We start from the raw sequence: 72,089 nt of genomic DNA on the forward strand, positions 1-72,089 counted from the left end.
CATGTCAATGCATCTCCCTTCAAAGATAAAGGGAAGACCTTCCTCTTAACAACATCATCGTGCATAACCGCAAGCTTAAATAATCCATAGACTTCATCCACATAGATAAGGTGTAAATCGGGATGCAATGTTTCATCTCCTTCAGAGGGATTAGCTAGCAGTTTCTCAATCATACCCGAAGGAATTTCAAAGTAAACATTTTCAGTATGTTCAGTAGGTTGAGGAGCAACTCTTTGCTCTACTGGTCGGGGCGAAGATGCCCCGAACAAGCCCCTCAAAGGATTAGTTTCCATAGTAACAAGTGACAGAAAATTTCAGCACACTATATAAATGTTTCCTACCAAGTTCCACTCACCGAAAGAGCTTCACTCCTCGGCAACGGTGCCAGAAAAAAGTCTTGATGACCCATGGGAATTATCGTCAAGCTAGTTTTCATCACGCTCATATGATTCACGTTCGTTACTTTGATAATTTGATATGTGGGTGGACCGGTGCTTGGGTACTGCCCTTTCTTGTACAAGCATCCCACTTATGATTAACCCCTATTGCAAGCATCCGCAACTACAAAAGAAGTATTAAGGTAAACCTAACCATAGCATGAAACTAGTGGATCCAAATGATCCCCTTATGAAGCAACGCATAAACTATGGTTTAAGCTTCTGTCACTCTAGCAACCCATCATCTACTTATTACTTCCCAGTGCCTTCCTCTAGGCCCAAACCATGGTGAAGTGTCATGTAGTCGACGTTCACATAACACCACTAGAGGAGAGACAACATACATCTCATCAAAATATCGAACGAATACCAAATTCACATGACTACTAATAGCTAGACTTCACCCATGTCCTCAGGAACAAACGTAACTACTCACAAAGCATATTCATGTTCATGATCAGAGGGGTATTAATATGCATTAAGGATCTGAACATGTGATCTTCCACCAAATAAACCAATTAGCATCAACTACAAGGAGTAATCAACACTACTAGCAACCCACAGGTACCAATCTGAGGTTTGGGTACAAAGATTGGATACAAGAGATGAACTAGGGTTTGAGAGGAGATGGTGCTGGTGAAGATGTTGATGGAGATTGACCCCCTCCCGATGAGAGGATCGTTGGTGATGACGATGGTGATGATTTCCCCCTCCCAGAGGGAAGTTTCCCCGACAGAACAGCTCCGCCGGAGCCCTAGATTGGTTCCGCCTCGTGGCGGCGGAGTTTCGTCCCATAAGCTTGCTTATGATTTTTCCAGGGTAAGATACTTCATATAGCGGAAGATGGGCACCGGCGGGCCACCAGGGGGCCCACGAGGCAGGGGCGCGCTAGTAGGGGTGGGCGCGCCCCCCGCCCTCGTGGCCAGGGTGTGGGCCCCCTCTGGTACTTCTTTTGCTCAATAAATCTTATTAATTCCAAAAATGACTTTCGTGGAGTTTCAAGACTTTTAGAGCTGTGCATAATAGGTTTCCAATATTTGCTCCTTTTCTAGCCCAGAATCCCAGCTGCCGGCATTCTCCCTCTTCATGATAAACCTTGTAAAATAAGAGAGAATAGCTATAAGTATTGTAACATAATGTGTAATCTCAGCCCATAATGCAATAAATATCGATATAAAAGCATGATGCAAAATGGACGTATCAATCTACAACATAATTTTCAAAATACTATCAGGACTAAGTTCATGATAAATTAAAGTTCAATTAATCATATTACTTAAGAATTCCCACTTAGATAGACATCCCTCTAGTCATCTAAATGATCACGTGATCCAAATCAACTAAACCATGTACGATCATCACGTGAGATGGAGTAGTTTTCAATGGTGAACATCACTATGTTGATCATATCTACTATATGATTCACGCTCGACCTTTCGGTCTCAGTATTCCAAGGCCATATCGGCATATGCTAGGCTCGTCAAGTTTAACCTGAGTATTCTGCGTGTGCAAAACTGGCTTGCACCCGTTGTATGTAAACGTAGAGCTTATCACACCCGATCATCACATGGTGTCTCAGCACGAAGAACTGGCGCAATGCATACTCAGGGAGAACACTTATACCTTGAAATTTTACTAAGGGATCATCTTATAATGCTACCACTGTCCTAAGCAAAATAAGATGCATAAAAGATAAACATCACATGCAATCAAAATATGTGACATGATATGGCCATCATCGTCTTGTGCTCATGATCTCCATCACCGAAGCATCGTCATGATCTCCATCGTCACCGGCGCGACACCTTGATCTCCATTGTTGCATCATTGTCATCTCGCCAACTATCGTTACTACGACTATCGCTACCGCTTAGTGATAAAGTAAAACAATTACATGGCGATTGCATTGCATACAATAAAGCGACAACCATATGGCTCCTGCCAGTTGCCGATAACTTTGTTACAAAACATGATCATCTCATACAACAATTTATATCACATCATGCCTTGACCATATCACATCACTGCAAGCCCTGCAAAAACAAGTTAGACATCCTCTACTTTGTTGTTGCAAGTTTTACGTGGCTACTATGGGCTTCTAGCAAGAACCGTTCTTACCTACGCATCAAAACCACAATGATTTTTCACAAGTGTGTTGTTTTAACCTTCAACAAGGACCAGCCGTAGTCAAACTCGATTCAACTAAAGTTGGACAAACAGACACCCGCCAGCCACCTATGTGCAAAAGCACATTGGTAGAACCAGTCGCATGAACGCGGTCATGTCATTTTGGTCCGGGCCGCTTCATCCAACAATACCGCCGAATCAAAGTAAGACATTGGTGGTAAGCAGTATGACTATTATCGCCCACAACTCTTTGTGTTCTACTCGTGCGTATAACATCTACGCATAGACCTGGCTCTAATGCCACTGTTGGGGAACACAGTAATTTCAAAAAAATTCTTACGATCACGCACGATCTATCTAGGTGATGCATAGCAACGAGAGTGGAGAGTGTGTCCACATACCCTCGTAGACCGAAAGCGGAAGCGTTAACTAACGCGGTTGATGTAGTCGAACATCTTCGCGATCCAACTGATCAAGTACCGAACGCACGGCACCTCCGTGATCTGCACACGTTCAGCTCGGTGACGTCCCTCGAACTCTAGATCTAGCTGAGGCCGAGGGAGAGTTCCGTCAGCACGACGGCATGGTGATGGTGATGATGAAGTTACCGGTGCAGGGTTTCACCTAAGCACTACGACAATATGACTGAGGTGGAAAACTGTGGAGGGGGGCACCACACACGGCGAAAGATCAACTTGTGTGTCTTTGGGGTGCCCCTTGCCCGTATATAAAGGAGGGAGGGAGGAGGAGGCTGGCCAGGGGAAGAGGCGCGCCATGGGGGGCAATCCTACTCCAAGTAGGATTCGCCCCCCCTTTCCTTGTAACGACCAAACCTCGAAGGATTTGAGTCTTTGTGCTTACAGTGCTAGTCCCTGGATCAAACTCGCTAGCACACACAGTATAGATGAATACCAGAATAACAAGTGCATCATTTATTACATCGTATGATCCAGAATATATAAAATAAAACAATATGCATAGCACTTGGCCAGCTTTATTCAAATCAAACAGCGAAAATGTAGGAGAAAATAACGATGAGTCCCATCATAGCCCACTGGCGATGCTGAGTGCAGACTTGCGACCCTAACGGTACCTTACTCTTCGTCTGAATATCCTGCAACATGAGATGTTGCAGCCATATAGGTCAATAATTTGAATGTATTGGCAAGTTACACAGGAGTAATAATATAGCAGATCTACATGTATATGCATAGTACAACAAAGGAAGGCTTGAGGGTTTATTTTTGTATAAAGCTGATTTTATCCTAATAACTACCTAATAGTCATATTTTTATTTACTTCTTTTATTACTACAATTAAATACACAAGGTTGAGTTGGCAAAATCAACTCCAACCTACCCTTTATTAAGTTGCCCACAAATATTATTAAGTGTCACATCTGTCAAGATCATCCAACAACTGTAATGGCATAGTGGCTCAAATTTGCCCATAACCGGGGGCACGGCTAATCATGATTAGTTTTAATACTCTATAGAGTTTAGTATGCTTTACCCACTGGACCCAATCTGAAGATTGAGACGAAGTCTTTCAGAAGAGGTTCCCTTAACCACCTGACGGCCACATCCCACCTACATAAGCTATATCTGTCGACACTGTCTGGGCAAGGGTTCTAACAACTGATCAACTAAGCCAGAGCCCATATAGCCAGTGGCCGCACATGTAAGCTACTAGTCACTAAGTCTGACTGATCTGTTTGAACCTGGGCGGCATTCCACTTAGGGTGCACTCTCATGGGGGCAAGGCCTTAGAAAAGGTGCAAGACCCCATGATGCCTTCCCTCAACACCAAGCAATACCACTTCTGCCCAGAGGTGAATTAAATCCTTAATTACTACTCACTTTAGTTAAAAATGTAATCCTCACATAAGCTCAATGTATACACAAACCACCCCCGTCTACAAAGCATAGCAACTACAACTACCACGATTTGCATGGACGGGAAGATAGCTCAACAACATAGCCAAAATAATATGGCATTCCTACACATGCATAAATTTAAAGTGTGATATATACTGCATGCATAGAAAACAATAGGTAAAGGATGATCAACATGTAACTTGCCTTGGTCCTGATTTAGAAAGTCACACTCCTGACAATAGTTTGCGTCGCACTCCGTACAATCTACACGTTTCACACAATTTAACAAATCAATCATCAGAACATGAATAGAACCAAAATAAAAACCAACAGCAAGAAAATCATTTCAAAAACCCAACAATAGAAGCTTAACAACACCTAAATTGCACTACGGTCATGTGGAGGATATAGCTACTGAGTATAAACCGGCCAGGAGGGTCCGGTTCACCCTTGACTATGTTAAAGCCCATGAAGATCCGGAAGATGGCGCTTTACTAAAGGAAGCATAGAAGCCCGAAGCCCAAAGGCGGATTAGGGCCCATAGTGGTAAACCGCCATGACTATGTAAACTTGTAGTATAAGTTAGGAAAGGAGAGACCGAGCTAGACACTTTGTATGAGTCGGCCTCGGGGCTCTGTAAACCGGCCAGGCGTCAACCTGTGTATATAAAGGGGCGACCCGGCGGCGGTTTAGGGACAACAGACAACAACTCGAGACTCAGGCAAGCGTATTCCGCTCCCTGATCATCGAAACCCAATCAATCCCATCACAACTAGACGTAGGCTTTTACCTTCATCGAAGGGGACGAACTAGTATAACTCTCGTATCCCTTGTCCGGTTTAGCCCCTTCAGGCTAACCCGTTGCGATGGCTCCACGACTAAGTCCTTTCACAAGGACATTTGACGTGATAATTCCACGACAGTTGGCGCCCATCGTGGGGCTATCGCACGATGGTGTCGAGTTCTTGAAGGGCTGCTCTGAAGGGCTTAAGGGGTACGTGATCGGCCGGATAACCAAAAGTCGTCGCGGCAAGCTTTACATTGACGACAAAGGATGGGGCCCCGAGGCCGGCTCAATCGAGTACGGGTACTGGGTCCCCTTCTGCGGAATTCATGTCTTCATTGGCAAGATCGGTGAACCAGGCCCTGAGTCGGACATCTACACCGACCTCGTCGAGACGGCTCAGCGTGCGAGTCTAGCCCGGGTTACGCCCGCCGTGAAGCGTGCGTTCGTAGGATGTGTCCGTGGGATCGGATCTGAACCGGTGTCTGAGGGCGGCATGGCGGTATATTCCGACGGCGAGTCATCCACTGGCGAAACCGAGTCCTTGTACCAGATTCATGACGGTATGCCCGAGGGATATTCCGATGGCAACAATATTTCGGACCTCCCTGAAGCACCAACCGGGTTGCTATTTACATGGCCGGCACGCAACCTGTGTTACAGTCTTCATCGACCGCAGCAATGACTACCGGATCAGCGACCGCGGCAGGTACCTCGGTGCGCCGGCCGGCGCAGGTTCTCTCTGGTTTAATGGACGCTTGGGCGACCTTGTTGACCGCGACAGTCACCCCGGATACGTAGGATCAGCACAATGCGGAAGTTGCGAGGCTGAAGGAGCAGATTGCGCAGGCTAAGGCGGACCTGGTGGCTGAGGATAATAGGATGGCTGAGGAACAGGCTGCTTTGAATGCTCAAGCACAGCAGATACAAGCACAGAATTACCGGCTCATGCTAGACCGGACCGCGTCAGAGGAGGTGTTACGAAGGAAGTATCGGTCGCGGTTGTCGCCGGTTTATGAAGGGTTAAATATCTTTCAGAACCCAGGCGCTGGGCCGAGCAATCCGGAAGTCGCAGACCGAGCCGAAGCGCCGAGGATCGCCCCGGATCAGCCACGGGAAACGGAGCTATCCCGACGGACAGTTAACCCGCCACAGTATGTGCCTACACCACCGGGTCAATTTTCGAGCCCCCTGGATAACATGATTGCTGCGGCTTAACGCTCGGCAGCCATTCCAATGGAAGGAGATTCAATAGAGGCAGTTGAGACACGGCGGGCGAGAGATCTTCTTCAAACCGCCGTAGTGCAGCAACAGGCTTATTCATATAGCCGGGACAGGATCCATTCAACCCCCCGTCCGAGCCCAAGTTATAGCAGGCGGATGGATGAACCAGAGGTGTCTAGTAGCGCGCGGCATCGCAATGCTCAGGAGGTAGTGGACCATGGCAGGGCTCGAAGGGATGGCGCTTTGGATCGTTATCAACCCGCCCCGGTTCAGCCAACAGTGTCGGTTAACAGAAGCACCGGGCTTGCTTTCAGTTCTTGGGGAGTACCATGCCTTATTCCGGCTCTCCGTAACGTGCGTCTGCCCAAGGATTTCAAGGGACCGCGCAAGGTGCCTAACTATACGGCGGATCAATCGCCTGAGGCGTGGGTCGAGACTTATGAGATGGCAATGGAGATGCTGGATGTGGATGAAGCAGCTTGTGCAAAGTACTTCACGATGATGTTGGAAGGACCAGCCCGCACTTGGTTGAAAAATCTGCCAGCTAATTCCATCGAGTCATGGGATTAGTTGAAGGCCCGGTTTATAGCCAATTTTAAGGATACGTGCAAACAGCCCATGTCCATTGTAGATCTGGATGCTTGTGTTCAGGGTGAGAACGAGTCCACAACTCATTGGGTGCGCCGGGTCTCGGAAGTTTTGCACTCCTCCGACCGGATTAACGCTGGCCAAGCGATTATCACGCTGGAACGTAATTGCCGGTTTAAGTCACTGAAGGAGAAGTTGGGACGGCTCAAGCGCCACTGCAACGACCTGGGAACCCTCATGGCAGCCTTGGTAAAATATGTCGATTCTGATAATACCAAGGATCCCGATTCTGATAATGAGAAACCGGAGAAGGGAAAGAGGAACGGCAGTGCAAAGGGACAACAGCACAACCAGGGAGGCCACGGGAATAATGGTAAGCGTAAAGCGGATTCAGATTTTGTGGCGAATGCTAATGTGCAGCGCCATAGAGGTAAACCGCCCTAGCGTGGTGGGACGATGAATCTGGAGCGTTTGTTGAATCAGCCCTGTCCAAAGCATGGAACCAAAGAGGTCCCTGCAACACATCTCTGGAAGGATTGTAACATCATGAAGGAGTTCAAAAATTATGATCTCTTCCGGTATGATCAGGGCCCGTCGGGCGGTTCAGGTCCAGGTTTTCATGGTGGCGGCGGTTGAGGCTCTGGGTTTCAGAATAATCATAGTAACCAAAACAACCAAGGTGGTAATAACCAACAGAGTGGTCAAGGGAATCAGCAGTAGTCGGGTTACCAGAGTCACCCGAAGCAGCTGAATGGTGGACAATATCATGTATTCACCACTAGTCTGTGCAAGCGTGATCTGAAGCTGCATAAGAGGGCAGTCAATGCGGTTGAACCGCCAGTTCCACGCTATCTGCGCTGGTCGGAACAACCTATCGTGTGGAGTAGGGAGGATCATCCGCCCTGGGTTGACAATCCGGGTCAGCTAGCTCTGGTGGTGGCACCTCAGGTGGGAGGTTACAAGTTCACCAAAGTACTTATGGATGGAGGAAGCAGCATTAATATCCTGTATTATGAGACATTCCGCCAAATGGGGTTGACAGATAAAAATCTTAAACCGTCCAATACTGTTTTCCATGGCGTGGTACCAGGAAAGTCGGCATATCCAGTGGGAAAGATTGCCTTGGAAGTTGTGTTTGGGGACGAACATGATTCCCGGTCTGAGACATTGACTTTTGAGGTGGTGAGAATCCAGAGCCCGTATCACGCACTGTTCGGACGACCGGCTTATGCAAAATTCATGGCCAGGCCTTGTTATATTTACTTGCAGCTCAAGATGCCGGGTCACAAAGGAACCATCACGGTTCATGGAAGTCGGAAAATCGCTTTGGATTGCGAAGAGAGTGATGCGGCTTATGCTGAGTCGGTTTGTGCCACAGAGGAGTTAAAGTTTTACAAGGAGAATGTTGATCCGGCAGATATGACCCCTCTGAAGAAGCCCACCACTGAGCATGACCCAACCCTACACTTCAAACCGGCTGACGAGACGAAGCTTGTTGACTTTGTACCTGGCAATTCATCCAAGCAGTTCAGCATCAGCACCAATCTGGATCCAAAATAGGAAAGCGCGCTCATCGAGTTCATCTGTGAGAACCGGGACATCTTTGCATGGAAGCCTTCTGACATGCCAGGTGTACCGAGGGAACTCGCTGAGCACACTCTTAATATTGATCCGAAGTTTAAACCGGTCAAGCAATTTCTTCGTCGCTTTAATGAAGAGAGACGCAAGGCAATTGGGGAGGAGGTAGCCCGGCTGTTGGCTGCTGGGTTTATCATTGAAGTGTTTCATCCTGAATGGTTGGCTAATCCGGTGTTGGTTCCTAAGAAAAACGGGACTTGGCGTATGTGTGTGGACTACACGGACTTAAATAAGGCTTGCCCGGCTGATCCTTTTGCTCTCCCGCATATTGATCAGATCATTGATGCGACGGCGGGTTGTGAGCGCCTGAGCTTTTGGATGCTTACTCAGGGTACGATCAGATCAAAATGGCAGTTAAGGACCAGGAGAAGACAGCTTTCATCACTCCCTTTGGAGCCTTCTGCTATGTTTCTATGCCCTTTGGGCTCAAGAGTGCTCAGGCAACTTATCAGCGTTGTGTGCAAAATTTTCTTCACACGCAGATTGGACGTAATGTTCATGCCTATGTGGATGACATTGTGGTGAAATGCAGGGAAAAGGAGACATTGATAGCTGATCTCAAGGAGACGTTTGACAACCTCCGGGTTTACAAGATGATGCTTAACCCGGATAAGTGTGTTTTTGGTGTTCCGGCAGGCAAGCTGCTCGGTTTTCTTGTGTCTAACAGGGGAATTGAGGCTAATCCGGAAAAGATCAAGGCAATCACATCCTTGGCTAAACCGACATGTATCAATGATGTTCAGCGTCTCGCAGGCTGGATTGCAGCCCTCAGCCGGTTTATCAGTCGTCTGGGTGAGAAGGCCATTCCCTTGTATCAGATGCTGAAGAAGACGGATGATTTCGTCTGGAGTGATGCGGCCAATGCGGCCTTTGAGGAGTTAAAATGGCAGTTGATTGAACCACCAGTTCTCGCAGCCCCAGTTGATCATGAGCCTTTACTATTATATGTGGCTGCTAATGCCTGAGCGGTCAGTGTGGCAATTGTGGTAGAGCATAAAGAGGCTGGGAAGGAGTATCCGATTCAACGACCAGTATAATACATCAGTGAAGTTCTGATTGAATCAAAGAAACGCTATCCGCATTGGCAGAAGTTGGTGTATGGGGTTTTTATGGCCAGCCGAAAGCTCAAGCAATATTTTCAACGTCACCCCATCATAGTGGTTAGTTCTGCTCCCTTAGGCGATATCATCCAAAACAGAGGAGCAACTGGCCGGGTTGCCAAGTGGGCAATTGAGCTTGGTCCACATGGTTTGAAATATGTACCTCGAACAGCCATCAAGTCTCAGGCTCTTGTGGACTTTATCAATGATTGGACCAAGTTGCAAGCACCGGAAGAGAAGCCGGATAATACATACTGGACTATTCATTTCGATGGATCAAGGCAGTTGGAAGGCTCGGGGGCTGGAGTTGTCCTAACTTCCCCTCGCGGTGATAAAATTTTCTATGTCCTCCGTTTGATGTTTCCTTGTACTAACAATGCAACTGAGTATGAAGCTCTACTTCATGGTCTCCGTGTGGCTAAAGAGATGAACTTAACTCGAGTTCGTTGTTTCGGAGATTCTGATCTAGTGGCTCAGCAAGTTTCTGGTACTTGGGATTCTAAGGATCCACTCATGGCGGCTTACAGGCGTGAGGTAGATATTGTGGCGGGTCACTTCAAAGGTTACCAGGTGGAGCATATTGATCGACGCAAAAACGAAGTGGCAGATGCTTTGAGCCAACTTGGATCTCAGTGTAAACCGGTACCTCCTAACACCTTTTGAGATATCTTGCATAACCCGTCTGTTAAATTGCCGACAGAAGAGGATCTGGCTGTTCCTAATCCGGAGGCGTAGCTCGTGGCCGCTTTACACGTCGTGCCAGATTGGACGGTTCCATATTTGGCATATATGAGCCGGGGTGAGCTACCAAATGATCAAGTCCTGGCCCGACAGATAGTCCGGCGCTCTAAGTCCATGGTTATTCACAATGGCGAGTTGCACTGCTGTAGCGTTTCAGGCGTATTTCAGCGTTGTGTTTCGCCGGAGGAAGGCCAAGCGATCCTCCGGGAAATTCATGAAGGGGATTGTGGTCATCATGCTGGTTCAAAGTCCCTGGTTGCAAAAGCTTTTCGTCACGAATTTTACTGGTTGACAGCTCATGCTGATGCGGAGGGTCTGGTAAAGCGATGTGATGCTTGTCAAAAAATTTCACAGAGAGCTTATGTTCCGGCTCAGGAGCTACGGATGATTCCCATCACTTGGCCTTTTGCTACTTGGGGGCTTGATATGGTGGGACCCTTTAAACGTTCCCGGGACAAGAAGACCCACCTGTTGGTGGCAGTTGATAAATTCACCAAGTGGGTTGAAGCGGAGCCTGTTAGCAACTGTGATGCAGCTACGGCGGTTCAATTTCTCAAAAAGATTATTTTCCGTTTTGGCTACCCACACAGCATTATCACGGATAATGGTACTAACCTCTCCAAAGGTGAGATGGAGGATTTCTGTCAGAGAGAGCACATCCGGCTTGACCTAGCATCTGTGGCGCACCCTCAATCCAACGGTCAAGCAGAGCGAGCTAATCAAGAAATCTTAAAGGGTCTTAAACCCCGGCTCATGATTCCCTTGAAGTGGACGCCGGGTTGTTGGGTGGAAGAATTACCTTCTGTGTTGTGGAGCATTCAACACCACCCCTAATCGATCAATAGGATACACGCCTTTCTTTATGGTCTACGGGGCAGAGGCGGTTCTCCCAAGTGATATACATCATGATTCGCCCCGGGTTGCTAATTATGTTGAAGCGGACAATGAGCAAGCCCGCCAAGAGGCACTGCATTTGCTAGATGAGAAGCGGGATATGGCTTTGGCACGCTCGGCGGTTTATCAACAAGACATGCGGCGTTATCACAGCCGCCGGGTTAGGACAAGAGCCTTTCAAGAAGGTGACTTGGTGCTCCGGCTTATCCAGGATCAGACCGGCATACACAAATTATCCCCGCCTTGGGAAGGACCCTTTGTGGTCAGCAAAAATCTGCACAACGGATCATACTACCTCATTGACGTTCGAGATGACTCACGCAAATCTGAGGAGGAGACCCGGCGGCCCTGGAACATAGCTCTCCTCCGGCCTTACTACACTTGAGCCACAGGCTCTTTTTTATGTACATATTTTGACAATGTATATATTATCATCAACCAATAAATCAGCATCCTTGCTTTAAAGCAGGGCCTCTGCTGTTTTTTCTCAAATATTCTTTGAGCTACATGGGGGTTTCAGCTGACAAAGCAGAGTACTACTCGTTAAACCGGCTATCACGCCACAAAGCTTGGGAGCTTCACACCCAAAGGGCCAAACAGAGTTTTCGATGCTATGCACAACTCAAACATAGGCACCTAATGAGCATAGCTCATCATGCCACAAAAGCTTGGGAGCTTCACACCCAAAGGGCCAAAGAGAGTTTTCGATGCTATGCACAACTCAAACATAGGCACCTAATGAGCATAGCTCATCACGCTACTTGGGGGCTCCTTGGTCCAATACCAAGAAGTTTGAATGGACCCTTGTAGCTGGGTATCGACCCACGGCTTGGAAGCCTGGTATATTTACCTAAAACCCCGGGTTAACCTGCCTTCATCAAGTAAGACACTCCTATCCAGGTCATCCTGGCACGGCCCTCCGAATGTTTGATAGTTACTCTCCTTGAGACCCTGCACTTGTCAAAGTTAAAACGGTGATTGGTTAGTTGGAGGTCCATCTTAAAAGGCTTTGTTAAATGGTTCAACTCAGTGGCATGGCAGCCCACAAAAAGCCTCGAATTTGGGCCTGGCAGCCCCCAAAAAGCCTCGACTACACGGTTTCATTTGAGTTTTGGCTGAGTTTTGTGTTAAACCGATTTTTTTGGCTTAATCAGTCATCTTCTTAGCCCGATATTCCTTGAACCGGCTTGGTTTGCAACTACACGTTGACAGACCTTCATTTTAAATCGGAGTTTCTTAACCCAGCTTGGCGTTGACTTCCTGTCAACAGCCCGGATCATCTGGCGTGAATCATCACCCGGTATGACTTAATCTACGACATCAGAAAATGATGGAGATACAAATAATTCAGATTTGGGTTTTTTCACCCTTATCGCAATTCAAGTTGGCCAGCCAACTAACCATGGATCTTATATTACCGGTATGTATAATTTCATATTTTTATGATTTGATTATCAATCCGGCCTATTTTGGGCATTATGACCCGTCCGGCGGTAAACCGCCAGGACCCTGTGTCTTTTTATGAATACAGGAATTGCATATTATGATACATGGAACAAAATTGACATTGATATGGCAGATCCACGCAAAATATCTCTAGCACGATGGCAGCAGATCATCATAAGTTTTTTGCTATCCTATTACACGGCACTCCAAGGCCCAAAATATGGAATTATTCATGGATCGTTCCTGATATATCAACCGCCTTGACGGATTAAGCTTCATCACCGGGTTCACGTGAGGTAGATGGGTCATCTGGCGTCGGTTCAGCCTCCTCCTCATCCACTGGCTGGAAGTCATTGGTGGTCCAGTCAATCCGGGTCAAGGCCTGAAAGACAGCTTCTTCACTTATATGCTCAGTCGGATCAACGTCAGGGGCGTAAGTGTGCTTATGGATTGGAGGAATGAGGTTCTGCACTTCAGGAATCACAGCTTCAACCCGTTTGTTGTTTGCATCATAGAACGATCGGTGAACCGTCAGGTTCGCCTCTTCTGCTAGTTGACTCGCCAAAGGACGCATCTCCCTTGTTATCCGTTTGAGGGCGTCATTGTCAAATTCTTCGCCATTTTCTTGTGCACTGGGGAAGCCTTTGGATATATCAGCCGGATCAAGATCAGCTATCCATGCCTTGGCTCGAGTCAGCGCTAGCAAAGCGCCTGCCTGAGCAGCGGATCACTTCAGCTCTTCTATTTGCGCTGGCGTCATTGAGAGACGATCCAGCGTATCTTTGATAAGTGGTGGTGCCGCATTATCATATGAAGTTGCGCATATAACCCGTTGAGCGCCGGTATACAGCTGTTCAATCAGTGTATATGCCGCTTTAAGCTTCTTCCGCATGTCAGAACCTAGGTGAGCAATGTGACTCCCTATATCGGTTCAGGAAATACATGTTAAAACAATGAAATTTCAAAGGGATACAACTTTTGGCAACCACTACTTACAAAATATGGCAGAGGTCATGGCATTGATTTGGCGCTTCAGTCCAGACAATTCTTCTGCCACCGGTTCAAGAGCCGCTTCAGTAGTCTCCGCCCGCTTCACCAGTCCGGCCTTCTCGGTGTCCCAGTTGGCCCGTTCAGACTTAAACCATTCTTTAATCTGCTCCATGGTGGTCAAGGCGGTTTTCAGCTCCTCCTTGGCCTTGGTGGATTCTGTTTGTTGGGTTTCAATATTTGCTCGAAGATCAGCAATTTGCGAGATTTGTTGATTTATTTCACTCTGCAACTGTAAGAGAGCATATTAATATCTTTTCAAAGTCCCAAGCATATAACCAGTTATACACTCGGCACTTGGGGGCTAATGCGGATCATTTTTTATGCGGGTATTTGAAGTCCCAAGGATTAATACAAGTTTTAATCTTGGCACTTGGGGGCTAATGTGTGTTTGATCAGACATAAAGAAAATTTCACAAGTTACCGCATGAAGTATATGAAGTCCCGTTTTGACTTTTTCAAGACAAACCGGCCCTTGGGGGCTACAATGCACTGAAGGTACAGAACAAGAAGCAATAATGTTTACCTCATAGCGCTCCTTCATCAGATTTACTAAACCGGCTTCAAAGTCGCGGCTTGTATACAACCGGTTCAGAAAGCCGGAATGAAGATCTTGAGCAGTGAGATCGGTATAAGCAGACAAATCGGTCTTCCCTTTCCCCTTGTTCATGGCAGCAAATTCATCCTTAGCAGTGTGCTTTGACAGAACAACCGGATTACCAGGAGCGTTATATGCAGTGCCTGTAACAACAACGTCATCATCCTTGGTCAGGCTGGAAGAATCAATATTCTGAACATGACTTGGTACTTCCGTGGAAGGGCTTGGTGGTTTGATAATTGGACTTGGCGGATCAGCAATTGAGTCCCGTTGTTCCATTGCTTGGCTTGGCGGAGCAGGAGGATGTGAAGTGCCAGCTTCTGCAGTCGGTTCAACTTCTGGCGGATTAGCATTACCATCTTGATTCGGCCCAGCAGAGCTGTCCATGGCAACTTCTGGGTGTTCGTCCTGATGATCGGGCGTCTTTTCCGGATCAACTTCAACAGTAGGGTCGCTGGTCTTGGCCTTCTTGCTTAATCGAGCTTTGGCGCTATAACATCAAAGGTTAGAGTATGGTAAACCGACAAATAAAGTTATAAATTAGGTAACACTTACCCAGCGATAACTTTGAGAGGAGGCAATTGGGTGGTTGACGAACCGCTAGACGAGCTGGAAGAAGCCTAGTAATTCGGGTCAGACGGATTGGGAGGGCATCGGAAGAAACCTTCTAAAGGATATTGTTTTTTAGGAGAACAAATCACCTCTGGACGGCGTTTCCGGGAGGGTGTATCAGCTAAACCGTACGAAGTGATTTGTTGACCACTATGCTGGGTTGTGCGACGTTCTTCCGCTTGCCGTTTCTTCAAAGAAAATTTTGGATCCAAATGAGCAAGGGGGTGAGATTGTTTTACTTTCCGGACTGTACAGCGAACTCTTTGAACCGACATAGGATCTGAGTCGGAAGAAAGAAGAATTACCTCAACATGATCTGCATGGCTGGCCTCAGCGTCATCCTGAAGAGGGTCATTGTCGATAAGATATACGAAAAAGGAGCCAAGTGAGTCAAGTTCTACCTCAGCATCTGATTCATCCTCCTCCGGCGAATCAGAAGATTCAGCGGTTTTCTTCTTTCCAGGCTTCTTGGTGGCCTTGGTTTTTACACGAGGAGCACGGGCCGGTTTAGTCCGTTTCTAGAAAGAGCTGTTGGCCTGAGATTAAGGCAGAGAAAGGTTAGTAGATAGTCAATACGGAAGTAAATCAGTGAAGTATGTACATGAACTTACCGGCGGCGGTTTATTGGAGACGTAAAACGGAGCCAAACCGGTTTGGCTACATGCAGAGACCGGTTCGTCAAGCATCTTCTTTACACATTCGGTGATTTCAAGGTCGGTCAATACTACTTCATGGTATCGTTGAGGGTCTTTTACATGGCCGGTATACTCATGCATCAATCCGGGGCGGTGGCTCAAAGGCAGAATGCCCCAAGTAACCCAGCAGCGGACAAGATCAATGCCAGTTAAACTGTTGGCCATCAGAGCCCAGAGCTTGGCAAGTTAAGGAGCAAAATTCTTCCGTTCGGCGGCGGTTAAACGCGGAGGCATTGGGTGGCCATTGCTAAGCCGATGAGGGCGGTAGCCCAGCAAGGAATTTTCTCCATCAGGAGCAGTGTTCCGGCAGTAAAACCAGGTCTGGTTCCAATCTTTAGGATGGCTATGATGTTTGGCATGAGGGAAATCAACTTCTTTCCTTTTTTCAATTGACACGCCACCAAGCTCTGTGTTGGGGCCATCTGAGAATTCTGTGTGGCAGTTCAGATGAAAGAAATCCCGGAACAACTCCACGGTTGGCTCTTCTTGAAGATAGACTTCGCAGAATACTTGAAAGTTGCATATATTTGACACAGAGTTTGGACCAATATCTTGCGGGTGGAGTTGGAAGCTTGCGAGGACATCCCGGAATTTTTTTGATCCGGGCGGACTGAATCCCCGGTCTAAGTGTTGCATAAAAACAATCACCTCTCCTTCTTGAGGTTCAGGTGGACATTCTGATTCCGGAACTCGCCAGTGGAGAGTCCTCTTTGAGGCTAAGGCACCGGTGGTGACGTAACCATTGATCTGTGTCTCTGTGATCCAGGATGGGACCCAATTGCAAGCAGAAAATTGCTTCGACATTCCGGAAAGAGGAACTGAAAATAAAAGTGCTGGTTTAAGGTATCTAATTCAGTGTTAAACCGGAGAAGAATATTGTGCAAGTTCAGTTGGCGGTTTAAGAGAGGGCTAATGCTATATGGAGGATTGACTGTTAAAGGGTTAAACCGCCTGTAGGCAGAATGGCCAGAATTCGAAATTTCTGCTAAGTACTGACAGAAACAGGTTTCACACAATGGTCAAATTTATTTGGATCTACCACACATCTGTAAAGCAGTTTTTATCTGAGTTCTAAAGGAGTTAAATAGAGCAGGGAAGGCCATGTACTCTACAGAGGTGGAAGAACAAAGAAGGATGAAGAATTGTGCGGAAGAACTCGGGAACCCTAGAAACAGATCTAAAGACGGAGGAGAAAGGAAGTTTACCACTGCAGATCTACTTCGGAAGAAGGATGAAGAAAGTCTGGTCCGTTTCAGGTTGATGCAGCGACCTTTGTTGATGCAGATCTCGAAGGTCGCGGACGGTGGCGGAGCTCCAGAGCTTGGGCGTCGCTAGGAAGAAGAAGGCAAAAGGGGAAAAGAGAGAAGGGCCCTCGGACCTTATTTATAGAGGAGAGAGTAAAACGGCAGGCACGGGAATCAAAGCCTGAAACGGCAGAATAAGTGCGCCTGTCGCCTCGATTTTCGGGATAACCATTAAGTGAAGGGAATATTTTTTAATTATTGTTTACAGAGATGATGTCATGATGGACCGTTGCTGCGTTCAGAGGATGACGTCACGGCGGTTTACAAAGTTTCAGGAGAAGACAATATGGCAGTTTACGAAAGTACAAGAAGATGCCTGCAAGGGATATTTGAAGTATTGAAGATTGACATGAACAAATTCAAATCAATCTGGGGCCTAATGTGGAGGATATAGCTACTGAGTATAAACCGGCTAGGAGGGTCCGGTTCACCCTTGACTATGTTAAAGCCCATGAAGATCCGGAAGATGGCGCTTTACTAAAGGAAGCATAGAAGCCTGAAGCCCAAAGGCGGATTAGGGCCCATAGTGGTAAACCGCCATGACTATGTAAACTTGTAGTATAAGTTAGGAAAGGAGAGACCGAGCCAGACACTTTGTATGAGTCGGCCTCGGGGCTCTATAAACCGGCCGGGCGTCAACCTGTGTATATAAAGGGGCGACCCGGCAGCGTTTTAGGGACAACAAACAACAACTCGAGACTCAGGCAAGCGTATTCCGCTCCCTGGTCATCGAAACCCAATCAATCCCATCACAACTAGACGTAGGCTTTTACCTTCATCGAAGGGGCCGAACTAGTATAACTCTCGTGTCCCTTGTCCGGTTTAACCCCTTCAAGCTAACCCGTTGCGATGGCTCCACGACTAAGTCCTTTCACAAGGACATCTGACGTGATAATTCCACAACAGGTCACGACGCAAAAAGAACCACTCGAATCTGATAAACGGTTTGAAAGTTATGGGCTCCGGAAGGTTTGATTCAAATTTGAACAAATTCAATTTTGAACAGTGCAAACATGTGAGAATTTGGTACTGTCATGAAGGGCTGATTTTTGTGAGTGCAAAGGAACAAGAATCACCTAATTTGGATATGTAGACTAAAAGATATAGCTAGTTGAATTTTGGATGAAAATCTGTGAAAAACAAAAAGACACAGAAATCTCCTGGTTCCTGCGCGGCACTGCAGCTGCGCCCTGTAGAAGTCTGCCACGTGGCAGTTTGTGATTGGCCAAAGGCTCCTGTGCATGTGCGTGCTCACCAGAAGCAAAGGAGGGCGGCGGCAATCTTGGGCGTTGGCGGCGGCGCTCCTCCGGTGGGTCTCCGGCGAAGGCGAGGCGACGGGCGGGTGCGGCGTTGAGTGGCGGAGGCAGTGGTGGTGCTTAACGGTGAAGGGGCGAACTGTGCGGACGACGGCGAGCTCGCGAACTTAGGAGTGCTCCGGCGGCGGCGGACGAGCTTGTCCCTCCCGTGATGCTGCGTTTTAGGCCACCAGAAAGTGTCAGGCGAGAGCGGCGTAGAGAGGGGGTTCGAGAGGTGCAAGAGGTCCGGCTGTACGAGCTCTTACGGCGGCACAACCCTCCGGCAAAGACGGCGGATGGCGGAGCTCCGGTGCGAGAGCCAAATCGCCTGCAGAGGTCGTATGGTCGAGGGAAAGTGGGGGAAGGGCCTCGGTAGGGTTGCGAGTCTGCACTCAGCATCGCCAGTGGGCTATGATGGACTCATCGTTATTTTCTGCTACATTTATGCTATTTGATTGAATAAAGCTAGCCAAGTGCTATGCAGATTGTTTTATTTTATATATTCTGGATCATACGATGTAATAAATGATGCACTTGTTATTCTGGTATTCATCTATACTATGTGTGCTAGCGAGTTCGATCCAGGGACTAGCACGGTAAGCACAGAGACTCAAATCCTTCGAGGTTTGGTCGTTACAGATGGCATCAGAGCAGTGTGTTGACTGTAGGACGTGACCCTAGAAAATGGATTAGAAAAGCCATATGAGTGAAAATTATTTTATCAACTAGTTATACTTCTTGCTGTTTATTAGTTAACCCCCTCAAGTATGTTGACCAGTTAAGTAGGAACTAGTGCTGAGACCACCATTCATGCTTGTTTTATATTGCAACATTATCGTGTTAGTGTATCTGATTATGCCCACCTTTGTGGTATGAAGATACTAGATTGTTTGCTTGAGTGGTAGTTTGTTTGTCAATTTATATCTTGTCGAAATTATTCGATATATAATATTATCATATTGTTTGTTGTTTGTTGTTTGTTGGTTGGTGTTATTCGTTGTTTTGTTTTGTTGCCTTGATCATATTATATGCATATGGGTAGAATGTATTTATATATACATAGCTTTTCGCCCTATTATATCTATAACTCATCTATGCTTGCCTACCAGATGCCGCCGAGGCGTGACACTAGGCGCACTCCTGCAGGAGGAGACAACAATGGCAATGATGTACCGCCATGCATGCAATAGTTGCTTCAGGGACATGCTTAGTTGATCCAATTGCTTACTCAGAACATGGGAAACAACAACAATCCGCCGCCACCGCCACCTGTGGATATGCTTACCAGGTTCTTGAGGTTGAATCCTCAGATGTTCTCCTGTTCCCCTGAACCTATTATGGCTGATGATTGGCTTCGTGCAGTCAATAAGAACCTGGATACGGTTGGATGCACAGATGCATAGAGGGTGAGGTTTGCCTCACATTTGTTGGAGGGTCCTGCCGCAGTTTGGTGGGACAACTTCTTGGTCACTTATCCCATTGCTACTATCACTTGGGTGCAGTTTTAGACAGCTTTCCATGCTGCACATGTGTCTCCTGGTGCTATGAGTCTAAAAAAGAAGGAGTTTCGCAGTTTGCGCTAGGGAGGTCGCACAGTTAATGCTTATGTGGAGAATTTAATAATCTTGCATGTTACGCTCCTAATGATGTTAACACTGATGCAGCTAGGCAGGAGAAATTCTTGGAGGGCCTTAATGATGAGTTGAGCCTTCAGTTGATAGTGGCCACTTTTAATAATTGCCAGGAGCTGATTGATAAGGCTATTGTGCTGGAGGGAAAGCAACAGGCCATAGAGAATCGCAAGAGGAAGTACAACAACAATAACAGGTATAATTCAGGACCAGAGCAGAAGCCACGCACTTCATATCATGGTAGTGGAGGTAATGGGCATAATCATCATGGAGGTAATGGACATAATCATCATGGAGGTAATGATCAAAATCATCATGGAGGGAATGGACACAACCATGATGGCCACCATCATCATAATGGGCACAAGAGTAACAATGGCAATGGCAGAGGTAATGGTAATGGTAATGGCAATGGAGGGAACAATAACCAGAACCACCAGGTTACACGTGCGCCAAGGGATTTGAGTCAGGTGCAGTGCTTCAGGTGTAAGGCTATGGGGCACTATGCCACAGATTGCCCGGGGGCGAAGAACTTAGGATCCAGCAAGCCAAACCCCTTCCAAACGGGTCATGTCAACCATGTTAATGTTGAGGAGGTCTATAATGAACCTGATGTAGTGATTGGTAAGTTCTTGATTAATTCAGTACCTGTGCTTGTTCTTTTTGATACTGGTGCATCGCATTCATTTTTTTCGAGGGTATTTGTTGATAAACATGGATTGCCAACCAAAACCCTTAGTATGCCTATTAGAGTGAGTTCGATATAGGGACTAGCACGGTAAGCACAGAGACTCAAATCCTTCGAGGTTTGGTCGTTACATTCCTATTCCAAAAAGGAGAAGGGGGAGGAGGGGATGAGAGAAGGAAAGGGGGGCCGGCCCCTGATGTCTACTACACAACCTTCTTCTTGTAGACATTGTTGGGCCCGCAAGTGCACAGGTTTGTAGGACAGTAGCAAATTTCCCTCAAGTGGATGACCTAAGGTTTATCAATCCGTGGGAGGCGTAGGATGAAGATGGTCTCTCTCAAGCAACCCTGCAACCAAATAAAAAATAGTCTCTTGTGTCCCCAACACACCCAATACAATGGTAAATTGTATAGGTGCACTAGTTTGGCAAAGAGATGGTGATACAAGTGCAATATGTCTAGCAGATATAGGTTTTTGTAATTTGAAAATATAAAAACAGCAAGGTAACTAATGATAAAAGAGAGCGTAAACGGTATTGCAATGATAGGAAACACGGCCTAAGGTTCATACTTTTACTAGTGCAAGTTCTCCCAACAATAATAACATAATTGGATCATATAACTATCCCTCAACATGCAATAAAGAGTCGCTCCAAAGCCACTAATAGCGGAGAACAAACGAAGAGATTATGGTTGGGTACGAAACCACCTCAAAGTTATTCTTTCGGATCGATCTATTCAAGAGTTCGTACTAGAATAACACCTTAAGACACAAATCAACCAAAACCCTAATGCCACCTAGATACTCCATTGTCACCTAAAGTATCTGTGGGCATGATTATACGATATGCATCACACAATCTCAGATTCATCTATCCAACCAACACAAAGTACTTCAAAGAGTGCCCCAAAGTTTCTACCGGAGAGTCAAGACGAAAATGTGTGCCAACCCCTATGCATAGGTTCATGGGCGGAACCCGCAAGTTGATCACCAAAACATACATCAAGTGGATCACGTGATATCCCATTGGCACCACAGATAAACACGGCATGACATACATCAAGTTTTCTCAAATCCTTAAAGACTCAATCCGATAAGATAACTTCTAGAGGAAAACTCAATTCATCACAAGAGTAGAGGGGGAAAAACATCATAAGATCCAACTATAATAACAAAGCTCGCGATACATCAAGATCGTGCCATAGAGAGAACACGAGAGAGAGAGAGAAAGAGAGAGAGAGAGAGAGAGAGAGAGAGAGAGAGAGAGAGATCAAACACATAGCTACTGGTACATACCCTCAGCCCCGAGGGTGAACTACTCCCTCCTCGTCATGGAGAGTGTCGGGATGATGAATATGGCCACCGGTGAGGGATCCCCCTCCGGTAGGGTGCCGGAATAGGTTCCCGAGGGTTTTTGGTGGCTACAGAGGCTTGCGGCGGCGGAACTCCCGATCTATCTTGTTCTTCGATGGTTTTAGGGTATATGGGAATATATAGGCGAAAGAAGTCTGTCGGGGGACGCTCGAGGGTCCCACGAGAGTGGAGGGCGTGCCCAGGGGGCGTCCCCCTATCTCGTGGCTTCCTCGAAACTTCCCTGGCTTGTCCTCCAAGTCTCCTGGATCACGTTTGTTCCAAAAATCACGCTCCCGAAGGTTTTATTCCATTTGGACTCCGTTTGATATTCCTTTTCTTTGAAACACTGAAATAGGCAGTAAAACAGCAATATGGGCTAGGCCTCCGGTTAATAGGTTAGTCCCAAAAGTAATATAAAAGTGTATAATTAAGCCCATAAATATTCAAAACAGATAATAATATAGCATGAATGCTTCATAACTTATAGATACGTTGGAGATGTATCAGCATCCCCAAGCTTAATTCCTGCTCGTCCTTGAGTAGGTAAATGATAAAAGAAATAATTTATGAAGTGTGAATGCTAGCAGGTGCATAAGTTTGATCACTGATAATTTCAATCACCTTTTCTAGCATGATTATATGTCATAACAGTAGTTCATATCATAAAACTTCTCATGATCAAGTAACAAGCTATTCAAGATGTTAAAGCATAGACCATAAACTTTCTTGAAAACTAGCAATCTTCATTCTCAGTCATCAAACAATTACAATTCATCTTATTTTCAAGAAGGGTCTATGTCAGATCTTTGATCTAGCAAACTCCACATACTCAACTATCATATAGTCTTCTACAACTGCTAACACTCACGCAATACTTATGGTTATGGAGTTTTAATCAGACACTGAGAAAGATAGGGGCTTATAGTATTGCCTCCCAACGTATTCACCTTTGGGTGATGTCAACAATAATAGTTCATGCTAACTTACATCCAATTGGATATATATATCAGGATCTTTCCAACATGAGGTGCTTGCCAAAGGATAAAATGAAAAAGGGAAAGGTGAATATCACCTTGACTCTTGCGTAAAGTAAAAGACATAAAGTAAAAGGTAGGCCCTTCGCAGAGGGAAGCAGAGGTTGTCATGCACTTTTATGGTTGGATGCACAAAATCTTAATGCAAAAGAACGTCACTTTATATTGCCACTTGTATATGGACCTTTATTATGCAGTCTGTCGCTTTTATTGCTTCCATAACAAGATCGTATAAAGCTTATTCTTCACACTAATATATCATACATATTTAGAGAGAATTTTTATTGCTTGCACCGATGACAACTTACTTGAAGGATCTTACTCAATCCATTGGTAGGTATGGTGGACTCTCATGGCAAAACTGGGTTTAAGGATATTTGGAAGCACAAGTAGTATCTCTACTTGGTTCAAGGAATTTGGCTAGCATGAGTGGGAAAGGCAAGCTCAACATGTTTGAATGATCCATGACAATATACTTTAACTGAGATGTGAGGAAACATAGACCATCACGTTGTCTTCCTTGTCCAACATCAACTCTTTAGCATGTCATACTTAATGAGTGCTCACAATTATAAAAGATGTCTAGGATAGTATATTTATATGTGAAATCTCTCTTCCTTCAATATTCTTTCATGAATTGTTCAAATGACCAATACAATGTTTGCTAACCTTCAATAAATTTACAACCTCTACTTCTTAGATGTGAAGTCATTACTCCCCATGGGATAAGTAAATGAAACATATATAATTTCAGATTTATGACATTCAACTCATTCAAACCATTTACTCATATGATATAAGTGAAGCACACGAGTAAATGACAAACTACTCCAAAAAGATATAAGTGAAGATCAATGAGTAGTTAAATAATTATGTAACTATGTGAAGACTCTCTCTCCTTTAAGAATTTCAGATCTTGGTATTTTATTCAAATAACAAACAAAACAAAATAAAATGACATTGCAAGGATAGCACAACTCATGTGAAGAATCAAAAACTTAGGCTTAACCGATACTAACCGATAGTTGTTGAAGAAGAAAGGTGGGATGCCTACCGGGGCATCCCCAAGCTTAGATGCTTGAGACTTCTTGAAATATTATCTTGGGTGCCTTGGGCATCCCCAAGCTTGAACTTCTGTGTCTCCTTAATTCCTCTCATATCATGGTTTCTCTTTTTATCAAAAGCTTCATCCACACCAAACTCAACAAGAACTCGTGAGATAGGTTAGTACAAACCAATGCAAAAACCTTATCATTTTCTACTGTAACAAGTCACTAAAATTATTATTCAAAATTGCATACTAAATGCCTCTGCATATTTAATACTCCTATCCTCAAATAGAATCACTAAACAAGCAAACATATGCAAACAATGCAAACATAACAGCAATCTGCCAAAACAGTATAGTCTGTAAAGAATGCAAGATTCATCATACTTCCCTAACTCCAAAAATTATGAGAAAAATACTAAGCTGTAGAAGATTTATCAGAGCTCAATATGCAAAAAAATTCAACATTATACCATTCTCCGAATTTTCTAGGGAATTTTTGCAACAGCGGTAAACTTTCTGTTTTCAAACAGCAACATGTATACCAGCAAAATAAGCATGGCAAAGGCTATCCTTGACATTTTTATTGAAAATAAAGATGCAAAACATTATTCTAAATAACAGAAAGCAAATACTAACAAAAGAAAATGACGCTCCAAGCAAAACACATATCATGTGGTGAATAAAAATATGGGATAATTGATTTTATGCCCCTAGTTGGGTCACACTCGGAAGGTTTACCCCTAGTTTCCGAAAACACTTGTTCCTGCCCAAACCACTTTGCTCCTCTTATGCTTTTGCCCTTTGACCATTTGACCATCACTTTGAAAACTTCATAAAAAATTCATACTAACTCAGAAAAATTCAAAGAAGATATCAAAATGTTCATAAAAGCATCACCTATATGTGCATGTCATTTGCATTCAAGAAAAAAGTGTTGGCCAGTCCCCATCTCAGTTTTAGCTCATATGATCTTAGCATGAACAGTAAAATCTAAAAAAAATCTAAAAATTCTGAAAACAATCCGTGGCAAACTTTGACCAATGTTTTGAGTGCTTGCCAAGTTTCATAAGGGAATGACATTTGTGGAAGTCGTGGCAAAAAAACAAAAATAAAAGCTCCAAAATTTCATTTTTTTACCATGACTTCCACGAATGTGATTCCCTTATGAAACTTGGCAACCACTCAAAACATTGGTCAAAGTTTGCCACCAATTGTTTTTAGAATTTTTTTAGATTTTACTGTTCATGCTAAGATCATATGAGCTAAAACCGAGATGGGGATTGGCCAACACTTCTTTCATGAATGCAAATGACATGCACATATAGGTGATGCTTTACTGAACATTTTGATATCTTATTTGAATTTTTCTTATTTAGTATGAATTTTTATGAAGTTTTCAAAGTGTTGGTCAAACTGTCAAAGTGTAATGAACTCATAAGGTACTGTAATGAACTCATTCTAAATTCATATTGGTGTAATATCTATTGTATCCCAACTTCTCTACGGTTCATACCCTCCGATACTACTCATTGATTCATCAAAATAAGCAAACAACACATAGAAAACAGAATCTATCAAAAACAGAACAGTCTGTAGTAATCTGTATCAAACGTATACTTACGGAACTCCAAATATCTTACCAAATTAGGAAGTCCTAAGAAATTTGTTTACCAATCCATAGCAAAAAGAATCAGATCAGAATCACGTTTCTGTGAATTAACAAAACTAATTTACTGGGTGCAAAAGTTTCTGATTTTCAGCAGGATCAACACAACTATCACCGTAAGCTATCCTAAAGGTCTTACTTGGCACTTTATTGAAACAAAAGCTATAAAATATGATTACTACAGTAGCATAATCATGTGGACACACAAAAACAGTAATGGTGAATATTGGGTTGTCTCCCAACAAGCGCTTTTCTTTAATGCCTTTCTAGCTAGGCATGATGATGACAATGATGCCCACATAAAAGATAAGAATTGAAACATAACGGGAGCATCATGAAGCATATGACTAGCACATTTAATTCTAACCCACTTCCTACGCATAGGTATTTTGTGAGCAAACAACTTATGGGAACAATAATCAACTAGCATTGGAAGGCAAAACAAGCATAACTTCAAGATTTTAAGCACATAGAGAGGAAATTTGATATTATTGCAATTCCTACAAGAATAAGTTCCTCCCTCATAATAATTTTCAGTAGCATCATGAATGAATTCAACAATATAACCAGCACCTAAACCATTCTTTTCATGATCTACAAGCATAGAAAAATTACTACTCTTCACATAAGCAAATTTCTTCTCATGAATAGTAGTGGGAGCATAATCCAACTAAAAACTAAAATCATGATGACAAGTTTCATGGTTATCATTATTCCTAATAGCATACAAGTCATCACAATAATCATCATAAATAGCAACTTTGTTCTCATAATCAATTGGAACCTCTTCCGAAATAGTGGATTCATCATTAAATAAAGTCATGACCTCTCCAAATCCACTTTCATCAATATAACCATCATAAGTAGGAGGCATGCTATCATCATAACAACTTTGCATATCAAAACTTGGGAGGCTAAACATATCATCTTCATCAAACATAGCATCCCCAAGCTTGTGGCTTTGCATATCATTAGCATCATGGATATTCAAGGAATTCATACTAACAACATTGCAATCATGCTCATCATTCACATATTTCATGCCAAGCATTCTATGTAATTCTTCTTCTAGCACTTGAGTACAATTTTCCTTTTCATCATACTTACAAAAGATATTAAAAAGATGAGGCGTATGAGACAAACTCAACTCCATTTTTTTGTAGTTTTTCTTTTATAAACTAAATTAGTGATAAAACAAGAAACAAAAAGATTCGATTGCAAGATCTAAAGATATACCTTCAAGCACTCACCTCCCCGACAACGGTGCCAGAAAAGAGCTTAGTTGACAGGGTGTGAGTGTCGCTTACCTAGCCTCCCCGGCAACGGCGCCAGAAAAGAGCTTGATGTCTACTACACAACCTTCTTCTTGTAGACGTTATTGGGCCTGCAAGTGCACAGGTTTGTAGGACAGTAGCAAATTTCCCTCAAGTGGATGACCTAAGGTTTATCAATCCGTGGGAGGTGTAGGATGAAGATGGTCTCTCTCAAGCAACCCTGCAACCAAATAACAAAGAGTCTCTTGTGTCCCCAACACACCCAATACAATGGTAAATTGTATAGGTGCACTAGTTCGGCGAAGAGATGGTGATACAAGTGCAATATGGATAGTAGATATAGGTTTTTGTAATTTGAAAATATAAAAACAGCAAGGTAACTAATGATAAAAGTGAGTGTAAACGGTATTGCAATGATAGCAAACAAGGCCTATGGTTCATACCTTCACTAGTGCAAGTTCTCCCAACAATAATAACATAATTGGATCATATAACTATCCCTCAACATGCAACAAAGAGTCACTCCAAAGCCACTAATAGCGGAGAACAAACAAAGAGACTATGGTAGGGTACGAAACCACCTCAAAGTTATTCTTTCGGATCGATCTATTCAAGAGTTCGTACTAGAATAACACCTTAAGATACAAATCAACCAAAACCCTAGTGTCACCTAGATACTCCATTGTCACCTCAAGTATCCGTGGGCATGATTATACGATATGCATCACACAATCTCAGATTCATCTATCCAACCAACACAAAGTACTTCAAAGAGTGCCCCAAAGTTTCTACCGGAGAGTCAACACGAAAACGTGTGCCAACCCCTATGCATAGGTTCATGGGCAGAACTCGCAAGTTGATCACCAAAACATACATCAAGTGGATCACGTGATATCCCATTGTCACCACAGATAAACACGGCAAGACATACATCAAGTGTTCTCAAATCCTTAAAGACTCAATCCGATAAGATAACTTGAAGAGGAAAACTCAATTCATCACAAGAGTGTAGAGGGGGAGAAACATCATAAGATCCAACTATAATAGCAAAGCTCGCGATACGTCAAGATCGTGCCATAGAGAGAACACGAGAGAGAGAGAGAGAGAGAGATCAAACACATAGCTACTGGTACATACCCTCAGGCCCGAGGGTGAACTACTCCCTCCTCGTCACGGAGAGTGCCGGGATGATGAAGATGGACGCCGGTGAGGGATCCCCCCTCCGGAAGGGTGCCGGAACAGGTTCCCGAGAGGTTTTTGGTGGCTACAAAGGCTTGCGGCGGCGGAACTCCTGATCTATCTTGTTCTTTGATGGTTTTAGGGTATATGGGAATATATAGGCGAAAGAAGTCGGTCGGGGGACGCTCGAGGGGGCCACGAGAGTGGAGGGCGCGCCCAGGGGGGTGGGCGCGCCCCCCTATCTCGTGGCTTCCTCAAAACTTCCCTGGCTTGTACTCCAAGTCTCCTGGATCACGTTCGTTCCAAAAATCACGCTCCCGAAGGTTTCATTCCATTTGGACTCCGTTTGATATTCCTTTTCTTTGAAACACTGAAATAGGCAATAAAACAACAATATGGGCTGGGTCTCCGGTTAATAGGTTAGTCCGAGAAGTAATATACAAGTGTATAATTAAGCACATAAACATTTGAAACAGATAATAATATAGCATGAATGCTTCATAAATTATAGATACGTTGGAGACGTATCAGCCCCCCTAGTCCAATTCGGTTGGGGCTAGGGGGGCACCACACCTTGGCCTGCCTCCTCTCTTCCACCACTTGGCCCATGAGGCCCAATAACCCCCCAGGTGAAAGTGCGTTATATTGACTAGAGGGGGGGTGAATAGGCGATTTTTATGAATTCTTCACTGAGGAATTTGCCAGTGAGGAAATTCCTTAGCGAAGAACTGCTAGCAGCGGAATAAGTACTCAGAAGTAAGCATAACAGGATACAGACTTAGTCATCATGATGAAATGAAGACAAGCACAGAGTACAGAAAGCGTAAACACGGGATAACACAAGATGAAGACAAGCGACTGAAGAAATTGAACTAAGGAAATTGAGAAAGTCTTCAGTCGAAGTCTTCAAACATAGATATGAACAATCACTCAACACAGTAATGAGGAAATGAAAGAGTTGAGGAAATAGAACCAGTAAGGTTGGTGAAGACAATGATTTGTTAGACCAGTTCCAACTGATGTCTCAGTTGTACGTCTGGTTGGAGCGGCTGAGTATTTAAACTCGAGGACACGTAGTCCTAGACACCCAGTCGCTGAGCACGCAGCTCAGGACACCAAGTCCTCACCGTATTCTCCTTGAACTAAGATCACACAGATCTCGTCCAATCACTCGTGCTAATTCTTCAGGCGACTTCCAAACCTTCACAGGTTCGGTCACCCGGCGATCCACAATTCCTCTTGGATGCTCTAGACCATGACGCCTAACCGTCTGGAAGAAGCACAGTCTTCAAAGTTAACAAGCATCGGTTCCACGCAGGATCAATCTCTTCAGTGATGCTCAATCACTTTGGGGTTTGTAGGTGTTTGGGTTTTGGGATTTTCCTCACTCGATGATTTTCGCTCAAAGTCCTCGGAGGATGGGTTGCTCTCAAATGACAAGTGTCAGTTTCTTTCGGAGCCGCCAACCAACTAGTGGTTGTAGGGGGCGGCTATTTATAGCCTAGTGAGCAGCCCGACATGATAAGACATAAATGCCCTTCAATGATATGACCGTTAGGTGGATAAGATATTTTGGGACAGCTGGCGCACAGCACAGCAACGGTCGGAAATTTGACTCTCAAATTCCTCAGGGCTATCATGTTCCTCACTGTGTAGGCGATCCGCACTGGCGAATTCCTAACTCCTTAGCCAGAACAAATTCCTCAGCGACCAGAAGAACTTCGTCTCTGTTACTGAAGAAAGTGACTGAACTGTATGAGATTTCCAAAGGCTTCACTCGAAGGGTTTGGTAGGTTTAGGATTTTGAGTTGAGCATCACATGGAAATTTTTCCTTGGTATTTCCTTGACCCCCTTTAACAGTACGGTGTTTCCTATGACTCAAGAAAGAGAAAAATAAAACTATGAAAACGAAGTCTTCAAGCTTCATATTCCTCGCATGAATATCAAGTCTTCACGGATACACCAATTTCTTCACTTTCAAAGTCTTCATGAAAGTCTTCAGAAATACCAAAGTCTTCAGTCGAAGATATACATTTTTAGGGGTCGACTTTCCCTGTAAATATCAAACTCCTCATAGACTTATAGACTTGTGTACACTCACAAACGCATTAGTCCCTTAACCTATAAGTCTTCAATACACCAAAATCACTAAGGGGCACTAGATGCACTTACAATCTCCCCCTTTTTGGTGATTGATGACAATATAGGTTAAGTTTTCAACGGGGATAAACATGTGAAGTGTAAGTACTGATATTGAGGAATTTGATTGCAAGATATAGAAGAACTCCCCCTGAAGATGTGCATAGTGAGGAATTTGCTTTTGAAGCAATGCACACTTGAATAGTTAAATCATGGAGATCTCCCCCTATATTTTGTAATTCATACACGCATTTGACATATGATATGAAGAATTTGAAATGCATGATGAAATATGGTGCCTGATGAAATTCAGCATGCGTGCAGTAACATTAATGAGGAACAAGCATGCAGAATAACATATCGAGAGTATCAAAGCACAGTGCATCAAAAGTATCAGGGCACCATCGGGTTTAAGATTACATCTCGATCCAATAAAGTTTCAGAAGAACGAGAGTTGTAACTTAGCAAAAATAAACGCCCATATAATAGACCCGATTGAAGACTAACTCAAATTTCTCCCCCTTTGTCATCGAATGACCAAAAGGATCAAAACTAAGGACTAACGCCCCTGAAGAATATCAAGTTGATGGAGGAGCGCCAGCATTGTTGGGGTCCGTTGTTGTAGTAGGTCCTGCTACAGTGTCATCCAAGTCTTCATTTTCATCAGTCTCGCGTGATGAAGAATAGGAGCTGGCCACCAAGGAAGGAACTTTGACCTTCTTGAATTTCTTCGGTGGAGGTGCAGACCAGTCAAATTCTTCCTTGAGACCCATATTATTAAGATCTGCAGCGCTGTAGACATGAGAGAGAACAGCTCAGGTACGGTTGAAGGTTTCATAGAGGTATTATTGGTTTTTCTTCACTGCATTGTGTGTTGAGGTCATGTTGTGAAGAATTGAACCAAACTGACGCTTGACCCATTTATGATTGCGATCAACCTTCTGATGAAGACTGAGGAGTAACTCAAGATCAGTCATCACCCTGGGAGCTGTGGCTTGAGGATTTTGCTTGGCGGCAGAGTCATGTGTGGCAGAGTCATCATTGGTGGAGTAGGATGTAGCCTTGCGAAATTGACCATCCAATGGACGAATGCCTTCATCTATCACAGCAGTTGCCTTGCCTTTGTCATCAGCTGAGGAATATGACCGCTTGAGGACTTCAATCGGGGGCAAGTAGCTGCCATGGTTCAAAGTGTCATCTTTGTAATTTAGTGAAGCCCTCGTCTTGATGAATCTCATAATCCATGGTGCATAAGGCTTCAGCTCAAATGGTGACATAGCAATATTTGCCAGAGTCCTCATGAAGAAATCATGGAAGTTGATGGGAACGCCATGAATGATATTGAAAAGCATGTTCTTCATGATGCCAACGAACTCTTCATCATTTGAGTCGTGGCCTTTGATAGGACTCATTGTCTTTGACAGAATGCGATAGACAGTCGGGGGCACATATAGTAATTCCTTGACGAGGAATTTGGTTCGAGGAGCCTGCCCTGGCTTCAAAGGCTTCATCAGCACTTGCATGTAATGATTTGTAAGCTCAGGTTCGTTGTAGATGCAACGAGCACCTTCAAGGGGAGGACTGAGTGGTAGGGCACGAAGAAATTTAGTTGTTGGTGCCTTGTAGTGAGTATTTTCTGACATCCAGTCCAACACCCATGAATTCACATCTTCAGAGTTTCCTGTGATGTGCAACATTGTATAGAATTGAAGAATGAGTTCTTCATTCCAGTCACAGATGTCAGTGCAGAAATTTAACAGTCCAGCATCGTGAAGAACACTAAGGACTGGTTCGAAGCACCGCAGAGACTCCATGTCTACATGAGGAATGTGTTCATGATCGAAGACTTTGTCTTTGTTGAACAGTACTGAGGAATAGAAATTTGCTTGACTTGTTGTCCAGAAACGCTTCTTCCTTATGCGAGCAGAGTCATAAGGGTTATAGTCAGTGAAGAACACATGCTCGCTGAAGAAATCTTCAGCCTTGAACTTTTGCTTCTTTGAGAATGGATCCGTTGGCTTGGGCACTGGAGTGTCAGTGAGTTGCATCACAACCTCTGGAATCGCAATCTCAGGTTCTTCAGGCTGAGGAATTTCTGGTTCCTCTTTAGTAGCAGGCTGCGTGTTCAAGGGTTCAACGACAGCAGCTTCTTCAACACTAGTGGCTGGAATGTCTTCATGCATAGACGAAGTGTGATGAGTGTCTTCAGAGCCCATTTGAACAGTTGGTGCAGGGGACTGAGGTATTTTTTGAAGTGGGGTGAAGAGCGGAGTATTGGGGTGCTGACTTTCCCAAAAGTCATCATTCATCACTGGCGTTGTGCAGCCAATGTCCACGTCTTCATCTTCAATTTCTTCAATGCCAGCCTCTTCAGCTGTGAACTGAGGCATTGGCGAGGAAGCAACAGGTGTTGAAGGGATCGCATCCACTTCAATTTCTTCATCAACCTGCTCTGACGAAGCAGCAGATTGAGGTTCTTCATTAGATCCGCTTGGAATCACATATTCCTCACCAAAAGGAACAAGGTCCTTTGTTGACATGGTGGAAATTGGAACAACATCCATTGGATTTTCAATAGAGGTTGACAGAGGCTTCATCTTCTTTGGAGCTGAAGATTCTGAAGCACTAGATGCTTTCCTTTTCTTCACTGCAGCTCGCTCTGCAGCCTTGGTCTTTCTCACATCTGATGCAGATGGAAGAATAGGAGTTGGTGTAGGCAGGAGCTGAGGAATCTGGTTGAATTTCCTCAGGCGCAAATGATGCAGTTGCCCTGACATTTTCAGTTTCTTCAGGCGCACCACTAGTGGATGCCCTGACAATTTCTTCAGCGGCTGGAATGGAGTCATCAGCCCTGGAACTAGCATTTTCTTCAGCAGCCTGAATGTCATCAGCGGTGCTGGCATGTTCTTCAGTTGGCTGAGCAGATGCTCCAGCTTGAGGAATTTCTTGTTGCGATGGGGCTGCAACATTTGTGAATTTCTCAGTCAGTTTCACAAACCTGACTTTGGCTCCTTGCCAATCAGCATAGTAAGCATTGAAGACATTGCTGGGGGTTTTGATTTTAGCTTGGATCTTGAGGAGTTCATCAGGTGTCATATTGACAACGTTATTCTTCAGGAACTTCTCCTTTCTGAAATGAGTCTTCTTGATCTGCCTGGCCTTCTCAAATTTCCATTTCTCTTCAGTGATGAAATGGGTCAACATGTGACTTTGACCAGGAGTCAACTTGAAATCAGGCATAGGAGTATTTGGATCCTTGTGCCAGAGATCAATGTAATCAAGGATCGCCCTTGGATCCAAAAGCAGTGGCACATTTGTGCCTTTGGCTCTAGCGGCCCTTTCTTGTCGGTCTCTGATGATTTCTGCAAGTTCATCATCATCGGCTTCATTGTCAGATGGCACGTGGAAAGCAACTTGTTTCTTCTTCGGACTAGGCCGAGTACCTCGACCAGCCGTTGCCTTAGTCTTCAACAGAGTGGGGCCTGATGAAGATTTTGGTGCAGCTGAGGAACTTGCTGAGGTACCAGAGGCAATAGAGATGCCTGTTGTCCTTTGGCATGTAGCCAGATGTACAGGTGTTGAGGACTTTGCCGGAGAAGCTGAGGACTTTGGAGGAGGAGCAGTGGTTGGTATTGGCCGTGAGGGCTTTGAAGAATCTGGCCGTGAGGGCTTTGAAGATTTTGGCCGTGAGGGCATTGCTGAGGAACTTGGCCGTGAGGACATAGTTGGTGAAGCACTTGGCCTGTGAGCAGGCTTCTTTGCCATTGATTTTCTTGGCTTGACAGAGGCCTCGGTGGCAGTAGCAACAATAGAGTCTTCATTGAATTTCCTCACTGCTTCTTTAGCTTGTCTCGCCAACTTAGCTTGGCGCTTGGCCCATTCTTCACGAAAATCCTCACCACGCTTGATGCTGGTGGGGTCAGCTCTTTGGCCAGGTGCCAATGCAGCTCTTGGGCATGGAGGATTAAGTGCGAATTTCTTCATATACTTTGGAGTCACATATCTATACTCCCTCCATTCTCTTGCCCATCTCCGTTCAATCTTCTGTATGCGCACCTTGCGCTGAGTTTTGGTTTCTTTTCCATACTTAGCCTCATCAGGTGTGCAATAATCAGCACAGAGGTCCTCAGGGATTTCAAAAGCAGTCATGACCTCTGGCTTCTTTCCTCCTTTCTGCGTCCTCTTGCCATCAGCCATATTCTCCAGATGAGGAATTTGAACAATCGAATTTTCTGAAGAAGTGTGCAACTTTTCTTCGAGGAACACTGCAAATGAGTTAAGTTGATGAGAACCTACTGATTCAGCAGCGGACATGAGTACCTGTGAACAGAGTATAGTTGCGAGGAATTTGGAGAGGTCATATGCGTTCTCAGAAGGTTTTTCAGAAAGAACAAGTTTGAGGAATTTAACTAGATGAGCCTTGAAGAATTTCACTAAGCGTTCTTTGTCTTAGGTTCCAGAGTTGTATAGATCGAAGATCCACACAATTGAGGAATCTTGAAGAAAAACGATGCTTAGAGAAACGAGTCAAGAACAGATGACTAATGAGGTGTTTTGTGTGTGAGGATTTGAAGAATAAAACACCTTTGAAGATTTTGTTGTGAAATTTTGAATCAAAAGGGGTAGTAAATGTAACTTTTAGTTACCTTGTGTGAAGAACACGACAAACTGAGAAGCAGAACAGTGAAGTTCGTCGATGTAGATCTTCCACGCCCTAACTTGGCAGAGGAAGACAGCTACGGCGGCGGCGGAGTGAAGATTTCCGCGGTCGGCGCGAGTACGACGGTGACGAGGTCGAGGCAGTGAAGCTCTTCCTCGCCGGTGACGATGAAGTAGCGGCGGCGCTAGGGTTTGAGGAGCTCGAGCGAGAGAGAGAGCGGTCGAGCGGAGTAAAGGAAGTGAGGAAGGGATGAGGGGGTATTTATAGTCGAAGTGAAAAACTGTTCGCCCAAAGATTTTGGACGAACCTACCCCTGACCCTTCTCCTTCGCTTGACATGTGTCACCCACGTACTGAGGAGTGGAGATCGTGTTAGATCGTGGGTGAATAGATAAGTCTTTCGTGCGATCCGAAACGGATTGAGCGGTAAAGCCAAAATTTTTGGATACGATTGGTTTTAAAGTTCCGTTCACAAATTCTTCAGCTGTCAAAGACACAGTGAAGATTTTGAACGAGTTTCAAATAGAACGCACATGAAGAATTTGTGAATAGATTGGGTTGAGTATAGCATAGAGGGGGAAGGGTCCGATCACATTCACTTAGCAGAAAAATGCAACTTGAAGAAATAGCCATAAGTGAATGCTGTAGAGGACATAAACTCATATATATATATATATATATATATATATATATATATATATATAGTCAATGAAGAAAAACGATGGAAACATTGAAGATTTTGCAAAGTTGAAGAATTTGAAAACTGGAGAATTTCAAAAACTGAGGAATTTCAAAAATGAAGATTTTCAACTATGGTGGTGGCGTGACCCACCGTATAAGAATGATGATTTCAGACACCGCGTACAATTGTCGTAGGGTTCTGAGAATCAAATTCTTCATTAATTTCTTCACACTTAGAGTGTTATTCTTCATTTATTGAAGAAAAATGTTTCTTCATGTGTTGCACATCTAAGTCATCAATTTTGCATAAGTGTCAGGATGTGTGTCCTTTTTCAAAGAACATTCGAAGATTCTAAGATATTTAGCTCACACCGCAACTTGCTAAATCTCTTCTCATCCATGGGCTTTGTGAAAATATTGGCTAGCTGTTCTTCAGTCTTCACGTGCTCGATGGAGATGTCGCCCTTCAACACATGATCACAAAGAAAATGATGACGAATCTGTATGTGCTTTGTCTTCGAGTGCTGAACTGGGTTGTGAGCAATATTGATGGCACTCTCATTGTCACAGAGGAGAGGCACATTCTTCACGTTGATGCCGTAGTCCTTGAGGATTTGTGAGGGAGTCCTGGACTAGGGGGTGTCCGGATAGCCGAACTACCATCATCGGCCGGACTCCAAGACTATGAAGATACAAGATTGAAGACTTCGTCCCGTGTCCGGATGGGACTTTCCTTGGCGTGGAAGGCAAGCTTGGCGATACGGATATGTAGATCTCCTACCATTATAACCGACTCTGTGTAACCCTAGCCCTCTCCGGTGTCTATATAAACCAGATGGCTTTAGTCCGTAGGCAGAACAACAATCATACCATAGGCTAGCTTCTAGGGTTTAGCCTCCTTGATCTCGTGGTAGATCTACTCTTGTAACACACATCATCAATATTAATCAGGCAGGATGTAGGGTTTTACCTCCATCAAGAGGGCCCGAACCTGGGTAAAACATCGTGTCCCTTGTCTCCTGTTACCATCCGCCTAGACGCACAGTCCGGGACCCCCTACCCGAGATCCGCCGGTTTTGACACCGACATTGGTGCTTTCATTGAGAGTTCCTCTGTGTCGTCACCGATAGGCTCGATGGCTTCTTCGATCATCAACAATGACGCAGTCCAGGGTGAGACCTTCCTCCCCGGACAGATCTTCGTATTCGGCGGCTTTGCACTGCGGGCCAATTTGCTTGGCCATCGGGAGCAGATCCAAAGCTACGCCCCTGGCCGTCAGGTCAGATTTGGAAGTTTGAACTTCACCGCTGACATCTGCGGGGACTTGATCTTCGATGGATTCGAGCCACAGCCGAGCACGCCGCACTGTCATGACGGGCATGACTTAGCTCTGCAGCCGGACAGTAACCTGGAGGCCGCTCACGAGTCCGCTTCGATCTTCAATTGCATAGATCTTCCCCTCTCTCCCAAAGAAGAGATGTTCGCTTTATAGCCTTCTCTTCCAAGATAAACCCTAGAAAGGATCCTAATCGTGCTAGCCTTTCATGGACTCTTCTTGGATTTCCCTGCGCAGATCGAGGACGGGTGGCTAGACACCGTCTCGGGGGCTGCAACCTCTACGGTGATAGAGCCGAACACTGATCTCGAACCTCATAAAGCCCGTGACTCCCAGGTGTCGGACTCCTTGCCGGACTCCGAGCCTCCCGCGCCCCTCCAATCGAATCCAATTGGGCGCCAGTCATGGAGTTCACCGCTGCGGACATCTTTCAACACTCACCTTTCGGCGACATCTTGAGTTCGCTAAAGTATCTCTCGTTATCAGGAGAGCCCTGGCCAGACTGCGGTCAGGACGGTTGGGATGCGGACGACGAGGAAATTCAAAGCCCACCCACCACCCACTTAGTAGCCACTGTCGACGATCTAACCGACATGCTAGACTACGACTCCGAAGACATCGACGGTATGGACGACGATGACGGAGACGACCAAGAACCAGCGCCTACCGGGCACTGGAAAGCCACCTCATCATATGACATATACATGGTGGATATCCCAAAGGATGGGAATGGCGAAGGAACAGCGGAGGATGACCCCTCCAAGAAACAGCCCAACCGCCGGCGTCAGCGGCGCCGCTCTAAATCCCGCCACAGCAAGAATGAAGATTCCGGCACCGGAGATAATAACACCCCAGACAGTGCCGAAGACAACCCACTCCAGCAAGATTCAGCACAGGAGGACGGAGATGCCAGCCCTCATGAGAGAGCGGCAGAAGAAGAGGTAGAGGATTACATGCCTCCCTACGGAGACGAGGCAAGCCTCGACGATGATGAATTCGTCGTGCCTGAGGATCCCGTCGAACAAAAGTGTTTTAAATGCAGGCTTATGGCCACGGCAAACAGCCTCAAGAAAAAGCAGCAACAGCTTAGAGCTGATCAAGATCTGCTAGCCGACAGATGGACTGAAGTCCTCGCGGCCGAAGAGCATGAGCTCGAACGCCCCTCCAAAAGCTACCCTAAACGCAAGCTGCTCCCCCGATTAGAGGAGGAGGCGTATGAACCCGCATCTCTAGCAGACAATACGGCTGACCGACCACCCCATGGCCGCGACAGAGAGGCCTCTAGGCCCTTCACAAGATCTGTGCCCCGGCATCGCTCGAAAAGCACAAGGCCACAGGGGAACGCTCCAGACTTGCGAGATATATTGGAGGATAAGGCAAGACAAGCAAGATCGATCTATGGATCGCGTGGGCGCCCCATGATACGTGACGACAACCGTCGCGCCGGACACAGTAAGTCCGGCCGGGCCGAACAAAATAGACAAAGCTCTTTTGAGCTCCGTCGTGATATCGCCCAGTACAGAGGCGCCGCACACCCACTATGCTTCACAGATGAAGTAATGGATCATCAAATCCCTGAAGGGTTTAAACCCGTGAATATTGAATCTTACGATGGCACAATAGGCCCCGCGGTTTGGATCGAAGACTATCTCCTTCACATCCACATGGCCCGCGGTGACGATCTTCATGCCATCAAATATCTCCCACTCAAGCTTAAAGGACCAGCCCGGCATTGGCTTAACAGCTTGCCAGCAGAGTCAATTGGGAGTTGGGAAGACCTAGAAGCCGCATTCCTCGATAACTTCCAAGGCACGTATGTGCGACCACCAGACGCTGACGACCTAAGCCATATAATTCAGCAGCCAGATGAATCGGCCAGACAATTCTGGACACTGTTCTTAACCAAGAAAAACCAAATTGTCGATTGTCCGGATGCGGAGGCCCTCGCGGCCTTCAAACATAACATCCACGACGAGTGGCTTGCCCGGCACCTGGGACAGGAAAAGCCGAAATCCATGGCCACCCTCACATCACTCATGACCCGCTTCTGCACGTGTGAGGACAGCTGGCTAGCACGCAGCAACAACCTCAGCAAAAATTCTGGCAGTCCGGATATGAAGCACCGTAATGGCAGGTCGCATCGCAACAAAAACAGACGCCGCATTAACGGCGATAATAGTGAAGATACGGCAGTCAATGCCGGATTCAGAGGCTCTAAACCCGGTCAGCGGAAAAAGCCATTCAAAAGAACTACTCCGGGTCCGTCCAATTTGGACCGAATACTCGACCGCTCGTGCCAGATACACGACACCCCCGAAAAGCCAGCCAACCACACCAATAGGGACTGTTGGGTATTCAAGCAGGCAGTTGATTGCCGAAAACAATGACAAGGGGCTGCATAGCGATGACGAGGAAGAGACCCGACCGCTGAACAATAGAGGACAGAAGGGTTTCCCCCCACAGGTGCGGACGGTGAACATGATATACGCAACGCACATACCCAAAAGGGATACAGTGTGCAAAATGGGCATAGACCCCTCAAGGATTAAACCTACCAAGACGACCTTTAAAGGCGTCATACCAGGTGTAGAAGCCAATTGTACAGGCTCAGTTACACTGGAAGTGGTCTTCGGATCCCCGGATAACTTCTGAAGCGAGGTGTTAATCTTCGACATAGTTCCGTTCCGCAGCGGCTATCATGCTCTGCTCGGACGTACCGCGTTCGCAAAGTTCAACGCGGTGCCGCACTACGCATACCTCAAGCTCAAGATGCCAGGCCCTCGAGGAGTCATCACGGTCAACGGAAACACTAAACGCTCTCTCTGAACAGAGGAACATACAGCGGCTCTCGCGGCAGAAGTACAGTGCGGCCTCTTAAGGAAATTCTCGAGTCCGGCCGTTAAGAGACTGGACACGGCTAAACGCGCCCGGAGTAACCTACAACAAGACCACCTGGCACGTTCCGAGCATGCGTAGCAGTGCGGCCCCAACCCCAGCCCCTGCAAAACGTCAAGACAGGTCCTTCGCGTACACCATTACGCTCTAAAGATACCATGGGCACGGGGAGAGGGGCACGACCACGATAGGCCCAGAATGCGGCTCAATCACACCAGGGGCTCTCAAGTGTGTCATTCTTTTTTTTTATTTTTCCTTTTTATTTTTACCCACAGGACTCCGTTCGTCAGAGGCCCTGTCCGGCAGCAGACCTGCCGAACTCATGATGCAACAACCAGGGAAGGAGAAAGGCTACAACGAATACCCAGGTGGTCTCCATTACGAGCATTAAATCTGTTTTATGCACCATTCCGCAACCTACCCCTGGAGGGGGACATGTTTAATAGTCCCATCCCTTGCTTATCGCACCTTTTGTATCGTTCTGCATTTACAGCAGTTTTTCTTGAATAAGTAATGCAGCATCTTTTTGCTTCCAATTGCATTTCTTTCTTATACATATGTTCATTTATGACATGTTGCATCCGTACATTTTGGTACGGCTAAATACACAAGGGGCTTATGTTTCCCGCATCATGGTGTGATAAGTACGAACACTTTCACAAGTGCGGCACCCCGAACTTATAGCATTATATGCATCGTCTCCGAATCATGTCTTGGGTCAATAGTTGGGTTTGCCCGGCTCCCATGTTTTGGTACCTTACGTTGCGTTGTATCGGCTAAGGTAGCACTGGGAGAACCACTGCGATTGCGCCCCAGTTGAGCTGGGCGAGCGCCTCAGTGGAGAAAGCTAAAACTGACCGTCATGATGAGGCGAGAGTCGGTCGCTATTCGAGAGGTTTTTTGCGAGTCCCTAAAGACTTATGCCGCTTAGAGCGAGGAGCCGGCTTTGTCCGGCCCAGGCGTGGATAGCGCCCCAAATTCGGCCTTCCGAAGACTAGGGGCTTCGCCGAAATTTAAAATTATAGAATTCTATGGCTAAGTGAGAGTGTTCAAGCATTATAAGTCCGGTTGCCTTGTTCGTTGTGTTGAGCGCCTCCCTAGATGGACCCAAAAATGGGAACAAGAGTGCTCAAGTTTATCCCGAACACCCCAGCACTCGTGGCATGGGGGCTGAAGCCGACGACTTGCCATCTCTCAGATTTGATAAACAGCCGCACAGAAGGTAAAATTTTAAATTAACAAGCGTTGCTTAGTGCATATGAACTAAGTTTTCAGCGCACAGGATAACAAAATGCGAGTCTACTCAAATATTACATCTTTGGAGCACTCACCCGCAATAATGCGGGCACCCTTCAGGACACTCTTATAATACATCTCGGGTGTGTGATGCTCCTTGCCCTGCGGTGGCGCGTCCGTCACAAGCTTCTGAGCATCCATCTTGCCCCAGTGCACCTTTGCGCGGGCAAGGGCCCGACGGGCACCTTCAATACAGGCGGAGTGCTTGATGACTTCAACCCATGGACACGCATCCACCAGCCGCCGCACCAGGCCAAAGTAGCTCCCAGGCATGGCCTGCTTCAGCCACAGCCGAACTATGAGGCCCTTCATGGCCTGTTCGGCCACCTTGTGGAGCTCGACCAGCTGCTTCAGCTGGTCGCTAAGGGGCACCGGATGTCCGGCCTCAGCATACTAAGACCAGAAGACCTTCTCCGTCGAGCTCCCCTCCTCGGCCCGGTAGAACGCGGCAGCATCGGACACGCTGCGAGGAAGATCTGCGAACGCTCCTGGAGAGCTCCGAATTCGGGTAAGTAACAGGTAATTAACACTCACATGCTTACTTTGCATGAAAATGCCTTACCCGCTGCTATTTTCTTCAACGCCTTGATTTCTTGGAGGGCCTTGTAGGCTTCGGCCTTAACAGGTAATTAACACTCACATGGAATTCACCGCTGTGGACATCTTTCAGCACTCACCCTTCGGCGATATCTTAAATTCGCTGAAGCATCTCTCGCTATCCGGAGAGCCCTGGCCGAACTACGGCCAGGATGGTTGGGACGCGGACGATGAAGAAATTCAGAGCCCACCCACCACCCACTTCGTAGCCACCGTCAACGATCTAACCGACGTACTCGACTACGACTTCGAAGACATCGACGGTATGGACGACAATGCCGGAGACTATCCAGAACCGGTGCCTACAGGAAACTGCAAGACCACCTCGTCATACGACATATACATGGTGGACACCCCAAAAGATGGGGACGGCGAAGAAGCAACGGAGGCCGATTCCTTAAAGAAACAGCCCAAGCGCCGACGTTAGCAGCGCCGCTCTAAATCTCGCCACAGCAAGAATGGAGATTCCGGCATAGGAGATAATAACACCCCAAAAAGTGCCGAAGACAACCCCCTCCAGCACGATCCAGCGCAGGAGGAGGCAGAAGCAAGCCCTCATGAGAGGGCGTCAGACGAAGAGGTCGAGGATGATAATTACTTACCTCCCTCCGGAGATGAGGCAAGCCTCGACGACAATGAATTCGTCGTGCCGGAGGATCCCGTCGAACAAGAGCATTTCAGACGCAGGCTAATGGCCACGGCAAACAGCCTAAAGAAAAAGCAGCAACAGCTTCAAGCTGATCAAGACCTACTGGCCGACAGATGGACCGAGGTCCTCGCGGCCGAAGAGTATGAACTCGAACGCCCCTCCAAAAGTTACCCAAAACGCAAGTTGCTCTCCCGACTAGAGGAGGAAGCATACAAACCTGCATCACCAGCGCACAATACGGCAGACCGACCACCTCGTGGCCGTGACAGAGAGGCGTGCAAGCCATCCACCAAAACCGTACCCCGGCATCGCTCAAAAAGCATGAAGCCACGGGGGAACGTGTCGGACTTGCGGGATATATTGGAGGACAAGGCAGGACAATCCAGATCTATCTATGGATCACGTGGGTGCCCCAAGACCCACGACGAATACCGTCGCGCTGGATACAACTACTCCGGCCGGGCCGAACACAGCAGACAACGCTCTCTCGAGCTACGTCGCGTATTGCTCAATACAGAGGCGCCGCACACCCACTATGCTTCACTGACGAAGTAATGGATCATCAAATCCCTGAAGGGTTTAAACCCGTTAATATCGAATCCTACGATGGCACAACAGACCCCGCGGTTTGGATTGAGGATTATCTCCTCCATATACATATGGCCCGCGGCGACGATCTTCACGCCATTAAATATCTCCTGCTCAAGCTTAAAGGACCAGCTCGGCATTGGCTTAACAGCCTGCCCGCAGAGTCAATTAGATTCTGGGAAGACCTGGAAGCCGCATTCCTCGATAACTTCGAGGGCACGTATGTGTGACCACCGGACGCAGATGACCTAAGCCACATAATCCAGCAGCCAGACGAATCGGCCAGGCAATTCTGGACACGGTTCTTAACAAAGAAAAATTAAATCGTCGACTGTCCGGATGCAGAGGCCCTCGCTGCCTTCAAACATAACATCCGCGACGAGTGGCTGGCCCGGCACCTAGGACAGGAGAAGCCGAAATCCATGGCAGCCCTCACATCACTCATGACCCGCTTCTGTGCGGGAGAGGATAGCTGGCTAGCTCGCAGCAACAACCTCAGCAAAAACGCTGGCAGTCCAGATACCAAGGACCGCAATGGCAGGTCACGTCCAAACAAAAACAAACGCCGCATTAACGGCGACAGCAATGAGGATACGGCAGTCAACGCCGGATTCCGAGGCTCCAAGCCCGGTCAACGGAAGAAGCCATTCAAAAGAACCACTCCGGGCCCGTCCAATTTGGACCGAATACTCGACCGCTCCTATCAAATACATGGAACCCCCGAAAAGCTAGCTAACCACACCAGCAGAGATTGTTGGGTATTCAAGCAGGCAGGCAAATTAATCGCCAAAAACAATGACAAGGGGCTACACAGCGATGACGAGGAAGAGACCCGGCCGCCGAACCACAGAGGACAAAAGGGATTCCCCCCTCAAGTTCGGATGGTAAACATGATATACGCAACGCATATTCCCAAGAGGGAGCGGAAGCGTGCACTAAGGGACGTATACGCGATGGAGCCAGTCGCCCCGAAGTTCAACCCATGGTCCTCTTGCCCGATCACTTTCGATCGAAGAGACCATTCGACCAGTATCCGCCATGGCGGATTCGCCGCATTGGTTTTAGACCCAATCGTCGATGGATTTCACCTCACGAGAGTCCTGATGGACGGCGGCAGTAGCCTGAACCTGCTTTATCAGGATACAGTGCGCAAGATGGGCATAGACCCTTCAAGGATTAAACCTACAAAGACAACCTTCAAAGGCGTCATACCAGGTGTCGAGGCCAGTTGTACAGGCTCAGTTACACTGGAAGTGGTCTTCGGATCCCCGGATAATTTCCGAAGCGAGGAGTTAATCTTCGACATAGTCCCATTCCGCAGTGGCTATCACGCTCTTCTCGGACGAACCGCGTTTGCAAAATTCAACGCGGTGCTGCATTATGCATACCTTAAGCTCAAGATGCCAGGCCCTCGTGGAGTCATCACGGTCAATGGATACACAGAACGCTCCCTCCGAACAGAGGAACATACAGCGGCTCTCGCGGCAGAAGTATAGAGCAGCCTTTTAAGGCAATTTTCGAGTCCGGCCGTTAAACGACCGGACACGGCCAAACGCGCCCGGAGCAACATCGACCAAGACCACCTGGCACGTTCCGAGAACGCGTAGCAATGCGGCCTCAACCCCAGCCCTCGCACAATTGTAAGACAAACTCTCCGCGTACATAATTACTCCTTGGAGATACCATGGGCATAGGGGGCGAGGCACAACCACAACAGACCCAGAGTGCGGTTTGACCACACCAGGGGCTCCCAAGTGTGTCGCTCTTTTTATCTTTTATTTCTCTCTTTTTTATACAGAACTCTGTCCGGCGGCGAACCTGCCGAACTCATGATGCAACAGCCAGGGAGGGACAAAGGCTGCGACGAACAATCAGGTGGTCTCCATTACGAGCATTAAATTTGTTAAATACACCATTCCGCGGCCTACCCCTGGAGGGAGACGCCTTTATTTCGTCCAATCCCTTGCTTTCCGCACTATTTGTATCATATAGCAGATCTTCTCGAATAAAATGCAGCACTTTTTGCCCATAATTGCATTACCTTATATATATATATATATATGTTCATTTACGACATGTTGCATCCGTACATTTTGGTACGGCCAAATACACCAGGGGCTTATGTTCCCCACATTATGGTGTGATGAAGTCCAAACACTTTCACAAGTGCAGCACCCCGAACTTATAGCATTGTATGAATCGGCTCCGAATCATGTCTTGGGTCAATAGTTGGGTTTGCCCGGCTCCCATGTTTGGCACCTTACGTTCCGTTCTATCGGCTAAGGTAGCACTGGGAGAACCACTGCGATTGCGCCCCGGTTGAGTCGGGTTAACGCCTCAGTGGAGAAAGCTAAAACTGACTGACATGATAAGGCGAGAGACTGGTCGCTGTTCGAGAGGTCTTTTCGGGTCCTTAAAGACCTACGCCGCTTCGAGCGAAGTACCGGATAATGCCCGACGAAGGCGTGGATAGCGCCCCGAATTCGGTCTTCTGAATAATAGGGGCTTCGCCGAAATATAAAATTATAGAATTCTATGGCTAAGTGAGAGTGTTCAACCACTATAAGTCCGGTTGCCTTGTTCGTTGTGTTGAGCGCCTCCCTAGATGGACCCAAAAATGGGAACAAGAGTGCTTAAGCACCCCAGCACTCGTGGCATGGGGGCTGAAGCCGACGACTTGCCATCTCTCAGATTTAATAAACGGCCGCACAGAAGGTAATATTTTAAATTAACAAGCGTTGCTTAGCGCATATGAACAAAGTTTTCAGAGCATAGGATAACACATTGTGAATTTACTCAATAATTACATCCCTGGGGCACTCATCCGCAATCTTGCTGGCACCCTTCAGGACAGTCTTATAGTACATCTCGGGCATACGATATTCCTTGCCCGCTGGTGGCGCGTCAGTGATTAGCTTCTCCGCATCCAGCTTGCCCCAATGCACCTTTGCGCGGGCAAGGGCCCGATGAGCACCTTCAATACAGGTGGAGCGCTTGATAATCTCCACCCAGGGGCACGCATCCACCAACCATCGCACGAGGCCGAAATAGCTCCCAGGCATGGCCTCTCCAGGCCACAGCCGGACTATGAGGCCCTTCATGGCCTGCTCGGCCATCTTGTGGAGCTCGACCAGCTGCTTCAGCTGGTCGCTAGGGGGCACCGGATGGCCGGCCTCAGCATACTGAGACCAGAAGACCTTCTCCGTTGAGCTCCCCTCCTCGGCTCGGTAGAACGCGGCGGCATCGGACACGCTGCGAGGAAGATCTGCAAACGCCCCTGGAGAGCTCCGAATTTGGGTAAGTAACACGTAATTTACATTCACATGCTTGCTTTGCATGAAAAATGCCTTACCCGTCGCTATCTTCCTCACCAACTCAATCTCCGGAAGGGACTTATGGGCATCAGCCTTGGCAGTTTTGGCACTTTCGAGAGCCGAGGCAAGCTCGGACTCTCGAGTCTTTGAGTCACGCTCCAAACTCTCATGCTTTTCCATGAGAGCCTGGAGATCTTGCCGAACCACCGCCACCCGCGCCTCCTGCTTTTCTCGCTCTGCCCGTTCCACGGCCGCATTGCGTTCGGCCACGGACACGGCCTCCTTCAGGGTCGCCACCTCGTTCGTGGCCCCTGCAGTATCCATGTTATCCTTGTTATTTTTGTTGCAACCTAAATCCTTTTCTGTAAGGTACAAGTTCAAAGTGGTGTTACTCACCTTCTTTGTCCTGGAGCTACTTCTTGGCGCGGCTGAGCTCTTGCTCGGACCGCTCGAGCTCCTGCTTCAAAGCACCGACCTCCGCAGTCAGTGCGGCAGAGGTCAGCAGCGCAGCCTGCAACCCATATTGACATAATTTTTTAGCAACCCTGCGTATATCTTCTTTTTTTCAGATCCTCAGTCCGGCTTTTCTTTCCGAACACCGAACCGAGCATCAGGGGCTACTGTCTATGCGGTATTACATTGCATATTTTTAACTTCTTACCTCAAAGCCTGATAGAAGGCTACTGCAGGCTTCCGTCAGCCCGCTCTTGGCAAGCTGTACATTCTGAATCACCGCACTCATAATAGTGCGGTGTTCTTCCTCGATGGAAGCGCTCTGCAGTGCCTCCAACAAATTGTCCGGCGCCTCTGGTTGGACGGAAGCTGCCGGCGTCACGGTCTTGCCCTTCGTGCGAAGGGGCCACCGGCCGGACTCCGGAACCACTGCGGGTTCTGATGTGGAGTCCGGCGCAAAGTCCGGGAGGCTGCCTTGTGGCGCCTCCGGAGCCTCCCCCTGATGGGTCCCTTCTTGGGATCCCACCTCGGCGTCCTCGGTGTCGGGAGGGGTGGAGGCGGTCGGGATGGAGTCTACATCTGACGGAGCCAACGACCCGCTCGATGAAGCGGGGAGATCATCATTGGTCGGACTGCAGGCAGCATGCGGCATCAGAATGACACTATGTGATGCAGAAAAAGAAATTATAAATCATTCAGGAATTCGGATACTTACGATCTCGCCGGAGGCCTGGCCCTTGAAGGCCATTCTTCCTCGCCAACGTTGATGTTGGCGGAGCTTTCCGGGGGAATAGTCCTTCCCCTCTTGGACCCTTCGGCCTCCCCTGTTGGGGAAGCCTTCCTCTTCCTCTCTCCCTCCTCTGGGAGAGAGTCCTCTTTCTCCTCCTCGTTTTCGGGGGAGGAGTCTGCCCCCGAGTCGTCGGACACCTGAAAACAGGAACTCTTTCGAGCACCCGTGGCCTCCTTCTTGGCCTTCTTCTCCGGCACCACGTGCGGTGCCGGAACCAGCAGCCTCGTTAGATGGGCGTCTACTGGGTTTTCTGGCATAGGAGCCGGGCAGATAATCTGCTCCGCCTTCCTCATCCAGTCCTGTCAAAGGAAAAGGGGAAATTAAAACCCGCATAGAGTCAAACTATGAAAAGCAAGTGTCCCGTAAAGGGGTAGAATCACTTACCTCGTCGGCTTGGTGCTGCGAGCGAAATCCACGATCTTCAGTCGCGGATGCGGGGGCTTCGGCGCCCTTGAACAGCACCCTCCAGGCGCCTTCGTACGTCGTGTCGAAGAGCCCGCTCAGTGCCTGGTGCTGTTCCGGATTGAACTCCCACAAATTGAATGCCCGCTCTTGGCATGGGAGAATCCGGCGGACGAGCATGACTTGGACCACGTTAACCAGCCTGAGCTTCTTCACCAGCTTCTGGATATAGGCTTGGAGTCCCGTCAGCTCCTCCGAACTACCCCACAGCAAGCCCTTCTCTTTCCAGGAGGTAAGCTGCATGGGGATACCAGATCTGAACTCGGGGCCGCCGCCCACGCAGGGTCGCGCGGCTCGGTGATATAGAACCACCCCGATTGCCACCCCTTGACGGATTCCACGAAGGCCCCTTCGAACAAAAGGACGTTGGGCATCTTGCCCAACATGGCGCCTCCGCACTCCGCTTGAGTGCCCTTCACTACCTTTGGCTTGACATTGAAGGTCTTGAGCCACAAGACGAAGTGGGGCCGGATGCAGAGGAAGGCCTCGCACACGACGATAAACGCCGAGATGTTGAGGATGAAGTTCGGTGCCAGATCATGGAAATCCAGGCCGTAGTAGAACATGAGCCCCCGGACAAAGGGGTGAAGTGGAAAGCCCAGTCCGCGGAGGAAGTGGGGAAGAAAAACGACCCTCTCATGGGGCCTGGGGTGGGGATGAGCTGCCCCTCGTCGGGCAGCCGGTGCGCGATGTCGCCGGACAGGTAGCCGGCGCTGCGCAGTCTTTCGATGTGCTCCTCCGTAACGGAGGAGGTCATCCACTTGCCTCCCGCTCCAGACATGACTGGGGAAGGTTGAGACGAGATGTGCGGGCTTGGGCACTGGAGCTCGAGTGCGCGGAGATGGATAAGCAAAGGAGGAAGAAGGCGTAGGTGAAAAGGTGAATCCTTATCCCTTATATGGGCGGGCGAAGTCTACGCGTCCCCCACCGGCCTGGTAAAACTCGCTTATCCCCCAAGCGTCACCATCAATGGCGCGGTTGGGTTACCTATGTCCGTACTGATGAGAATCCCGGATTAAGGGGGAACACGATCTCTGCTTCGACAAGACGTGCCAAGGAAACCGCTTCGCTAAATGCGCTGAGGTGGTAGAGTAAAAAATTATTCAAGTAATGGCTTGGTAGTGGTGTGACGTCATGCCGCAAAAAACATCAGCAGATTGAACTTGTGTATATATTATTCTCTCTACGGTGGAATGTGGAATTTATTTTGCAGAGCCGGACACTATCCTGGTGTTCACAATCTTCTATCATTCGGAGGAGGAGCCCGCCTTCCAATGCCAAGCAATATACGCGCCGGACTTATCGTCATTGAAGCCTAGTTCAGGGGCTACTGAGGGAGTCCTGGATTAGGGGGTGTCCGGATAGCCGGACTACCATCGTCAGCCGAACTATCATCGGCCGGACAATCATCATCGACCGGACTCCAAGACTATGAAGATACAAGATTGAAGACTTCGTCCCGTGTCCGGATGGGACTTTCCTTGGCGTGGAAGGCAAGCTTGGCGATACGGATACGTAGATCTCCTATCATTGTAACCGACTCTATGTAACCCTAGCCCTCTCCGGTGTCTATATAAACCGGATGGCTCTAGTCCGTAGGACACAACAACAACAACCATTACAATCATACCATAGGCTAGCTTCTAGGGTTTAGCCTCCTTGATCTCGTGGTAGATCCACTCTTGTAAACATCCACAATATCAATATCAATCAAGCAAGACATAGGGTTTTACCTCCATCAAGAGGGCCCGAACCTGGGTAAAACATCATGTCCCTTGTCTCCTGTTACCATCCGCCTAGACGCACAGTTCGGGACCCCCTACCCGAGATCCGCCGGTTTTGACACCGACAAGGTCCATATGAAGAATTTGATCTGGGGTTCTTGTTCTTCACAGGTGGTGTCATGAGAACATTCACCTGAAGACTTTATGATTTTCTTCATAGGGGAACCGTTCCTGCAGTTAGTCCCAACATATCTAGCAAATACTTCACCTTTCTGATTTTTGAACAGTTTATAGTTGGAGTCAAATGACTCATCAGAAGAATGAGGAGATTCACATGTCAAGCCAGATAAGTTGGATGGATCAACTGGAGGTCCCTTTGCAGCAACCCATGAGGTTTTGGGGTACTGCTCAGGCTTCCAATATGTTCCATCAGCATTGAGTTTCCTCTCAAAGGCAATACCCTCTTTCCTAGGGTTTCTGTTGAGGATCTGCTTTTTGTGCACATCACAAAGAATCTGATGCCCTTTGAGGCTTTTGTACATGCCTGTCGTGTACAATTCCTTCAGCCCTGCATCATTAGTGATACTAGCAATGTCCCCAGATGAGGGATTAGTGATAGCAGAGGTAGGTGAAGAATTTGTAACAGTTGAAGCATTTGAACATTCAGGTGAAGAATTAGTAGATTCACGTTCAATGCACTTTAAGCATGGAGGAACAAATTCTTCTTGAGTAGCGTTGATTTGTTGAGCAAGTAATGAATCGCGATCCTTCTGAAGATCTTCATAACTCACTCTTAGCTTCTCAAGATCTTGCTTTCTTTGAAGAAGTTCAAGAGAAAGTTTCTCGTGATCAGATAAGAGAGCGTTATGATGACCTTGAAGATCGTCAAACTTGGAATGGAGTCCCTGAAGACTTTCAGCCAAGGCTTTTGACTGATCCATTTCTTCACCCAACATATCATCGCTCTTATTTAGCATGTAATGAACTTTTCCCAAAGCTCTTTGTTGTTTAGTGGCAAGGGAAGCAAGTTTATCATAGCTAGGTCCAAATTCATCGCCAGATTCATCATCACTGGACTCGGATAGGTAACATTCGTTTACCTTAGCACTTTTTGCCATAAGGCAGGGGTTGGACGATGATGATTCTGGTTCGAATGTCATCTCTTTGAGAGATTCCTTGTAATCATCAAGCCAAGGATCATTACAATTTAGATGTCCATCATAGACCTCAGAGAGACGGTCCCAGATTAGCTTCGCGTGATTGAGATGCATGACATTCCTGAATTGATTTCGGGACAGACTTGTGCAGATGACATCCTTCGCTGTGAGGTTGAGGAGAGTGTACTTGCGAATGTCATCAGCTTCAACCATCTTGCATAGATCGGTAAGACCGATCTCCGTGACGGTCCATAGTTTGCTGTCCGTAGCCATGAGTCGCTTCTTCATCATGGCCTTCCACCGAGGATACTCATGACCGTCAAAGATGGGGCAGGAAACGTTCCTCAATCCTGCAGTCGACATAACTAGAACTCCAGGTGGTTAAACCAAAATCACACAGAACAAGGGAGTACCTTGCTCTGATACCAATTGAAAGTGCGTTATATCGACTAGAGGGGAGTGAATAGGCAATTTTTATGAATTCTTCACTGAGGAATTTGTCGGTGAGGAAATTCCTTAGCGAAGAACTACTAGCAGCGGAATAAGTACTCAGAAGTAAGCATAACAGGATACAGACTTAGTCATCATGATGAAATGAAGACAAGCACAGAGTACAGAAAGCGTAAACACAGGATAACACAAGATGAAGACAAGCAGACTGAAGAAATTGAACTTAGGAAATTGAGAAAGTCTTCAGTCAAAGTCTTCAAACACAGATATTAACAATCACTCAACATAGTAATGAGGAAATGAAAGAGTTGAGGAAATAGAACCAGTAAGGTTGGTGAAGACAATGATTTGTTAGACCAGTTCCAAATGTTGTCTCAGTTGTATGTCTGGTTGGAGCGGCTGAGTATTTAAACTCGAGGACACGCAGTCCCGGACACCCAGTCGCTGAGCACGCAGCTCAGGATACCAAGTCCTCACCGTATTCTCCTTGAACTAAGATCACACAGATCTCGTCCAATCACTCGTGGTAAGTCTTCAGGCGACTTCCAAATCTTCACAGACTCGGTCACTCGGTGATCCACAATTCCTCTTGGATGCTCTAGACCATGACGCCTAACCGTCTGAAAGAAGCACAGTCTTCAAAGGTAACAAGCGTCAGATCCACGCAGGATCAATCTCTTCAGTGATGCTCAATCACTTTGGGGTTTGTAGGTGTTTGGGTTTTGGGTTTTTCCTCACTCGATGATTTTCGCTCAAAGTCCTCGGAGGATGGGTTGCTCTCAAATGACAAGTGTCAGTTTCTCTCGAGAAGCCAACCAACTAGTGGTTGTAGGGGGCGGCTATTTATAGCCTAAGGAGCAGCCCGACATGATAAGACATAAATGCTCTTCAATGATATGACCGTTAGGTGGATAAGATATTTTGGGACAGCTGGCGCGCAGCACAGCACCGGTCGGAAATTTGACTCTCAAATTCCTCAGGGCTATCATGTTCCTCACTGTGTAGGCGATCCGCACTGGCGAATTCCTAACTCCTCAGTCAGAACAAATTCCTCAGCGACCAGAAGAACTTCGTCTCTGTTACTGAAGAAAGTGACTGAACTGTATGAGATTTCCAAAGGCTTCACTCGAAGGGTTTGGTAGATTTAGGATTTTGAGTTGAGCATCACATGGAAATTTTTCCTTAGTATTTCCTCGACCCCCTTTAACAGTACGGTATTTCCTATGACTCAAGAAAGAGAAAAATAAAACTATGAAAATGAAGTCTTCAAGCTTCATATTCCTCGCATGAATATCAAGTCTTCACGGATACACAAATTTCTTCACTTTCAAAGTCTTCATGAAAGTCTTCAGAAATACCAAAGTCTTCAGTCGAAGATATACATTTCTAGGGGTCGACTTTCCCTGTAAATATCAAACTCCTGATAGACTTATAGACCTGTGTACACTCACAAACGCATTAGTCCCTTAACCTATAAGTCTTCAATACACCAAAATCACTAATGGGCACTAGATGCACTTACACCAGGGGGTTCTCGTCACCCCCCGGTAGTCCGGAAAATACCTGATACACCTCGGAACTGTTCTGGTGTCTGAATATAGTCGTCCAATATATCAATCTTTATCTCTCGACCATTTCGAGACTCCTCTTCATGTCCGTGATCTCATCCGGGACTCCGAACAACCTTTGATACATCAAATCACATAAACTCATAATACCAATCATCGCGGACCCTACGGGTTTGAGAACTATGTAGACATGACCGAGACACCTCTCCGATCAATAACCAATAGTGGAACCTGGATGCTCATATTGGTTCCTACATATTCTATGAAGATCTTTATCGGTCAAACCGCATAACAACATACGTTGTTCCCTTTGTTATCGGTATGTTACTTGCCCGAGATTCGATCGTCGGTATCATCATACCTAGTTCAATCTCGTTACGGGCAAGTGTGTTTTACTCGTTCCGTAATACTTCATCCCGCAACTAACTCATTAGTCACAATGTTTGCAAGGCTTATAGTGATGAGCATTACCGAGAGGGCCCAGAGATACCTCTCCGAAACACGGAGTGACAAATCCTAATCTCGATCTATGCCAACCCAACAAACACCTTCGAAGACACATGTAGAGCATCTTTATAATCACCCATTTACGCTGTGATGTTTGATAGCACACAAAGTGTTCCTCCGGTATTCGGGAGTTGCATAATCTCATAGTCTGAGGAACATGTATAAGTCATGAAGAAAGTAGTAGCAATGAAACTGTAACGATCATAATGCTAAGCTAACGGATGGGTCTTGTCCATCACATCATTCTCCTAATGATGTGATCTCGTTCATCAAATGACAACACATGTCTATGGTTAGGAAACATAACCATCTTTGATTAACGAGCTAGTCAAGTAGAGGCATACTAGGGACACTATGTTTTGTCTATGTATTCACACATGTACTAAGTTTCCAGTTAATACAATTCTAGCATGAATAATAAACACTTATCATGATATAAGGAAATATAAATAACAACTTTATTATTGCCTCTAGGGCATATTTCCTTCATGTAACAAGAGCAGTAATGAAAGTAACTTAGCAAGGATTAGTATGTGAAAAGCTCGTAGGCATTATATTAGCGATGGATAATTATGTCGGATGACATTCATCATGAAACAGTTATAACCTAGGGCGACACGGAACTAGCTCAAATTCATCAACGTAATGTAGGCATGTATTTCGTATACAGTCATACGTGCTTATTGAAAAGAACTTGCATGATATCTTTTGTCTTACCCTCCCGTGGCAGCGGGGTCCATAAGAAAACTAAGGGATAATAAGGGTTCCTTTTAGTAGAGAACCGAAACAAAGCATTAGCACTTAGTGAATACATGAACTCCTCAAACTACGGTAATCACCGGAAAGGATCCCCATTATTGTCACCTTGGGGTATGCGGATCATAACACGTAATAGGTGCATACAACTTGCAAGATAGGATCAAGAACACATATATATATTCATGAAAACATAATAGGTTCATATTTGAAATCATGGCACTCGGGCCCTAGGTGACAAGCATTAAGCATAACAAAGTCATAGCAAAATCAATCTCAAAACATGGTGGATACTAGGGATCAAGCCCTAACAAAACTAACTCGATTACATGATAAATCTCATCCAACCCATCATCGTCCAACAAGCCTATGACGGAATTACCCACTCCCAGCGGTGAGCATCATGATTTGAATAGATTTGAATAGAACTAATCCAGACTAGAATAACACCTTAAGATTTGAATAGATTTGAATAGAACTATTCAAATCATGAGTTTGGAAAAGTAGATATGATGGAGACGTATCACAGGGCGTGTGGGAGTGTGTCTCTGTCGGATCTCGCGGGATTTCGTTGGTGTTGGTCTTCGGTGGATCTGTTTTTGATCCGGTCTTTGTTTTTCTTTATGGTGTTTACAGGTTTGATCCTTCCGATCTATGAGTTTCTTCATTGGTGATGGTTGCTGCTCCGGTGCGCTAGTCCTATGGGGCCTTAGCACGACGATTTCTCGACTGTCTATTACAACAATGTTTGGCCGGCTTCAGCGAGGGAGGGGCGATGACGACGGCGAGTGCCTTCGGCTCGCTCAAGTGCTTGTAATCATCACTAGGTGGTCCATGAACCTGGTTATAATTTTTATTACCTTCGGTGTTCTTTGTTTTGCCATGATTGAAGATGAATAGATTGGAAGTTTCTTACGCAAAAAGCTACAATCACTCTTGTTCGGTTCATTTCTTAGAAACGAATAACATGACATGAGGACTAGAGTGCAGAGAAGTATTGAAAAATTAATATCAGAGTACATAGCACTAACTAATTAGATATGACTAGTGTGTGGGCCGACCTGAATGTGAACTTATCAGTTTTGTGTCGGTCGACGACACACATCTGTAACGTTAAGATAGTGCAGAAGTCTCATCCAACCAAAATTATGGTGATGAGCCAACTAAACACGACAACACCCTTCCTCTGCACTACACTCAATCGAGCATACACAACTAATTGTGATACATATCCAAACCTTTAGATTCAAGGCCTAAGACCTAACATCCCAGCGGTAGTCGCAAGCGAATTGTCAGCAAGACTTCTGCGGTACATGTGTCTAACATATTTTCCGGTGCCTCCAACTCATACGCGTGTAGCAACAAATATTTGCAGCTTGACACGCAAAGAAACAAAAAAAAAACATCGTATTTGCTTCTTTCTCGGGCTGCATGATGGATGTCGAGCTGAAGCTGATACACCAAAGACACCACCACTGATCGTTTCCTCGCCAACACTCTATCTTTTGAGTGACTAAGTGGGAGCGGTGTTTATTGCCTCACATACACACAAAACGCTTGAGACATGCTTCGATACATTTTAGAACTTATGTTGAACTCCGTAGCACAAGCCCAACCCCTGGTATCTTCTTATATGCTGAGGCTGAGTGATGGAAGGGAGTACAATTATTTCCAGCTGCCTTTGGGAGCAAAAGGGCTTCGTATTTATTGACTCAATTCGTAGTGGTGATATACCGTCGCGTCATGTGGTGCAAGAGCTGGATTAGCCATCTACCTGCAGGTCTTGTTCACGTACGTGCCCTATTAACATCCTTTACTACGACGAACGGTACTGGTGTGGAATATACTAGATACCATGTTTAGATTCCGGAGCATGACTAGCGCTGGAGCAAGCACTTGGTCGCCTACGTTTATCTAACCGCCGGTCGCCCATGTTTTTCTACCTCTTCTTCGTGCAGCAATACATCCTCTTGGACTTTGAGATGGATTAGGTGAAGAACATGAACGTGTTGGACTCATTGCATGAGGTTTATTCAAGAACGGTCATGACTCATGATCCTGAGAAAGAATGTTCTTGTTTTACCCAGCCGATGATGCAATAACAAGAGATTGACAGGGCAAAGCTGATGCGAGTTATCATAAAAAATGTCAAGGGCATTTAGGCTACCATGCTTTGGCGTTGAGTGCACGACAAGCAAAGTAATCGAAAGCAATAACAACTAACCGTCTGTCTACAGGTAGACAGAAGCAAAGAATCGAAAGCAAAGCTTTGCGGATCCAATGGAGTTGCAAACTCCCGTGCAAATTAGCTTGCACGATTTCCCCGCAAATCATCTTAATGACATGACATGGTAAAAGCACGGCCAGGTTCGGCATCCATAAGAATCACTCTTCTTGCAATAGTTGGAAACAGAAGCATTCATGTTCCATGCTTTAACCTGACTGATCTGACGACTCACATACCTCATGTTCCATGCATTTTTTGAAGCCCCAACCGTAGAACAATTGTTCTACGGTAATTTTCATTAATAAAAAGATATATACAAAAAGTGAAAGCTAGAAATCTAAGTGAAAGAAAGAGCTACATTCATCTGATTCCTGTTTTGTTAAACATAGTGGTCCTATAGCTGGTAATTATCTAGGACTGCAGACATCACAGATGTGCAGTGATCCAGTCTTGAAGTATGGAACGGTTCTTTGCTTTGATTCTATACTGTAAAGGGAGGAGATCTTCCTTCAACCTATATTTCCAGCAGTAGATACTTGGCATTCATGTTCCATGCATTAACCCGACTAAATCACGAAACTCATGTTTCATTTGTTTGTACTCTCAAATTGGAAGCCCTTTATCCCCCGGAGGCAGCTGGAAATAACTGTACTCCCTTCCGTCACTTGGTGTATAAGTATAAAAAAGGCACCATGGTCTAGGCTTGTGCAACGTAAATACATTCTAAAATGTGTTCAAGCTTACCTCTCCTGCTGATAACCACTCAAAAGATGGTTTGGATTGGTAGTCGTCCGCGGCAGTGTGTGAGCTCAAGATCCTTGGTACATTTATTCAAAGAGTCTTTCTTTTCCTTAATTTGGGTGTCAAGCTGCAAATCTTTGTTGGTACAAGGGTAGGGTCTAGGATTAGGAGTTGGAGTTACCGGAAAAATATGGTACAGTGACAAGAGATTTTACAATATCCTTGTACTCCATACTCTAGCTAACAAAAGGGTAATATTGATTTCTGTACATATACCCCCGCATGTTCATCCCGATTCGCCCATGACCGACAACCTTCAGGTCATTCTCGATCGGGGGCACGTTCTCCGCTGCCGATGTTACCACATGTCTTTAGCCACCCCGCGCCGTCCTATGTTTGTAAATCCGGTGGCCCAGCCCCATGTCCGCATCTCCAGCCGCCCTTCCGGTATCCGCATCTCTGGTGACGCTAGTCTCATCGGCGCAAATCTACTTCCCAAAGGAAAATTTTGTGTTGGGTTTCTAGAAGGAGGGATTGACTTGTAAACTATTCCAGTCAGATTGTCAATACAATTTTTATTTCTCTCATTAGCTCTCAATTTGCTTCCCAGTCCCCACGTAAAGCTAGAAGAAGTTTCGATCCAGCCAACAAACTGACTCACATGCTTGTTCTTGTTCGTGAAGCGGTGGAAGGAATGGAAGGAAGGTAATTGGCCGTGCATGGATGTGAAGGGTGCATAGAAGCGATTACCGCCAAGGTAATCAGAGGGGAGGAAGGTAATCGGACAGCAATGTTTAGGATACCTAGACCTCCTTGTTATTGAGGTTTGCATACTTTAGCCCAGGGAATGAGGGTAGGACCTTGGTTTTCTTGTCCAATCTTTCTCCACAAGAAGCGCCTTAGATATTTGTTGATCTGCTCAATTATACCAGCTGGTAGTGCAAGAGTGCACATGAAAAATATTGGTAGTGCTGAAAGAACTGATTTGATGAGCTGTAATCTGCCATCATGCCCCAACATAGTAGAGACCCATGCTAGCCTTCTCTTAATTGTTTTGCATATAGGAGTAAAATCTGCATTTTTTAGTCTGTGATAACTAAGTTGCAGCCCCAGATAGGTAAATGGGAATTTGCCAAGCTTACATCCCAGGAGGCTGACAAGACTGTTAAGATTTTCCTATCTGACATTGAGTGGTACTAAAACAAATTTACTATAGTTGATATGAAGACCAGTTTGGGCTGCAAAATGTGCCAAGAGATTGTTTATTTGGATTATTTGTCTTTCTCAACATGTAGCACTAGAATGGTGTCATCAGCAAATTGAATGACTAGAAAATCAAGGTTTGGTGGGGGATCAATGGGTTTTGATATGAGTTCTCCCTACACTATTGTGTTTAGAATGGTTTGGTGAAAATCTGCAGCCAAGACAAAAGGCAGAGGAGAGAGGGGATCTCCTTGTCTTATCCCCTTTTGTTTCCCTGGAACTCCATTTAGTAGCACCAGAAGAGAATCCTGGCTGAAAGATCATCTTGATCCAGTTGATCCATTTGCTGCTAAAACTCCTTGCTTTAAGGATCTTCGGTATTGTGTCATGTTCAATCATATCAAATGCCTTGTGTCATGTTCAATCATTTATACGGTTTTGCTAAAGAACCTCCATAAATTCTTCAATAAGGAAGATTTACCCTGGGTCAAACTTATCTGGGACCAATACTATACCATAGAACTACCAGGAGAGAAACTGATGGGCTCTAGTTGGTGGAGAACTCATCTCAGACTCCTGACTGAATTTAAATCCTTGGTCTTGTGTAAACCTGGCAATGGAACTACTGTTGATTTCTGGAAAGATAAATGGACAGATACACCTCTCTTTCAACGCTATCCACAACTATTCTCCTATGCTAGAAAGGAATCAGTGACTATCAAAAATGATTCAGACAAAATTATTGCCGAATTAGTTTCATATTTCTCTTTCAGAGCAAGCTTTTGATCAATTTAATGAAATTACAGTCGCTCTACAACAATTTTCGGGGGCTCAATCGCCTGACATCTGGAGTTGTGTTTCTGGGCCCAAGAAATTCTCATAAAATTCAAGTTTACAAGGCTCTCAAAACATATACTAAGGCCCACAACATCTTCAAAAAACTTTGGAGAAGTGCAAATAGAGTCAGACACAAAATCTTCTTCTGGTTGATCCTGCATGACAGATTAAATACTAGAAATATGCTTAAGAGGAGAACAATGTATTTGCAATCATATGATTGTGTGCTGTGTCAGGAGCATACAGAGGAAACGACAATGCATTTACTCTCGAACTGCACATTTGCTCAGGATTGCTGGAACATCATCATTCCACAAACAAGAAGAGGACTTTCATCGTTTGATGAGATCATGCTCATCTGTCAAGAAATCCCCCAAAACATACACTACTAGGGAAAAGCCTAGCAGTAGCGGTGGTTTTTAGCCTATCAGTAGCGCGGTACCCCGCGCTACTGATACGGCACTACAGCTACATGTTAGCAGTAGCGTTGTTCTAAACACGCTACTGCTATACGCACTTAGTAGTAGCGTGTTCCGTAGGAAGCGCTGCTGGTAAATAATAGCAACGCGCCTCTGTGCCCGCGGTACTACTATTATTGTGTATTCTATTTCTTTTTCATTTTATGTCATATTCATACACCATTATACAAGTTTTTATACAGTAGCAATTTAGAGATTGTTTTTACATCATAATGAGTTATTACATCACTGGGTGAAAGAACCATGGATAATTTCAAGTGGATGGATCCATCCAGTTGAAACTAATCCGCGGTTCTTTCACCCAATGATATAATAAATCATCATTATATCATTAACAACTTATCATCATAATACATCATTGTCATATAACAACTCCTCATGATCATCATTTTCGTCAATGAGACATCATATAACAAGTTGGTCACTAGTCAGAATCACAACTTCTCCTCCTCATCATCATCAACTCTAACACATTGTAGCACATAATAACACATTGTACCTAGGATCTACTCCTATCTAATAGGACCTACTACCCTCTCTTAGGTAAAATAGCATAAAACAAGATAGGCCCTGAATCTCCATTATGGAGAATGGTGATTATCCTGTCTCCAATTCTTGCACGTCGCATAATGTTGCTTCCAAGTACCTCCCTACGACTGACCATACATTTTTCCAATCTTTGATTGTCATGTCTTCATCGATTTTAGAAATCCGGTATGAACAGCAGTGATGCGTAGGATGACCTAGATGTAAGCTTATAACATCAAGGCGACCTTTCGGAAATATCAGATGAGGCACACAATCCTTCGGAATTTTCTGTTGAAAAACATAGTAATAACTTCGTAGTTAGCAATGTAGTTTAGTTTTAGAAGAATTTATGCAAAAGATGCACGGATGTCGTAATAGTAAAAAATCTTACCATGTCATCTCCATGGATGTTACCGCAGTTCAACGCGTGCACTAGTGGCACGTATTGACCATAATGTGTAGGAGTTTGATAATAGATATTGTAATTCTCAAGATCATTAATAAATGAGATCAAATGATTTTTCTCCTAATAAGTTAATTATGCGCCATCGATGTAGTAGGTTCTGTCTACCATCTTCCACACATTCTTTGAAGAATGAAAATGAGCTATCAATGGAAATAAGATGTCAACTATTTTGAAACAAACAATATAAATTACTTAATAACTATGTTTGATAAACTCACATAGCGGTAGAATTGGAAGCGTATCAACAAGGACCAAAATGTCCATATTGTCTTTGTCGATGTCAGAATCACCAAGATCCATGGTGACAAGCATACCCTCATGGAAATCATATGCCTTGCAAAGTGCTTCCCAATTCGGGCAACCAAAATGGGATAGATTTACAGCAAAATCACAACCATGACGGGTCCTTAGGTGAACTATCTTTGTTTCCATATTTTCATGATCTTCAAAATCCATCCTCTCCAAGACATAGCGTCTTGCATGGTATGCGATAAGCTATTCGAATTGTAAAAAACGAAAATTACACATTGAAGAAGCAGAAGTCGAGCTTAATTACAAAAAACAATTTGCATCGGTGCGTACCGTTTCAACATCGAAGGTCTCCTGGAGCTTAATGCTAAAGCGCCGACCTTCTACCAGGTGAGGCCTATCACAGAAACCCCGGTTGTCGCCGCCAGTCGCACTCCGGGAAACTTTCGTCGTCCGATGACATTTCTTATGTTCATAATTCAAAGATTAAACTTCTAAAATTCTATATATGTACTACAAAAACTAAATTAGACCATTATTATTCATCACGGGTTGATTATCGGTCCGCCGAGTCTTTTTTTTTGAAAACTCTCAGCTCACGTGGTTTATATATTCGACCGTTGGTGATGGTCGCTCCTTCCTTTGTCCCCGAGTGCATTAAACCAAAATATCTAGCACACGGGAACGAAGGAGAAGCGATCCCACGACAACAGTCGGCATTCTTCTTCTCTCATATATGGTGGACACACTCCCTTACTGATTTGTCGACCGTCGGTGATGGGTGTTACTCCTCCTTCCCCTAGTGCATAACAAAGGTCTAGCACAAGGAGAAGAAGGAGAAACGACCCCCACGACAACAGTCGGGATTCTTCCTCTCTCATATATGGTGCAGACTTTCTCCCTCACTCATTTTTTTGATTGTCATGTATGGAGCCTCAACAGACTTAAAGTCAACCCGAAATGTCGTTTAATTATCTTTCTAGACAATCCAGGCCACTCGATATTTCCTACATATTCTAGCACAAGTCATGCCAAAATTCACGGAAAAATCTGGCATGACCTTTGCTAAAAAGGACATATCAAGCGCCTGAAATTTGCCAGAATAGAAATTAATCAACACTTCGTCAAAACATAGGCCACTCGAAGGTGTTACCTGCAAACATGGGCGGCCACTTGGCAAGCACATATCCTATTTGAGCAACACAAGATATACATGTTTATATCTACATCATATCAGCATTCAAACTTGATGGTCACCTCGAGGTCGGAGGGGGTCGATGACGGGGACGATGGCAGGGACAATGCAGGGCTCCGTACATCGTCGAATATTATCACTAATAAGCAAAACTAAAACATTTCAAAATTAGTACTCAAATTAGCATGCATTCAATAAGAAAAACTAAATCATCTCTTAAGTTCGCACATCGTCGAATATTATCACTAATACATCTTGAATAGTATCATACATATAACATCACTAATACAGCTAGAACCCTAGTGAACGACGGGTATCGGCGCGGGCGGTGGACACCCAAAGAGAAGGAACCATGCATCACAGGATCATAGCTCCAATGAGATCCCTGAAGAACCTTTCAGGTATTGTCGAACCTGCCCTCCAACGCAACCATGTAGAGAAGGACGTGCTCGTCCTCCTCGCTGACACATTGACGTACCACCTCCGCGGGGGACGAAAGCCTCCGCAACATCACTCGCCCACGCGACCACCACCAAAGAAGGTTCGGGTCAACGACGGGCTGGCTCCTCCCCAAGTTGCGCCCCTAAAAGAGGTAGTGATACGTCCATTTTGCATCATGCTTTTATATCGATATTTATTACATTACGGGTTGTTATTACACATTATGTCACAATACTTATGGCTATTCTCTCTTATTTTACAAGGTTTATCATGAAGAGGGAGAATGCCGGTAGTTGGGATTCTGCCTGGAAAAGAAGCAAATATTGGAAACCTATTCTGCATAGCTCCAAAAGTCCTGAAACTCCACGAAAGTCATTTTTGGAATTAAGAAGAATTATTGAGTAAAGAAAGTACCATAGGGGGCCCACACCCTGGCCACGAGGGTGGGCCCCCCCTACTGGGCGTGCCCCCTGTCTCGTGGGCCCCCTAGTGGCCCTCCGGTGCCCATCTTCTGCTATATGAAGGATTTTACCCTGGAAAAAAAATCATAAGCAGGCTTACGGGACGAAACTCCGCCGCCACAAGGCGGAACCAATCTAGGGCTCTGTCAGAGCTGTTCTGCCAGGGAAACTTCCCTCTGGGAGGGGGAAATCATTGTCTTCATCATCACCAACAACTCTCCCATCTTGGGGAGGGAAATCTCCATCAACATCTTCACCAGCACTATCTCCTCTCAAAACCCTAGTTCATCTCTTGTATCCAATCTTGTATCAAAACCACAAATTGGTACCTGTGGGTTGCTAGTAGTGTTGATTACTCATTGTAGTTGATGCTAATTAGTTTACTTGGTGGAAGATCATATGTTCAGATCCTTAATGCATATTAATACTCCTCTGATCATGAACGTGAATATGCTTTGTGAGTAGTTACGTTTGTTCCTGAGGACATGGGTGAAGTCTTGCTATTAGTAGTCATGTGAATTTGGTATTCGTTCGATATTTTGATGAGATGTATGTTATCTCTCCTCTAGTGGTGTTATGTGAACGTCGACTACATGACACTTCACCATTATTTGGGCCTATAGGAAGGCATTGGGAAGTAATAAGTAGATGATGGGTTGCTAGAGTGACAGAAGCTTAACCCTAGTTTATACGTTGCTTCGTAAGGGGCTGATTTGGATCCACTAGTTTCATGATATGGTTAGGTTTACCTTAATACTTCTTTTGTAGTTGCGGATGCTTGCAATAGGGGTTAATCATAAGTGGGATGCTTGTCCAAGAAAGGGCAGTACCCAAGCACCGTTCCACCCACATATCAAATTATCAAAGTAACGAACGCGAATCATATGAGCATGATGAAAACTAGCTTGACGATAATTCCCATGTGTCCTCGGGAGCGCTTTTCTCATTATAAGAAATTGTCCAGGCTTGTCCTTTGCTATAAAAAGGATTGGGCCACCTTGCTGCACCTTATTTACTTTCATTGCTTGTTACCCTTTACAAATTATCTTATCACAAAACTATCTGTTACCTACAATTTCAGTGCTTGCAGAGAATACCTTATGGAAAACCGCTTGTCATTTCCTTCTGCTCCTCGTTGGGTTCGACACCCTTACTTATTGAAAGGACTACGATAGATCCCCTATACTTGTGGGTCATAAAGACTCTTTTCTGGCGCCGTTGCTGGGGAGTGAAGTGCCTTTGGTGAGTGGAACTTGGTAAGGAAACATTTATGTAGTGTGGTGAAATTTTCTGTCACTTGTTACTATGGAAACTAATCCTTTGAGGGGCTTGTTCGGGGCATCTTCGCCCCGACCAGTAGATCAAAGAGTTGCTCCTCAACCTACTGAACCTACTGAAAATGTTTACGTTGAGATTCCTTCGGGTATGATAGAGAAACTGCTAGCTAATCCCTTTGTAGGAGATGGAACATTGCATCCCGATTTACACCTTATCTATGTGGATGAAGTTTGTGGATTATTTAAGCTTGCAGGTATTCCCGATGATGTTGTTAAGAGGAAGGTCTTACCTTTATCTTTGAAGGGGGGTGCATTGACATGGTATAGGCTATGTGATGATACGGGATCTTGGAACTATAAACGATTGAAATTGGAATTTCACCAGAAGTTTTATCCTATGCATCTTGTTCATCGTGATTGTAATTACATATATAATTTATGGCCTCGCGAAGGAGAAAGCATCGCTCAAGCTTGGGGGAGGCGTAAGTCAATGTTATATTCATGCCCCAATCATGAGCTCTCAAGAGATATTATTATTCAAAAAATGTATGCTCGGCTTTCTCTTAATGATCGCACCATGCTCGATACTTCCTGTGCTGGTTCTTATATGTTGAAGACAATTGAATTCAAGTGAGATTTATTGGAAAGTATTAAATGCAACTCTCAAGATTGGGAATCCGACGATGGTAAGGATTCAGGTATGACTCCTAAGTTTGATTGTGTTAAATCTTTTATGGATACCGATGCTTTTCGTGGATTTAGCGCTAAATATGGACTTGACTCTGAGATAGTAGCTTCTTTTCGTGAATCTTTTGCTGCTCACGTTGATCTCCCTAAGGAGAAGTGGTTTAAATATAATCCTCCCACTGAAGTAAAAGTAGTTGCATGTGACGCCCCCGATTCAATCGTACACTAATCATACACGCAAGATCAGGGACTCACGGGAAGATATCACAACACAACTCTAAAAGTAAAATAAGTCATACAAGCATCATAATACAAGCTAGGGGCCTCGAGGGCTCGAATACAAGTGCTCGATCATAGACGAGTCAGCGGAAGCAACAATATCTGAGTACAGACATAAGTTAAGCAAGTTGCCATAAGATGGCTAGCACAAACTGGGATACAGATCGAAAGAGGCGCAGGCCTCCTGCCTGGGATCCTCCTAACTACTCCTGGTCGTCGTCATCAGCCTGCACGTAGCAGAAGGCACCTCCAGTGTAGTAGGAATCATCATCGACGGTGGCGTCTGGCTCCTGGACTCCAGCATCTGGTTGCGACAACCAGAAAGAAAGGAAAGGGGGAAAAGGGGGGGAGAAAGCAACCGTGAGTACTCATCCAAAGTACTCGCAAGCAAGGAACTACACTACATATGCATGGGTATATGTGTAAAAAGGCAATATCGATGGACTGAACTGTAGAATGCTAGAATAAGAGGGGGATAGCTAGCCCTATCGAAGACTACGCTTCTGGCAGCCTCCGTCTTGCAGCATGTAGAAGAGAGTAGACTGAAGTCCTCCAAGTAGCATCTCCAAGTAGCATCGCATAGCATAATCCTACCCGGCGATCCTCCCCTCGTCGCCCTATGGAAAAGCGATCACCGGGTTGTATCTGGCACTTAGAAGGGTGTGTTTTATTAAGTATCCAGTTCTAGTTGTCATAAGGTCAAGGTACAACTCCAAGTCGTCCTGTTACCGAAGATCACGGCTATTCGAATAGATTAACTTCCCTGCAGGGGTGCACCACATAACCCAACACGCTCGATCCCATTTGGTCGGACACACTTTCCTGGGTCATGCCCGGCCTCGGAAGATCAACACGTCGCAGCCCCACCTAGGCACAACAGAGAGGTCAGCACGCCGGTCTAAATCCTATGCGCGCAGGGGTCTGGGCCCATCACCCATTGCACACCTGCACGTTGCGTACGCGGCCGGAAGCAGACCTAGCAACCTCCGTTACAAAGGAAGTTGCGTTAACGCAGTCCAACCCGGCGCGCGCCGCTCAGTCGCTGACGTCTAGAAGGCTTCGGCTGATACCACGACGTCGAGTGCCCATATCTTTCCCACGTAGTTGGTTAGTGCGTATAGGCCAGTAGCCAGACTCAGATCAAATACCAAGATCTGGTTAAGCGTGTTAAGTATCCGCGAACGCCGAACAGGGCCAGGCCCACCTGTCTCCTAGGTGGTCTCAACCTGCCCTGTCGCTCCGCCACAAAGTAACAGTCGGGGGCCGTCGGGAACCCAGGCCCACCTCTATCGGGATGGAGCCACCTGTCCTTTCAGCCCCCACATCGGAATCACTTGCGGGTACTCAACGAGCTGACCCGACTTTAGTCACCATCTGTATAGTATGTATGTATGTATAGTATATACCCGTGATCACCTCCCAAGTGATCACGGCCTGATAGTATAGCAAGGCAGACTGACAAGAGTGTAGGGCCAATGATGATAAACTAGCATCCTATACTAAGCATTTAGGATTGCGGGTAAGGTATCAATGACTGTAGCAACAATGACAGGCTATGCAACAGAATAGGAGTAACCGAACAGTAACATGCTACACTACTCTAATGCAAGAAGTATAGAGAAGAATAGGCGATATCTGGTGATCAAGGGGGGGCTTGCCTGGTTGCTCTGGCAAGAAGGAGGGGTCGTCAACTCCGTAGTCGAACTGGGCAGCAGCGGCGTCGGTCTCGTAGTCTACCCAAGAGAAGAGGGGGAAGAAACAATTAATACCATGCAAACAGATGCATATCGATGCATGACATGACAAGTAACGATGCTAGGTGTGCCCTAACGCGGTGGGAGGTTGTACCAGTGAAGGGGGGGACATCCGGGAAAGTATTCCCGGTGTTTCGCGTTTTCGGACAGATGAACTGGAGGGGGAAAGTTGCGAGTTGGATAGGTTAGGGATGTGTGGCGGACGAACGGGCTACGTATCCGGATTTGTCTCGTCGTTCTGAGCAACTTTCATGTACAAAGTATTTTCATCCGAGCTACGGTTTATTTTCTATTAATTTTTAAAGTTTCAAAACATTTTCTAAATTATTGTCTATTTAATTCTAACATTATCCAGAATAGTGCATGCTGACATCAGCATGACATCAGCATGACGTCAGCAGTCAACGGGACGTTGACTGGGTCAAACTGACGTGTGGGTCCAGTGGGACCCACCTGTCATAGACTAAACATGTTAATTAGGGTTTAATTAAGCCGGATTAGTTATGTTTAATTAAACTAGATTAATTAAGTTAAATAATTTGTTAATTAATTAATTAATTAATATATTTTATTTCTTATTATCATTTTCTAAAACCTTTTCTTTTTAATCCATTTTCGTTCTTAGGGGTGTGGGCCCCGTTTGTCATTGGCCCAAAGGCCAAACGGGCGCGGTACACTGGGCTCGGGTTAACGGGGGCTGGAGCGGAGCCACGGGGCTCGCGGGCGCGAGCGCCAGCGGCCAGGGGCCACGCGGGCGGCGACTCGAGCAGGGCTGGGGCAAAGGGGGTGCGGCCAGGCGAACGCGGCGGCATGGGCGCGAGAGGAGCGCGGGCAGTGGCGAAGCAGCACGAGGCTGGTAGCCATCAGGGACGGAAGCAGGCCACGGCGTGAACGACGGGCGCGCTCGGTTCCGGCGAGGGAAGCAGAGGGAGAGAGGAGAGGGGCGATGCTCACTGGGCCCTGCAGGTGTGCGATAGTGGGCTCGAGGTGGCGACGGTGACGGCGAAGACGAGGAAGCAGTGGCCGGCGAGGCTCGGTGCGGTCCGGCGAGGAAGAGGCGGTGGGGCGGCGACGGGGCGCAGCGTGGCTTGGGGAGGCCGTCGGGGAGGAGGTCGAGGAGGTCCGGCGTGGGGAGGAGATGAGGAGGCGCCAGCGTGGGGAGGAGACGAGGAGGCGCCGGCGGAGATGGGCGTAGGGATGAGGCAGCGAGGTTGGGCCCCCATGCCCAGATCCGATCTGGATCGGGGGAAGGCAGAGGAGGGGGCGAGGGGGAGGGAGTGGGGGCGAGTGGGAGTAGAGGGGGGGTGGTGCTAGGTCACGGGGAGGGGAAGAGGCCTAGTAGGCCAGGGGGTGCGGGAGTGGGTCGGCTGGGCCGACTGGCTCCTTCGGCCAACTGGGCTAAGGCCCAGTTGGGGGGGTGTCTTTTATTTCTTTTTCCTTTTCTACAGTTTTTATTTTAGTTTTGCTCTGGTTTGTTAATTGCTTAACCACCAAAGGACTTTTGTAAATCATGTAGCTTGTCACATGAACATCATTGCATTATATAGCAACAATTCCACAAAAAGCTGAAGGTCTTCGTAAAAGGTTTAATTATTTTTGGAAAGTGAAAAGGCCAAGTGATGTGCTGTTGGTCCACTGTTTTAATTCCTAGGGGCATTTCTGGAGCTTCTAAAGTGTTGGTTTTATTTTTATAACAGCTTTGGTAATTTTTGCAATATTGTGAACATTTTAGTTTTTAGTGTTTGAAAACTTTTGTTGTTTGTTTTTATTTTAAATTTTAATTTGGATCAGTTTCGAACTAAAACGATATTAGCACAGAAACCGGGGTGACGTGGCAGCGCTAACGTGGGATTACTGTAGCCTGATTATCCGGGCATCACATTGCACCTATTATAGTTGAAGAAAAGACTATCATTTATAATGATCCTATTGTTCCTACTACTTATGTTGAGAAACCACCTTTTCCTGTTAGAATAAAGGATCATGCTAAAGCTTCAACTGTGGTTCGTAAGAGTAATAATAGAACATATACACCTCCTAAGAAAATCAAAGTTGAACCTAGTATTGCTATGGTCAAAGATTTCTTGGATGATAATATAGATGGCCATGTTATTTACTTCTGTTATGAAGCTGCTAATATTGCTAGACCAGATACTAAGATACATAGACCTGTTGTAGGCATGCCTGTTATTTCTGTTAAAATAGGAGATCATTGTTATCATGGCTTATGTGATATGGGTACTAGTGCTAGTGCAATACCTTTTTCCTTATATGAAGAAATTATGCATGATATTGCACCCGCTGAAATAGAAGGTATTGATGCTACAATTAAGCTTGCCAATAGAGATACTATTACACCAGTTGGGATTGTTAGAGATGTTGAAGTCTTGTGTGGGAAAGTTAAATACCCTGCTGATTTTCTTGTTCTTGGTTCCCCACAAGATAGCTTTTGTCCTATTATTTTTGGTAGACCCTTCTTGAATACTGTCGATGCTAAGATTGATTATGAAAAGGACGTTGTTACCATTGGCTTGGGGGATATGAAACATGAGTTTAATTTTGCTAAGTTCCATAGACAACCCCATGATAAAGAATTGCCTAGTAAGGATGAGATTATTGGTCTTGCTTCTATTGCCGTACCTCCTACTGATCCGTTAGAACAATATTTGCTAGACCATGAAAATGATATGTTTATGAATGAAAGAAGGGAAATAGATGAATTATTCCTTAAACAGGGTCCTATTCTGAAACACAATTACCTGTTGAAATCCTAGGGATCCTCCTCCACCCAAGGGTGATCCCGTGTTCGAGCTTAAACCTTTACCTGATAATCTTAAGTATGCTTATCTTGATGAAAAGAAGATATATCCTGTTATTACTAGTGCTAACCTGTCAGAGCAAGAAGAGGAAAGATTATTGAAAACTCTGAAGAAGCACCGTGCTGCTATTGGATATACTCTCGATGATCTTAAGGGCATTAGTCCCACTCTATGCCAACACAAAACTAAATTGGACGAAGGATCCAAACCAGTTAGAGATCATCAATGACGTTTAAACCCGAAGATGAAAGAAGTGGTAAGAAAGGAGATACTAAAACTCCTTGAGGCAGGTATAATTTATCCCGTTGCTGATAGTGATTGGGTAAGTCATGTCCATTGCGTCCCTAAGAAGGGAGGTATTACTGTTGTTCCTAATGATAAAGATGAATTGATTCCGCAAAGAATTATTACAGGTTATAGGATGGTAATTGATTTCCGTAAATTAAATAAAGCTACTAAGAAAGATCATTAACCTTTACCTTTTATTGATCAAATGCTAGAAATACTATCCAGACATACACATTTCTGCTTTCTAGATGGTTATTCTGGTTTCTCTCAAATACCTGTGTCACCGGAGGATCAATCAAAAACTACTTTTACTTGCCCTTTCGGTACTTTTGCTTATAGACGTATGCCTTTTGGTTTATGTAGTGCACCTTCTACCTTTCAAAGATGCATGATGGCTATATTCTCTGACTGTGAAAAGATTTGTGAGGCATTCATGGATGATTTCTCCGTTTATGGATCCTCTTTTGATGATTGCTTGAGCAACCTTGATCGAGTTTTGCAGAGATGAGAAGACACTAGTCTCGTCTTGAATTGGGAAAAGTGCCACTTTATGGTTAATGAAGGCATTGTCTTGGGGCATAAAATTTCTGAAAGAGGTATTGAAGTTGATAAAGCTAAAGTTGATGCTATCAAAAAGATGCCATGTCCCAAGGACATTAAAGTTATAAGAAGTTTCCTTGGTCATGCCGGTTTTTATAAGAGGTTCATTAAGGACTTTTCTAAAATCTCTAGGCCTCTGACTAATTTATTGCAAAAAGATATTCCTTTTGTCTTTGATGATGATTGCGTAGAAGCATTTGAAATACTTAAGAAAGCTTTGATCACTGCACCTATTGTTCAGCCACCTGATTGGAATTTACCCTTTGAAATTATGTGTGATGCTAGTGATTATACTGTAGGTGCTGTTCTAGGGCAAAGAGTTGATAAGAAATTAAATGTTATCCAGTATGCTAGTAAAACTCTTGATACTTCCCAGAGAAATAATGCTACGACTGAAAAAGAATTCTTAGCAGTTATATTTGCTTGTGATAAGTTTAGACCTTATATCTTTGATTCTAAAGTAACTATTCACATTGATCATGCTGCTATTAAATATCTTATGGAAAAGAAAGATGTTAAACCTAGACTTATTAGATGGGTTCTCTTGCTCCAAGAATTTGATTTGCATATTATTGATAGAAAGGGAGCTGATAACCCCGTTGCAGACAACTTGTCTAGGTTAGAGTATGTTCTTGATGACCCACTAGCTATTGATGATAGCTTTCCTGATGAACAATTAGTGGTCATTAATGCTTCTCGTACTGCTCCGTGGTATGCTGATTATCCTAATTGCATTGTTGTTAAATTTATACCACCTAGTTTCACATACCAGCAAAAGAAAAAATCCTTTTATGATTTAAGATATTACTTCTGGGATGAACCACACCTTTATAAAGAAGGAGTAGATGGTCTTATTAGACGTTGTGTACCTGAGCACGAACAGGAACAGATCCTACGCAAGTGTCACTCCGAACCATATGGAGGACACCACGCTGGAGATACAAATGCACATAAGGTATTGCAATCCGGTTTTTATTGGCCTACCCTCTCCAAAGATGCTCGTATGTTTGTCTTTCTTGTGATGAATGTCAAAGAATTGGTAATATTAGTAGACATCAAGAAATGCCTATGAATTATTCTCTAGTTATTGAACCATTTGATGTTTGGGGCTTTGATTATATGGGACCTTTTCCTGCCTCTAATGGATACACACATTTTTTAGTCGATGTTGATTACATTACTAAGTGGGTAGAAGCTATTCCAACTAGTAGGGCTGATCATAACACCTCTATTAAGATGCTTAAAGAAGTTAT

This window comes from Triticum aestivum, chromosome 6B (genome assembly GCF_018294505.1).
Source record: "Triticum aestivum cultivar Chinese Spring chromosome 6B, IWGSC CS RefSeq v2.1, whole genome shotgun sequence".
NCBI classification, from domain to species: Eukaryota; Viridiplantae; Streptophyta; class Magnoliopsida; order Poales; family Poaceae; genus Triticum; species Triticum aestivum.